Below are 60,948 nucleotides of genomic sequence, written 5' to 3' on the forward strand. Positions count from 1 at the left end.
TAACTAATATAGAAATACAATTAACTAATCAGTAAGTAATAGCAATCTGATGACTGTGGTAGTTCACTGTTAGCTAATCAATATTTACTGAATTTGATTTGCCTCACTGAGAACTACTAACTATGAGTAAATAATGATAACTTCTAATTAATTACTTATCACAACATTAACTCCTCAAAATCTAGTCTCTAAAATGTGAACAATTTATTTTCAACATTAATGAATAACTTTTGCATGTTGCATAGTACATAATGAGTTCTTCTCAATAATTATCTTGGTTAACCCTTAGTAATGAGTCAAGTGTTACCACATCCATATGAAGGAATTACTAATGATCTGGAATAGTTTTCTAAAGTGAAAATCATGGTAACTCACTATTAATTAATGAGATCTTATTATGTTCTTCCTTATGAGTTAATGGTTATCTTGAACAGTATTATAAATTGAAAACACATAAACCATTAATAGTAACTGAGGTGTTACTGGTCACTTAATAGTGAATACTCAAGTATTTGGTTCAACATTTTATTAATGCATTCAAATACACACATGCAAATCAGTTAGCTACATAAACATTCACACAGATTCAAAACATAGTCTTGTGATATTAAATTCATCGACCATATACTGCATAATGGTTTGTGCTCACAGTTGCAGTTGTGAATGAGTGCCGGTGGCCTACATAAATTTAATACACAGCGATATATATATTATAATATGTATTTATTATAATATGTATTTCAAACAGTCGACTTATATAAAACAACCAATTAAGATAAATATAAAAATAAAGTGCTGGCAAACAAGTGCGCTGATCTCCAAAAGACTTAACCGGGAAACTGTGCTTCTCCGAGGTTGATTCCACCTGTCTGTGTACTTCCACCCTGAACAGGTAGTCCACTCAGTAGTGTTTCAGAACTACTTCTGAGTACTCTAAATTGTGTATTAAATGCCTACATGTTTTTGCTCATCGAGATGCTCAGGAGCGGCGCAAGCAGAACCGCGCTCTTCATCTTCGTCAGGTTTTAACCCCGCCCACCTCCTCAGCTCCAGCGTTGAATATCATGAAGCCTGATTGGATTAGAGGCTTGATGGACGTGTAGTTTTACAGTTTAGATTATTTTGTTTGATTACATTCATTAAGTTATTGAAATACAGAAAAAAAGCAATTCATATGAAAATGACTTTAATACAGCACTCGTGATTAACATATTTATGTTTCAAAAATTCTCGCACACTCTCTCTCTTTATATATATATATATATATAATTACCTTGAAGAATAGGTTTGAAACCTTTTTTGAGAATTATGATTCAGTGTACACTTTTCATGGTGCAGAGAAAGTATTTTAGTGTATTCCATTTAGTATTTATATACAATACATTTTTGAATCATAAATATTTTTTATAACATACCTTTATTTAAGGTAAGCTGACTAGTAATGATACTCTACCAGGCACTGTCGAACAGTGATTTAGAGTGGTGTTATGTTCATAAATGATTTCTGGTTAAAGAACGCATATTTATCTCTGATGATGCAATTTCATGTTGACAATAAATTGTTCACATTTTTGACACTGTATTTTGAGGAGTTAATGTTGTGATAAGTAATTAATTAGTTGTTATTATTATTTACTCAGTTAGTTAGTAGTTCTCAGTGAGGCAAATCAAATTCAGTAAATATTGATTAGCTAACAGTGAACTACCACAGTCATCAGATCGCTATTACTTACTGATTAGTTAATTGTGTTTCTATATTAGTTAGTAGTGACTGAAGTGTTAATGTTACTACTCATTTGTCCTGCATTAATTCCTGCATAGTTACGTTTTAATATGGAATGGTATTCTAAAGCATTACAGAATCATTATACAGCTTTGGCCGTACAATGGCGGTTCATAGTGACTACCCTTACAAAAAAATCTAAACTAGCCGCAAACTTGCCGCAGATTTGCAGCTGGTTATTTTCACATGCAAATGAGCATTTGATTTGCTGTAAATGTTTGCCAGAAATTTGCAGCTCTTCACCGGTAGTGGTGAACCTTCAGCAAACCTTTGGGAACAATGGACAATTTTCTGCAAATTTGCCACAAATCTCATTTGCGTGTGAAAATTATTGCGTGTGAAAATTATCTGTGGCGAATTTGCGGCAAGTTTGCGGCAAATTTGCAGTGAACTCTCAATTTTTGTAAGGATAGGGGCTGTCAATCTCCAAAAAAACAAAACAAAAACAAACAAAACAAAAATGCTAGATGCAAACTTTGGAGGAGGGCAAAATTATCACTGAATTACTTTAATTTCAGTCTGTTCATCACACAAAGCTATCAAATGACTTCAGAAGACTTCAAATGTAGCACACATGTCATATGGACTACTTTTATGGTTCTTTTTTTGGTTTTTACATTTACATTTGACATTTCTATTTGATGGAAAAGCAACGTGGAAGTAAACAACAGTATAGCAAGTACAACACGTGAACAGTATGATATAGCTATTGCAGTTTGGGTGTACTACTGAAATCCTCTAAGGGGATTGTCTATTTAGACTCAAGAAGTGTCTGAGAAAATATGTATAGTATGTGTAGTTTCTTTGTAGCTTATGTGTTGTGTAGCTCAAAATGTGTAATATAATAATGTTCGGTGAAACATCCATGCATTAAAGGTTAAATATGTACATGAATGTTATGATCAAACATTCCCTACAATGTTCAAAGTATGAAAAGAAATGAAATTCTTAGGATATTTCTCTAATCATATACAGTTGTGCTCAGAAGTTTGCATACCCTGGCAGAAATTGTGAAATTTTGGCATTGATTTTGAGATCATGCAAAAAAACTGTCTTTTATTTAAGGATAGTGATCATATGAAGCCATTTATCATCACATAGTTGTCTGGCTCCTTTTTAAATCAGAATGATAACAGAAATCACCCAAATGGCCCTGATCAAAAGTTTACATACCCTTGAATGTTTGGCCTTGTTACAGACACACAAGGTGACACACATAGGTTTAAATGGCAATTAAAGGTTAATTTCCCACACCTGTGGCTTTTTAAATTGCAGTTAGTGTCTGTGTATAAATAGTCAGTGAGTTTGTTAGCTCTCATGTGGATGCACTGAGCAGGCTAGATACTGAGCCATGGGGAGCAGAAAAGAACTGTCAAAAGACCTGCGTAACAAGGTAATGGAAATTTATAAAGATGGAAAAGGATATAAAAAGATATCCAAAGCCTTGAAAATGCCAGTCAGTACTGTTCAATCACTTATTAAGAAGTGGAAAATTCAGGGATCTCTTGATACCAAGCCAAGGTCAGGTAGACCAAGAAAGATTTCAGCCACAACTGCCAGAAGAATTGTTCAGGATACAAAGAAAAACCCATAGGTAACCTCAGGAGAAATACAGGCTGCTCTGGAAAAAGATGGCGTGGTTGTTTCAAGGAGCACAATACTTGTTGACCCCTCTCCAAACATAGCGCTTATGGTTGTGACCATAAAGCTCTATTTTGGTCTCGTCACTCCAAATTACACTGTGCCAGAAGCTGTGAGGTGTTTAAAGGTGTTGTCGGGCATATTGTAACCGGGCTTTATTGTGGCATTGACTTCTTTCTGGCAACTCGACCATGCAGCTCATTTTTGTTCAAGTATCTTCCTATTGTGCTCCTTGAAACAACCACACCGTCTTTTCCAGAGCAGCCTGTATTTCTCCTGAGGTTACCTGTGGGTTTATCTTTGTACCCTGAACAATTCTTCTGGCAGTTGTGGCTGAAATCTTTCTTGGTCTACCTGACCTTGGCTTGGTATCAAGAGATCCCTGAATTTTCCACAACTTAACAAGTGATTGGACAGCACTGACTGGCATTTTCAAGGCTTTGGATATATTTTTATATCCTTTCCCATCTTTATAAAGTTCCATTACCTTGTTACACAGGTCTTTTGACAGTTCTTTTATGCTCCCCGTGGCTCAGTATCTAGCCTGCTCAGTGCATCCATGTGAGAGCTAACAAACTCATTGACTATTTATACACAGACACTAATTGCAATTTAAAAAGCCACAGGTGTGGGAAATTAATTGCTATTTAAACCTGTCTGTATCACCTTGTGTGTCTGTAACAAAGCCAAACATTCAAGGGTATATAAACTTTTGATTAGGGCCATTTGGGTGATTTCTGTTACCATTATGATTTAAAAAGGAGCCAAACAACTATGTGATAATAAATGGCTTCATATGATCACTATCCTTAAATAAAAGACAGTTTTTTTTTTTTTGCATGATCAGTCATATTTTCAAAATCAATGCCAAAATTTCACAATTTCTGCCAGGTTATGCAAACTTTTGAGCACAACTGTATATTCTTGAGTTTCTGACAAGAAATTCTGCTTGTGTCCCCTTAAACCTGTTCTAATTGAAGCATACATAACCCTCAGGATGTTGTGAGAATGCTTGGCTGCTTGGATTGACATTGGTTGAGTCCTAGAGATAAACCAAAGCATATAGGAACCAGTCTGACACTTTTTACATGTGAGCAGCAAAGAGGATTACATCCAAAAGCCTGAGTACCTTTTAAGGCCTGATGTAGGGACCAATGTCAATGACTCTATCAGCTCTTTCAGTTGATTGAGGAACTGGGAACATTGAATGTTGCACTGCGTTGTGTAAAAGAGAAACACATACAGGTGCAGGTGTGTAACTCTACGTTAGTCAATGTCAAGTTATACTTTTATGATCTTGTTTTTTGTCTCAACATTAAACAGTTTTACCCATGACAGTAGCAACAAGTGCGTACAAGTAAATTAATAATTGGCAGAGTTTTGATTTTTTGGTGAACTTTTTCAAGAAACAGGTGTTAGACTTGGAGCTTTGGTGAAATTGTTAAAAGAACAAATGGTAAGAGTTCATGATCCACATTAAACTGCTTAGCCATTCAAGGTTGTTGTTGGGACAATGATGTAATGTAAGAAAAAAAACATGGATGTGATAAGCCTGCATTATGGATACTCACTCAAGTCAAGCAACTCGGTGGTAAATAAAGGATTTATCAGAGGGTCATGTTGCACTCAGGCCAAGGGTGTGGTTGTTTTGTAACAAGTCAAAAAGTGTTCCACATAAACCAAATGATGAATCAGTCACTAATGGTCTTTAAAAACAGAACAACCTGATCCTTCTGTGTTTTGAATAAGCCACTGTTGTGCTGTAGATTTTACCCAACTTCCTTTTTTTTTTTAAGTGTCATGTCAGTTCACATGGACTTCCTCTCTTGAGCCCTATCTTAGACAATGACATCCATCACTACTCAATAATACATCAATCTGTTACAATAGTTATGTAATAATGGGCCTGCTTATCCTGTTTTTATGCTGACATATCTTCACTCCAATGAGTTAACAAGTCATCACTTAAAAGGAGGATTTATGTCAGTCATATATACACTCATTGGGCCCCATTCATGAAACCCCATTTTTTAGTATATTGTAGAGTGTGGAATTATATATTATAGAACCATTCTTATTAAATAGTTGCATTGAATTGTTCATGTTTCCATTCTTATGCTAACTGTTAAATTGACATGTCTATAAAATTATTCTCATGTAAATTCACAGATGATGAAACCATTCTTATGTGGAGTTGCATTGCATTGTTTGTATTTTTATGTAAAGTGTTGCACTGAATCATCCAATTCAAAAAATCCGTGCTTGCATTGATATTTGCATTAAATCATTTGTAAAACCATTCTTCTGTAAATGGTCACAGTGATTAAAACAATTCTAAGGTAATGGTACACATTGACAAGTTCCATTTTTTTTGTAAATTGTTGCATTAATAGTTTGTGAATCCATTCTTACGCAAATAAAACTTTTCTTATGTAAATTGTCACAATTAATCTTTCGTTAAACCAATTTTACGTAAACTATTGCATTTGCATCGTTCGTTAATTAAGTTCTCCTATGAGTATTTGCACTGAATGACTTGTTAAACCATTCTTAGGTAAACGGCCGCATTTATTAGTTTGTTAAAGAATTCTTGCATAAATTGTCACAATGAGTCATTTTTAAAACCATTCTTGTGTGCTGTAAATGGTCACATTGAATCGTTGGTAAAACTATTTTTAATCGAACTGTTGCATTGAATCATTTATAAAACCATTTTTACGTAAACCGTTGCATTAAATCACTTGTAGATCAATTCTTACATAAGTATTCGCATCAAATCATTTGTAAAACGATTCTTACGAAAATGGTTGTATTGAATTGTTTTTAAAACCATTTTTTTGCAAATTGTTACATTGAAATGTCTGTAAAACTATTCTTAAGAATACTGACACTTTGAATTGTTCATAAAACCATTCTTTTCTAGTGTTGCATTACATTGTTCATAAAGCCATTCTCATGTATATATCTCACACTGAATTGTTCGTTAAACCAATTTTTCCGTAAACTGTTGCATTGAATTATTTATAAAACCACTTACGCAAACTGTTACATTTAATTATTTATAAAAAACATTATTATGTAAACTGGTGCATTGAATCAATCACAATCAATTACATCATAAGTATTTGCATTGAATTGTTTATAAAACCATTCTTATGCAAATGTACATTGATATATCTGTAAAACTATTATTTTGTAAATTGTACCATTTTAAGTAAATTGTCACATTGAATCATTTATAAAATCATTCTTACTTAAACTGTTTCATTGAATCACTCATAAACAGTGGTGGGCCGTGCATTTAAAGTCTAGGTCTTCAGTGTGATTCATGCCATTAAGAAAACACAGTTTCACAATGAATAAGACACCCTATGCCTTTGGGCATCATATATTATGTCGCAACTAACTAGTAATACCAACTGACATTTTAAAAACATGTCAACGCACGAAAGCCAGAACTTGAAACGACACTTAATGCTCAAGCAAGCCTAATTTTAACTGCAGCATGACTGTTTTGTGAAATGAACATCTCCCGAACAGACATTCAAAACTCATAATTTTTCATATGAATCTACCAAGGAGGTCTATAATACCTGGAAAAATATATCTAATAATATTTGCAATTTAAATGTTGCTTGCAATAAATTTTGTTTCGTCAGGGTACACGGTTATGCTGCGTTCCATTCAAGTTGAATGTGGGATATTCCTACTTGATATCTCCGACCATAAATGCATTCCATTCCCCGATATTCGGAAGATGACGTTTAAGGAAACAAAATGCAATGCTCCCATTAGCTTAGCAGGGGTTTGACTCTCATTAGAGATGTCTCCTAGCAATCCAACTGATAAACAATGGTACAGCACTAGAATTTGTGCTTCTGGTGTACGATTATCAAAAGAGATTATAATGTTTTATACACCTGTTATAAAACAGGTGTTTGTTAAACAAGCTTTAATATCATGTAATGTGGAAACAAACTCATTTATCGATATTACTTAATAAAGTGAATGTTTATCACTTACTTTGTATATCTCCCTGAGTGTCGACATGTTTGTGTGACATCATGCCCCTGCATCTCAGCGAAGTTGGGAATTTCTGCACGAGCTTACAAGTTGTAATTCTGACTTCAAGATGCATTCTATTGCACTTTCCCTAGTAGGAAGTTGTAAAATCCGACTTTCCGAGTTGAATGGAACGCAGCACTACTTTTCAAAACTTGATCTGACACTGAATGCTCAAGCAGCCTAATTTACACTTAGAAAACTCCTGATGTTGCTATAACAATGCAAAAAGCACTTACAAATTTACTTAAAGTGAAAATCAGCCCTCCTTTCCTGTTTAATTAATTAAGCAATCACACGGTCATGCAGAACATCTCGTGTTTTTAAATCCATAAGTATCTCTTTCTCAGTGGTGATGTGGTAGTGATGACAGCCGACTCGTCAGCAAGATCTTGCGCTTTTTGCTCTTGAATTACGTACATCACTTAACGCATGATTGCGTCACTCAAGGACAGCTAGAAGGCCTCAACTGGGACATATCCTAAAGATCACACCCACCAAGAACAAATAAATCAATCTGATTGGCTGATGAATCTGACAATCTGACTTTAGTTGCCCATTAATTTGCACCGTTGAGGGATTGAATCATCCTAAATCAATTCCTACATACATTTTTGCATTGAATCGTTTGTAAAAGCATTCTTACGTAAATGGTTGTATTGAATTATTGGTAAAACCATTCTTATGTTGCATTGAATTGTTCGTGAAAACATTTGTGTGCAAATTGTGATATTTAATAGTTTATAAAACCATTCATCCATAAATTGTCACATTTTGCAACAACGATTTTACTGTACAGATGATCTACACAGAAATGAGTTCTGCTCGAGTTTTATAAATATGGTCCAATGCCATCAAAGAAGGCCAAGTGAGGTAACCAGAGACTTTAGACACATACAGTAGATAATGTCAAATACCAGTTCAGCTCTTTTGTGGTTAGTCTTCACTACCATTTTCGTTAAGGTTTCTAGATAGTGATGCAACATCCTGTGTAAGACATTCTTGTAACTCTTTTCGGTATCTAGTAAAATTTTTTGTCTGGTCTTGAAATAGATGCATACTTTTACTGTCTCAGACAGCAACTGTAGAGAACGTGTGTGAAGAAACAGTGGGCACAACTGTTATTTGCATACTATCGCATGACACTTTTATCTTGCTACAAAGCAATTGGAGAGGAAATTAAAAAAAATGGAAGAGGAAATGTTTTCTTGTTGGTCTTTTCTTTGGCTACAAATGGATGAATATTGTTCATTCTGCATTTGCTGAAAACCCTTTTAAACCAGTGTGTCCCAAACTTTTTTTTTGTTTGTTTTTTTGTATTATGTACTCCCACAGCCTCAACAATAAGCCTTCATGCTTTGTTTTCTTCCCTTAAAAAGGAACAGAATGTGTTTAGGCATTAACTACAAAATCACAAGATTACTTGTGATTTATTGAATTAACTTAATTTTTTGACAGCCCTTATATTGTCATTATATTATAATATAAAAGCTTTATATTAAACTAAACATTTGTGCTCCCAGTGCCTCTTTATTTCATAAACGTGTGAAACACTCATCAGAAAATGTGCATAGCTGCAATATGATCATCGGGTAAACATGTTTGAAGGCATGCTTTCGATTTCCCCTTTTAACTTCCTCTTTAGCTGGTTAGTGGAAAAGTACTGAGCTTTTTTAGCCGGATAGACAAGCATTCAAATGTTTTAGACACCTTCATTCTCTCTATAGAGATCCTTATTGTATGTCATTACACATGGTTAATTCAGGACATTTTGATGCATGTACCGTTTTATCATTCTTTTCAAGATTCAAGTCTTATTGATCACAAATGATCTGAAAATACCTCATGGTATAGGTGATCTACCACAATGCACTAAAAATCATGCCTGAAGACTCACACAGCATGTTCGCATTGCTAACAAAGACTTAAATATTGTTCTGTTTCTCACCCACACCTATCATATCACTTTTGAAGACATTGATTTAACCACTGGAGTCACATGGATTACTTTTATTCTGCCTTTGTGTGCTCTTTTGGAGTTTAAAAGTTATTCTTCTAAAAATCTTTGTTTGTGTTCAGCAGAAAAAAGAAAGTCAAACATTTCTTGTAAGTCATGAGGGTGGGTAAATGATGGGAGGATTTTTGGGTAAACTATCCTTTTAAGGATTTTTTTTTTTTTCTGGTCGCAAAGCCTATCAAGATTTTTATTGAATATGGATGGAGCAACATAATTTGTGGGTGAATAAATAGAAACAGAGGGTTGGGTAATCATAATGCTTATTCAAAATAACCACTTCAGAAAAGTGTGCGCCTTTTCCTGTTCATTTTTAATCACATTTGGCATTTCATAATATCTTAACTATTCAATAAACAAATGAATCTCCATTGTGATTAAATCAGTCAGTGTTAGCCCACTTTGAACATTCTTCATAACAAATCTATTCCTCCCATTTAAGAATGGGTAGCTCAGCCAACATTGACGCTGACTACCACCCCAGGAGTGGTGAGTTCGAATCCAGGGCGTGCTGAGTGACTCCAACCAGGTCTTCTAAGCAACCAAATTGGCCCGGTTCCTAGGGTGGGTTGAGTCACATGGAGTAATCTCCTCGTGGTCACTATAATGTAGTTCTCGCTCTCGGTGAGGCGTGTGGTAAGTTGTGCATGGATGCTGAGGAGAATAGCATGAAGCCTCCACGTGTGCTTCGTCTCTGCGGTAACGCGCTCAACAAGCCACATGATCAGATGCGCGGATTGGCGGTCTCAGACGCAGAGGCAACTGAGATTCGTCCTCCACCACCCGGATTGAGTCACTACACCACCACGAGAATTTAGAGAGCATTGGGAATTGGGCATTCCAAATTGGAGAGAAAATGGAAGAATTTCTTTATTTTTTTTTTTTTTTTGCTTTTTTATGGGGGGCCTTTAGCACCTGCCTTTTTTATTATTATTTATTGGACAGTTATTGAAAAACTCATTTTGAACAATTTGTCACAGAATAAATCATTTATATGATTTATAATGAGAATAAATGTGAACATTTCAAATTCTCATTAGCTACATCATTTTGCATCTAAATTTTAGATAAAATCTCGAAATCCACCTTTAGATATTACACATGATCAGGATCGGGAAAGTTTGTTTCATGGTGCTTTTTGCAGTGCATAGTGACAAACAGGCGTTTAGGAAGGCACTGTGGCAGCTTTTGTTGCTATTTAGTGTTTTGGCATGAAATCAAATCAAAAGTGCCTTTTACCTCGAGGGGCCCGTAGCCCTGTTGTACCCAGAGGGGCATGTTGTCACACTATGAGATAAGTTATCAATGGGAACCTGCTATTCAATTCCCTAACAAAGGCTATTTAATGGCTCTTCAGCTATATTTAAACTATAAAACAATTATCATACCATTATTTAGGACACCAGTAACTGTAATTATTAAATTATATAAAAGTTCAATGTGTAAAACATGTGTGACAACTTGCCCCAGCCAGACATGTGTGAAAAATGCTCTTGTACTGAGATCGTAATATAACCTTTTGATTCAAATCTACCCTCATTACATAGATTTCCCTTACCGGAATTTATCCTACTGTCTTTTAATTGTTTCCACTTGTTTACCCAACAGCAGCTATTCCAAAAAAAAAAATATATATATATATATATATATATATATATATATATATATATATATATATATATATATATATGATAGCCTATTGGAATTATAATTTGTAGAATTATTCTTTGCTAATAGAAAACTAGCATTTGTGCATTTGGATTTTTGACTCAAAACCTCATAGTTACTGAGATATAGCCCTTCTCCGTGTGACAACTAGCCCCTCTATTGTGTTCTGCAATGTAAGTGCAACATTAGTGATGGCGCTCTTGAGCACACCTAGAGGCGCATGAGCGCACAGCAGAGATGCGATCCGCAAGCGCACTTTTCTGAACGCAGGAAGCTGGCGCTTTAAGAAGCGACGCGCTGAAGAGGCAGGCCGGTGTTTTTCCATTTGTGATGATGGTCACCCATGTCGAGAGACAAAGGTCAGAAAAAAAGCTCATAAACTAAATTTACCGCCGCCGATGTTATTCAGCACCCAGCAGCCGCACAATACAGAAGGGACAAGAGCATTTCAAAGGAATTAAAGGAACATTTAAACAGTAAAGGTATGATTTCCTAATGCATTGTCGGGAGAGCTCTATATTTAACTAAAACTATAGCTTTTTTTTAAATGTGTCTTTTTCTTAATTTATTACGTGTTTCAAATCTTAGATTAAGCTATTTGAAATGAGGATGTCTTGTTTTGTGTGTCAGGTGGTGCTAAGAGTTTGACAAGGCATCCAGGAAGTAGTCTGGTTAAACAGCTTTTTTACCAGTAACATCTCATGTTATTATGCATTTATCATTTGAAGGACTATACTACTATTAATAATATACCCGCTGTTTGGCGCATTTGCCACTGTGCGAATCTATAAGATGATCTTACATGTTTTATTCATTTATTATTTTAGAGTTATGCTTATTTAACATAGCTTTTACGCATCATACCAGAATTATGTCCATTATAAGCAGATGCGATCTGCTGCATGAATGTATTTCTGTACTTGTCAGTTTCTCCCACTCCCACTACAGGCAAATATAACGGTGTTGACAGCATAGAGTTAAGAATAGACAGCTTTGATGCCCTTGATGAAAACATCAGCGATGGTTTACATATGGAGATTTCATCCAACAGGTGAAACCTGCATGTTGGTTTGAATAGACAATGCTGCATGCACTGTATGGTGCTACCGACAAAATACTTTACTGATGAACTTTCCAGACGCCGTCTGCAACAATATAACGAAATGAAAAGTTTGCAATACAGAGTAATAGGATGTTGGTTTTGTGACGTCTCAAAAGCGTCTTTTGGGAGCGGTTGACACAGGACGCGTTCTAGGGTTTTTAAAACAGCTAGAGCGAAACGAAACGAGCGCAGCTCTTCAGACGCGGTTTTTTTTAGTATCTAGGGGACCGTTCACACAGACGGCGATTTTTCGTCCGCCCGCGCTGTTTACCAATTGTTTTCCGTTGTAGAAATTCGCTACACGGTCGTCGATGCGACGCGTCTTCCTGTTTTTGTCAGCGTTTCACGCAGGATCGCCACGTTTCTTAGACGCCATGTCAAGTTAAAAAGAACTTTGACTGTTAAAAACGCGTTTGAGACACCTGAGTTCTGTTCTGTTCGTTGAGATGCCTCTAGCTTTTTAGAGGACCAGCCAATATGCATTTAGGACAGATGCCAAAAGACTTGGTCGGACAACTAACAAAGTAATTCACTGTGGCGTCTATATCTTGGTGTCATAAAAGAGGACTGCAAACATGAGACTGTCAGCTATTAGTGTTTTGTACTTTTATATTGATGTCATTAAAAATAAAAGTAAGACCTGCAAACAAAGGCATTACTGTTTCATAGTGCCAACAAACTGTTCTGCCCAGAATTTAGGCGTGTAGACTTTGAACTCTAGCATTGCAGTATTTTTTTTATTGTTTTCATTTGTGATTTTTTTTAGACCTGGTTCTCTTATGCATCTATTTGTTTTCATTTATGGGCCAAATTTCACACAGAGCGACCAAACAATTAAAAACTGTATTCAATACAGTTTCCTTAAGAACACATATCAACAAACTGCACTCTGTGCACAAAAGGAGGAAGAGCACTGTAACATAAATGGTTCGGTTTACCTATAAGCTTTCATTGTTTAAGCCCTTCTCTTCTTCTTTCTCATATGCATGGATCAACTTTCGATATGTGAACTGTCCAGGTCTCCATACCTCCATTCATGACACATAAAGAAACACACATCTATGCCACAACTGGCTTTATTCTCTATGCATTTATTGGGAAATGGAGTGGATTTTGAGAAGTAGCTTATGAAAGAGTACTTGTTTGGCAGATTATAGATTCTAGCGTCTTTTTGTTGGATCAGTCATCTCTGGCTTGCCACTAAATGCATGTTGGTTTGGTCGGGCGACAAATATTCCACTTGAACAAGCATGACATTTGTGAAGTTGTAAGTACACAAGGGTAAAAGTTCTTGGTGGACACTGGAGAATTATGAGAGACATGCGATCTGCTCTGGCGTTTGTTTCACCGTCACAGTATACCGATAAGGGCTAATTGAGTTGACTTATGGCAGAAAACTCTGACTTAAGACTTAAATTGCGGGTACAATGTGTGCATAAATTGTGGTTTTTATTGTTTTGAATCTAAGTCAAATGTTCAGAATGAGCTAAATTAATAGTTTCGAAATTAAAAATTTAACCCGTTCATTGTGTAGTAACAATGTCAATCTGTAACGTTGTTTGTACAAGGTCTAGCCATGCACCTTGGATAATCTTGAATTATTAAATGCTGTCTTAGGTTATTCACTTAAACTGGCACTCAACTCTGAATTATCACCTTGAGGAGTTTACCATTACCTACTGCATCTCTCATTTATATTTCATAACTGGTATACCATACTGACCTTGAACCCATTGGGCTGTAATTTTAGCTGAAAGTAGGATTATTAATTGGCGTCCAAACCAAATTTTCTTTAAAACTAGTCAAAATCATTAAATTTTTAATTGACGCCATGATTTAAAATTTTCCTAATTGCATAGTTTAGAATAATAGGTAATTTCTTTGTAGTGAGATGCATAACCAGTTGGATGTATTCTAATGGCACGTCCACACTTTCGTTTTTGAAATGCTCTAGTTTCATTCTAGCACGAATGAGAGGCATACATGTAGCAAAATCGATGTATTTTTAAACAAATACGAGCTGGTGTGGACATCAGCAAATTTGTGTTGGACTGATACTGTCACAATGCACTACCTTGCATCACGAATAAATCAGCAAAGGTACAAAACAATGCACATCTTCTTGCAATTCCTGCAGCTTGTGAAGTGACATTGAAAATCAAAGCAATCGGATGTTGTTATTGGGACACCATAGTTTCCTTGTTTCGAAAAAGTTTGAAAGTCAAAAACAAATTCAACCACATAAAACATCATAATGCTAATTTAAGTGTCTTATCATCCAGTGATTTCAAGTGGGAAAGTTTCGGTCAGTTGTCTTTTTTTGAATTCCATGAACACAAATAGTTTTTGGCGAACTTTTCAGCAATCACTAAAGGCTGGTGTATACTTCAGTTTTTCTGTGTGTGTACCATTACATCTCACACATGGATGAGTGCTCTAACCTTTGAAAGTATGCACGTTTGACCGCAAGCCTGTATGGACATGTCCGCCGCATGCAGGGCCATCCCTAGCAAAGGCGGGACCCATGGTGAGGTCCCCTTTGGAAGTGATCACCTTCCAGGGAGGGGGTCCCCTCGGTAGCCACCACAGCTTACCCTAAGGATGGCCCTGTCTTATGCGTTTTAAGACTGTTTTGTGTTACTCTTTAGAAATGTCAATGGCAGGCAAATAGAAAACGTGTGTCTAAAAAAACTAGGCTGCACGCAGAGAGTAGGTGCATACTGTGCTGATGACGAAATATGCAGCACGTAGAAAACCGAATGACACTTTGGCCTTAATCTTGGCAGAGCAGGAGAACACAATGCAGCATGTCATAGATCAAAAACAAGTTCAAGCTGTAGTGGTCTTTGCAGTCAGCAACTGACTTCAATGCTTATAACTTCAGTTTCAGGTGTTTTTGCTACATTGTTTTGGTTTTGTACCCCTATAGTGTATACTGTATTTACTGTACCCCTTCAGTGTGATTCTTCTAATGCTCTGGACTCTTTATGTGGTGGAATGAGTGCAGAAAGCAATGAATTTTATGTGCTTTCAGCTCTCAGGAAATGTACATGGTTCTAAAATAGAGATGGTTATGTAATAAAGCCAAGCGCTTCATCCAAACTGCAGACCTGAAGTCTCTCATGGTAGTCAGGACTTTGAAGCTGTCCTGGAATTGCTGCTTTTCAACTGAGATGATGAAGTTGATGGCTCACAAAAGCCCTGAAGGCCATAGGCGATGTGCGAGGGGAACTACTACAACTCACTGACCTATAGATGCGGAAGAACAAATCACTTCTAATTAGGGGCTTCTTGGAGGCTTCTTGGAAAGTAGAATGCTTCTATGGAGGGGGGCCTACCACTATTGTACCACTGTGGAAAACTCGGGATGCTCAACCAGGTCTGTTTGAATCAAGATCATTAATGCTGCTTGAGAATAAAAGCAGACACTATCCCAATGTAGTCTGCCATTACGCCACTTTTTTCGATATGTGCACTCCTTGTTAAATGGGTTGAAATTGGCAAGTGGATTCTTTGTTGGAGCTTTCTGAATCAATTGCCTGGATTGTAATTGACAAAAATGGTCCTGCAAGGACAAATCGTCATTGTCCATTCAACAGCACTTTGCTGGCAAATGCAAAGCCTGAGGGAATCAAGTCAGTCCATGCCTTACAATACCCTTTTGTCACTTGTCACATTTTGGCTTATGCAAATGCACTGGGCCTTGTCTTTGCTATGCTGACCAGAATCTGAGGCACATTTGTAAGTCAGTCAAAAACTGTGCACCGCTTTCAAAACAGTTTCCAAAAAATACACCTCTGCACTCTGCTTAGTCAAAGCTGGTTGACACTGCCCCACAAAACACCAACATATGAAATATCTAAAGTTGACTGTTGGATTTAGGAGCCATTCAGACAGAAAACATTCTTGCACTAAAGAAGCAGGTGTCTGAGATGACTTTTTAACAATTTACTTTTTAACTTAACATGACATCTAAAATATGTGATGCTGAAAAAACAAAGATGCAACGTCAAAGTCAAACGAAGAGACAGAGTCAAAGATGACAGTGTAGTGCACGTTTACATGAACAGTTCAAAGCAGTGGACAAGGACACAAAAAACAGGTGTTTTGAGATGCAAAAATGTCTATCTTGACACGCTGTCTAAAAATGTGATGCTGAGATGTGCCGCAACAGTCATAAATGTAAGTGCCTTGAGAAACATTGTTAAAAGTTGAGGTTCTTCTTGACACGGCGTAAAACGTGACGTGGCGCAAAAGTAAAAAAAAATGTCCATGTAGCGCATGTTTACATACTGTCTGCATAAAACATTAGCGGCTGTGTTAACATTAATATCACGTTAAGACGGTACAGGTTTTTGTCCCATCTGCTTACATTCATGTAATAAATTTGTGTTTACATTAATTTCACGTCAAGAGGGGCATTTTGACCAAGAAGCGCATTTGACTGTTCAAATGCACAGCTGCATTCACCACGAAACATGAGTGCTATAGAGATAACGCACAGACATATGCATGTGAGCGTTTGAAAGCAGCCGGCTGTAGTCAAACCAAGCACGGGTACCGAACTGAGTCAGTACTGCCGGTACTTTTAACATCAGTGGGTATTACAATATTGAACTGAGCAGAGATTTCGCAGCACCCCTAGACAGTTGTGACAGGACCCAGTTTGGTAACCACTGGTCTGGTGCATATTCACATAATATAATTTTTTTAAAAGCGGATACGGACATAAAAACACAGGTGTCTTGAGACGCCTGAAAACGAGATGTGGCGCAGTGGTCAAAGATGACATTCTAAGCATGCATGCATAAATAATTGAAAAACAGCGGATACCAACACAAAAACGCAGGTGACTTGAGACGCGTTTTTAAAGTTGAAGTTCTTGAACTTGACACGTTATCCAAAAACACGATGCTAAAAAACAATATGATGCGGTGCAGTGGTCAAAGAAGTTTGTGTAGCGCATGTTCATATAAACAACTGAAAAACAGAGGATATCCCTTACAAAAATGTATAGTTCTGTCAAACTTACTGCAAACGATGTAAATGATGACAGAATTTTCATTTTTGGGTGAATTATTACTAGCCGTTCCTTGTTTGTAGTAAATAAAATTATACTTTAAATTAATCCTTTGGCTGGGCATTCCATGTCAAAAGTCTTTATTTGAACCACATATCTAAATAGGAAAAGCTTTTAATAGTAGCAGGCACGACAACAGCCAGCCTGCAAGCCATCAGCTGTTTAAGTGAAATGCATCAGAGGTGTGGATTGCCATCCACATGCTCTTGTTTGTTGCGTCTGTGGCTTGGGTTGCCACAAGAGGACGGCGCACATGCAAAGATAAATAGTTTCAGATAGACCGCTGATGCTCCCAGGGAGTGGAAATTTACCATTGCTCGTGTTATCCCCTGCTCCAAAGCTGTGACCAATCTGCTGATGGCTTTTAATTGTCTTAGTCTGTGGGCGGGTCGTGGTGTCACTTCGGCTTACACTGAGCCTGCGGTCAGAGGTATGGTGTCTACTGACAGAACATAGACCAATCGGACTCAGCCATGAAGGAAATGTAAGTGGAAGACATGGCATAAATGAACTATGTTGACATGTAAAGGGAATGTATGTTTGCCTTATAGGTATTTTAACTTATTTTATTTTTTTGCGTAGGGGGTGTGTTTGTGTGTAAACTGAGAAAGTGGCCAACTTTGACTTGGAAATGTTATGAATAAAATTGTAAAGGTATGATTTGTTGATGTTTGTATTTGATACTTCAAGGCAAAGGATTTGTTGCACATTTAAAGTATGAGAATCTTTCAATGGTGGGAGATCCTATAGTCATGGAAATCCTAAAATAAATAGCATGGAACTTGAAAATTACCATTTCCAGGCCTGAAAATTTTAGCATTGTCAAGTCGTCCAAATGTATATACTGTATATTTTTGTCTGGGTATTCTAGGTTTTGGCTAAAAATGGCTCTTTGTGAGTGCAATGAAATTTTTTTTTTTAAATATCCTTATCTAGTAATCACGAGTGACTGGAAAATTCTTGGAAAAATCAATGGTTATCAATCATTGGATATTCTCTGGTCAGAAGTTATGGAAACGCTGTATCAAAACGTGGATTGTTACTGAAATGGTATTTGTCTTGTCTGTTAACATTTTGTTTCGTACTATAAATTGTATGTCTAGATAACTGCTGTCCGGCAGTGCGATTTGAATCAGTTAAACTAGGTACTTGCTAGTTTGGTCATGTTTTTAACTCAGCAGTTTGTTTGCTTTGAATCTCTGCCAGGTTAGTTTGTGTCACAGTGTTCTGAATGGAATACAAAAGTGTTGGTCAGGATTTTGCTCTAGTTATGTAACGGAACATGTATGAGATTTAGCGAGCTCCTAAGCCTTGGAAATACACAGATTTAACCTACCTCAAGGGGATGATCTGCATTTGTTGAACTTTTTAGACTATTTTGTAACAATCTAATGTGAATGACCGAGTGAATGCTCCTGTGCTGTATTTGAAAATATAGAATAGAAACTTAGTTGGTTGGCAATGGGACAGTGTTTTACTGGTCCATCACTTGTGAATTTGTAGTAGAAATAACACCCAAATCCTAATGTGACCCGAAGATGAACTTTTCATTTTGGGTTTGTCTGACTTTTTTCACACCTCACCAAAATGACCTGCTGGTTGAACTGCGATGCTCCTCATTGATCTCTGCCCGCATCACCTTTGTCTATTGATGGACTACACTCTTGAAATGGAGTACATAGACTATCAATTAATTACCAACAAAAGCCTTCATCAGCCAACTAACAAAGGACAATGCATCTATGTGAACTTCTGTGGTTAATCCAGGATGGACTTCAAAGACATTAGTCATTAATCTTACAGTTCATAAAACATCTTTGTTTAAACACTGACCCTTAACACTTACTTAGTTTAATAATTTTAAACCATGACTTGCACTGCACACAAATAACTAATATTGGCATTATATTCATGATGTTAGCCAGAGGGGAACTGGCCCCCACAATGAGCCTGGTTTCTCCCAAGGTTATTTTTCTCCATTAACCAACATCATATGGTGTTTTGTGTTCCTTGCCACAGTCGCCTTCGGCTTGCTCACTGGGGTTCTAAATACAATTATTATTTATTTATTTAATTTTTATACTCAATTTACAATCATATTTAATCAAACTACATAATGATGACTCTAAGACTTTATAGATATTACAGTTTCATTTTCTGATAAAGCATGATTTTCTGTAAAGCTGCTTTGAAACAATATGTGTTGTGAAAAGCGCTATACAAATAATAATGACTTGACACCTAAGATCATGTTCAACTAGAAGGTATAGTTTTTCAAGACAAGCTGTGATGTTGGCTTGTCTAAAAGTTTAAACTAGTTTTAAAAGTGTGATGTTATTTAGACATTACAGTATTAAGATAGATAGTAAAATAAAATAAACTCACATAGATAGTAAAATAAATGGATGGATGGATGGAAAAAGAAAGGAAAGCAATTACAAAATTACAATTCAATTACATTTGAATTTTTTTACAATTGGAGTTTGAATAGCCTTGCCTGTCTTACATTCGGTCAATGGGATTGGGGGATTTTTTGATTGCCCCCTACGGGAACACCATGAGTCAGATCAGTTGGAAAAGGCATAGCACACTAAGGGTGGTTTCACACTAGCACTTTTGGTGTGCACCCGAGTCCACTTGAAAAGGTGGTCTGGGGTACGGTTCATGTGAACTCCGGTGCGGTTCACTGCTAATATGAACGCAATCGTACCAAATCTTGGAAGAGAACCACTATTGATGACCTATAATTCACGTCTTTGCAGGCTCCTGATCGCAATTATTATGGTTTAATGAATTTCTCATGCCAGCTTGTGTCCAAATAAATCACCTTCAGAGAACAGCTCACATTCTTCACATCTCTTGCAATGCATCCGCGGGCTCGTGGCAGACAAACGCTAATATTCTTCACATCACTGCACATTCAGTGCATCCATGGCAGACAAACATAATTTTCGTTTTGTGCATGTAAAGTTTTGGTAGTAAATCCAAAGAAATTAATACTTTAATAACACGTTGAAACTGTCTTCTGGAGTTGTTGCCTAGTTACAGTGGTAAACAGCTGCAGCTTGTACTTACGTTAATGATGTAAAAGGACTGTGGTTCGGAAGCAAACAATATGATGTGAACAGAGACCAGAGAGGGCAGGGGGAGGGTGGAGGAAACAAACTCTGGTTCGGTCCAAGCAATCGAGCCAAGTGTGAAAGAACCCTAAGTCAGAACAGTCTGAAGACCTGTACCAAGTTTCGTGGATGTAGCTTGAAACAGTAGGAGTTGCAATCAATAATTTTGTTCTTGGTTTAGGAATTTTGGGAAAACCTTAGACCATGGCTGCATCCAAAAACTAAGGTAGCTGCCTTTATGCCTAATCATTTAATGGAGTAACCAACAGCATTTTTGAATGCATGTACTTCTTAAGAAAACTGGTCTCAAACAGTTTGAAAAGCAACTTATTTTCACCTTACCTCCATATACAGCCTCTGAAAGCAGCAGTTGCTTTGAATAAATGCATCTACCAAATGCATAAATATAAATTTGAATTAATAACTTTAGACCGACAACCAGCAAAGAACACCTTATAACATTGTAGAACTGATATCCAGAGAACCGCTATAAACATATTTGGAGTCTTGGCATGCGCCACACTTCAGGCTCATAAGTTAGTATGTTTATTAATTTGTCTGTTTATTATAGAACAGCCCTTAAAGGAACGGAAAACAGAATATATGTGTATATATTGAGTGTCAAGAGCACCATGAAATTTTCCCTCTCTTCCTTCGTCTCCTAGAGAGCAGGAAAAAATCATACTTGTGTTTAAGAAACCAGCCTCACAGTGGGACTATATTTTGTTCAACTGTTGCCAATCTGTAAGGGAGTCTGGAGTAGGCAGGGATGTTGGAGCCAACTTCGGTATCTTACTCTCTGTGATTTCATCTTGAGGGCTCTATGGCAAGTCTGTCTCATGCTTTGAAACAGAAAATGCCAAACCTGACTTAATTACTCTGTCCTTGAATAGAATCCTTACAGTGTAAACACTGTGTTCATTAAAGGGACATGGACAGGATAAACACATACCACTTCTCAAGCTACAAAACTAAACCCCAATGAGTGAATCAAGAGAGTCATTTTTAAAGAATTCTTTGGAGTTCAACACAAGTTAAGCTCAATCAAAAGCATCTGTGGCATAATGTTAATTACCACAAAAAAATGATTTTGACTTGTCCCTCCTTCTTTAAAAAAAAAAAAATAGTTCACCCAAAATTGAAATTTCTCTCGTTATTCACCTACCTTGATGCCATCCCAGATGTGTATGACTGTCTTTCTTCAGCAGAACACAAATTAAGATTTTTAGAAGAAGAACCTTCTAAAAGGTCCTTATTATGCAAGTTCACAGGTGCCAGCACTTTGATTGTCCAAAAGTCATATTTAGGCAGCATAAAAGTAATCCACACGACTCCAGTTGATTAATGAATGTCTTCTGAAGTGAATCGATAATTAAAAATGTTTTAACTTTAATCAGCACTTCCATCCAGAGCTCTGATGCTGTTTGAAATGGCCAAACTATCGCGTGACGTTCGTTCTTCTGTTGTAAATAGGCGCTGCTTCCGAATTCTCACATGGACTCGCCGACGCGCTTACGTCACGTGAGAGCCGAGGTTTGGATTGTGTCTAGTTAGAGGGCCTCAGGATTGCATCCCTGCTATTTGTAGATGATGTGGTCTTGTTGGCATTATCATGCTGTGATCTCCAGCGCACACTTGGGAGGTTTGCGGCTGAGTGTGAAGTGGTTGAGATGAGGGTCAGCACCTCCAAGTCTGAGGCCATGGTTCTCTACCGGAAAAGGGTGGATTGCTCTCTTCAGGTAAGGAGAGAGCAGCTGCACCAAGTGGAGGAGTTCAAGTATCTCGGGATCTTGTTCATGAGTGAGGGAAAGTTGGAGCATGAGATCGACAGGCGGATCTGTGCAGTGTCTGCAGTAATGCGGTCACTGTACTGGACCATGGTGGTGAAGAAGGAGCTGAGCTTGAAGGCAAAGCTTTTGATTTACCAATAGGTGTATGTACCAACCCTCACCTATGGTCATGAGCTTTGGGTAGTGACTGAAAGAATAAAATTGCGAATACAAGGGGCCAAAATGAGCTTTCTTCGTTGGGTGTCAGGGCTCACCCTAAGGAATAGGGTGTTAAGTTCTGACATCTGAGAGGGGCTTGGAGTAGAACCACTGCTCCTCCGCATTGAAAGGAGCCAGTAAATGTGGTTTGGGCATCTGATTAGGACATGTCCTAATTCGGGCATGTCCAACTGGGAGGAGGCCCAGGGGAAGACCCAGAACACGCTGGAGTGATTATATCTCTCGGCTGGCCTGGGAACGCCTCAGGATCCCCCAGGATGAGCTGGAGGATGTGGCGTATGGGCTACTTTGCTTAGTCTGCCGCCACCGTGATCCAATCCCGGATAAGCGGTTGAGGATGGATGGATGCATGGAAATAATAGACAAACCATATATTTTTGTAATCGTCTATTTGTTTACAATAAGTCTCAGCAGTCAACTGATCTGTTTTATGCTTGATACATAATTTATCCTACTATGGTGTGGGATTGGGAAGTCCTTGTCATGTGGGCACTGAGGTATGCATGATGTCATAACTTCCTCTTTATCTTGACCATATTTGGAATGAAAAATGAACTTGTGCACCTTCTTGCTTTGTGGAGGTTTGGAAATCACCATATGAAAGAATTACAGCATGTCAGTGGATCATATCGCATAATTTAGTGGAAAATTGACATAAAAAATAATTCTTCATGAAGTAAATATGAGGAAATATAAAAATGTACGTAAATGTGCACTCTATTGGATGTTGTTCACTGAAGCCTGCTATTGACAACTCTTTGGGAGATTACATCACTGAATAGGTACGTGTGTCTTTATAATGTTTTAATTATCGATTTATTTTTTAAACAAACCTACCGATTTGCTTTAGAAGACATTCATTGATTGACTGGAGTCATATGGATTAATTTTATGCTGCCTAAATGTGACTTTTAGACTGTCAAAGTGCTGGCATCCGTGTACTTGGATTATAAGGACCTGACAGAACTCTATCTTCTTCTAAAAATCTTTATTTGTGTTCTGCTGAAGAAATACAGTCATACACATCTGGGAAGTGAATAATGAGAGAATTTAAATTTTGGGTGAACTATTCCTTTAAAAAGCAAAAAAATCAAGGTTACATTGAAGCACTTACAATGGAAGTGAATGGGGCAAATTTTTGAAGGGTTCAAAGGCAGAAATGTGAGGCTTATAATTTTATAAAAGCACTTACATTAATTCTTCGGTTAAAAAATCGTATATAATTTAAGCTGTTTAAAGTTGTTTAAATCGTCACTTTAATGGTCTAGGTTTGTGGTAATCAACATTATGCCACAAATGCCTTAAAAAATTTAATATTTCTTTAATTGAATCAGCTATGATGTGTGGATACAATCATATATTGCGATACTACTTGTAACAATTTTGTGCTGACACTTTAGATTCTTGTATCAATACTGTACATTCATTTCATCTACCAGAACTCAATTAATGCAGAACTCATTTTTTTTAACAGTTGCTTTCCAATTATGATATTGTAATGAATCATGACGTATGCATTGTGAAGTTGATGCCAATACCCAGCTGTTTTTATGTAATTGTATTATTCAATCGAAAGTTCTAATTATTATTTCTAATTTAGTTACTGTACATTTTCATCCAGTCACATTTTATATATAGAACATTTGTCGCAAGGTATCATGTATGTTAGCTTTTTCCTGCTCAAGTGTCTGCTGCTTTGTGTCTGTTTGCGTTGTATATAAAATGTTCTTGAAAAAAAAATGTGTCCCTACTTCCGGATTCCAAAATGCCAGTGTGATGTCTTGGTGGTTTCCATTGTGAATTTATGGTAAAGAAAGGAACAAAACAAAGCACTGAGAGTCATTTCAGTTTTACAACTGGTTTTGTACTGTACATCTATTTGTCATTCGGAGCAAGTTTGACTGTAAAAAGTATTGTTATAGAATCTTAAAGTTGCTTGCAGTTGTGACAATATGCGTCTGCTGTGTTGTATGTGACTTCCTGTCTTAGAACCTCACCGAGATGTCTTAAATCATTTCAACCATCAAATATTTCTCTGGTGTGAACATTTCTCACATTTCGCAAAGCTGCTGTTCTTAATGAACTTTTTATGTTTGGTGAAATTATAAAATGATTAGAATGTCACACAAAATTTTGGACATCTACACTTACAGTACAAGACCTTTGGGGTTCTGTCAAGAGCTCAGTTTTGACCCATTGTTCTCCTCTACATTAGCATGGCCCAGAAGGAGAAACTCCAGTGTCTAAAGGACTTCCACAAAGACATTCTGAAACCGTCTCCGGGAAAGAGCCCAGGCACGAGGCCGGAGGATGAAGCAGAGGGGAAACACCCCCAGAGGGAAAAATGGGCTAGCAAGCTTGACTTTCTTCTGTCAGTCGCCGGGGGCTTTGTTGGTTTAGGCAACGTTTGGCGTTTCCCGTACCTCTGCTACAAGAATGGCGGAGGCGAGTATACTTGTCGATAGGTTTGGATTTTGACCAATGATGTGACATAGTAATAAACAAATAATAAAAAAATAAAAATAAAAATAAAAACTTGCTACTTCAAATCAAATGGTTTTTGCACACTTGTTCATCGAAAAAAAAGTCAGATTCTTTCAAGCTCCATAAAGGAGAAAAAGCACAATAAATGTGGTCTATACAACTCACTCAATTGACAGCATTCACTCTAATTATATGCCAAAATGAGCAAATCAGCCATTCTGCCAAATATCCCCTTTTCCATGTTCCGCAGAAGACAGAAAGCATACAGGTATAGAACAATTTAAGCTTAACATTTTGGGAGAACTATTCCTTTTAGGCTTAATTGTTACTACATCCTCTGATTAACTGCATTCATGTGGTATCATTGGCATTCATATTCATATACCTTATAGATTTTTACATTATTTAGAGATTTTTACATAATTTGACATAAACATCCATTTACTGTGACTTATGAACATTTTCTGAGCACTTAGATTTTGGTTTAGCACATAACTGTCATCACACTCACTTTGTTCACAATGACAGGAAGTGAGAAAGAATGATGTGAGCAAGTGAGCAAGAAAGAACTGGCTAACCTCCTATGAGACATAAGAGTTAAACACTAATCCAGTAGTTAATAAGATATAATTAATGAGAGAATTAAGTAAATCTTTTCTTCGGTTCCATCTAGGTGCTTTTCTCATCCCTTACTTCATCTTCCTGTTCGGTGGAGGTCTGCCTGTGTTCTTCCTGGAGGTGGCGCTCGGCCAGTTTACCTCTGAGGGAGGAATCACATGTTGGGAGAAACTTTGTCCCATTTTTACAGGTGAGATTCCCGATCAAACATTTTGTTTACCAGAGAATAAAGAACCAAATATATTTCTTGGAAAAGAACAAACCTGTAAGCAGTTTAATCCCTGAACTAACACACATGGACTAGTAAGTAATTCAGCACAAATTCAATATTAATTTCAGTTAAGGAGACTAAATGTAAGGTGTGTCACATACCACCAGATGTATGTTAAGATTAGTAGTGCAGGACATACAGGTTTTCGAAATGTTGGGAGTAAGATATGAAATTGATATCCCACGTAATGCCAGAGCAGGAATACATCAGCTTATGAAAATAGCAGTTAGTGTAAGGTTAAGGGTTGACTTTTTTAAGGGTTAAGAACATTTTTCATAGTGTGCTTCAGTGGCTGGTGCATTTTAAGAGTGGGTAAGCATAGATATGACATACTGCATCAATGACATAATTGATATGTTGGTGTTTCTAATGTAAAAGCTTCTTCTCAAACTACAACTAAACAGTAAAATGACTTACTAAAAATAATTAACCAAGCGAGAATAGCTAAATGCTAAACTAAATGGGTTACTTCAGACAAAAGGCGGGTTCATGCTGTACACTTTTGGACACATTTTTGCCCTTTGAGGTGAATTTCGTTGATCTGAAAAGATTCCTCTTGTCGTAGGGCAAAATGGGCAGTCTTTCATCACTTAGTGTGCCTTTGCGTTGAAACTTAGCCTCAGGCGAAGTTTTGTCAGTGCAAATTTTGCCTCTCAGTCGTGGAGTGTAACTGCTCCTACGACAGCCAGATGTGAAACACATCAATCGGGGCGATTGACAGTATGTGAATGCCAAGGGTCTTAATAGCTTTTGTGATTAATCTTAGCCTCCAGTGGAGTTCTGGCAGTGTCCGAAATGTTACTTTGCAGTCGTGCAGTGCAATTGCTCCTATGACAGCCAGATGAGATGCAGTAAAACACACAATCAGCACTGTCAATCCAGATGATTGGGACCAAAGTCTTGACTATGATATGTATTGTACAGTCTGATAAAATGTCGCCTAGTGTGCCATGTATTTTACCCAAGATCTTACTGGGATCATATCCTAATGACCGTCAAGATACAATCGTAAAGGATCTTAAAAATTGTACAGTGTGCAATTGCATTTTTATCACCAAACACACTTTTGTATGAATTTACATTTTAACTCAGTCACATACATCATTGTTTCAGTTACTGGTGATTGTTGCATAATCATGTCGATTTGATAACTCTGTCAATTATAATCATATCATTTCAATGATCTAAATCTAAAGCAGGTACCACACTATTGGCAGCTGTGAATTTGTGGGCTAATAAGAGCAGGTGCTGTAGTTTGCATAACTGAACATCTCTTGGGCTTTGTCTTGTGGTGTGGTGTAGTTGTTAGGAAGGTTGCTGGTTCAATCCCAACAAAGAGCAACTCATGAGCCCATCACCATTGTGTCCTTGAACAAGGCACCTAATCCCAGATTGCTAAATCAATTTAGATAAAAGTGTCTCCTATATGACTACTTGCTTGAAAAAAGTACCAGATTCCCACCAAAAGTATCACCTAATACTCTTATATAAAAAAGGGCTTGTCAAACCTCACAAATATTTCTTCTGACCACAGATTCATTACTTATTTAAACAGTCTACCAGTGTACAATCATTATGTGCAAACTGCTGAATTATGCTTACCCTTGTGCCAGTGAATGAGGCAACAACTCGGTCTGTTTTGCTTTTCAGTCAACCTGGCCAGCATTGATTTACATGACTCAGACTCTGAACATCATTTTCCTCCAACTCTGGATGAGTTTATTCCATGTTTAAACAACAAGGAGAAGAGGGTTATAAAAACTTCTCACAGAAGTTTGTCAGTTATCTATCTTGTCTTAGTCCCCTGGTGAAAGAAAAAAAAAGATACCTTAAAGCAGCCTAAGGAGCCATTCAGACCGAACACGTTCTTGCGGTAATAAAAAGCTTAATGCAGCACAACGTTAGTGTCACAAGACGCTCTTTTCAAAGTTTACATAATTTTTTTCCTGACATGGCATCTAAAACACGTGACTCACAGAGGGACACAAAATGCGTTTGTTGTTTGATGGTCTTAGCTGACTTAAGCTGTCCAAGATTGTCTCTCAGCCTGACCAGCTGACAAGTGTCCAAAATCCATCTAAAACCAGCAAACCAGACCAGCCTGACAGGCTGGGAGACTAGCTAAGACAAGCATACCAGATAAACCTAGTTTTTTTCAGCAGGGACAACTCATTGTGAGCTGCTTTCATTGTGCTGACAACTTTGCATAACTACGACATGCTGTGTTAGTCTTGTTTGCCATTGTCTCATTATCGGTATTTGTCTTTTTTGCAGGCATCGGCTACGCGTCCATCGTGATCGTCTCTCTGCTGAACATCTACTACATTGTGATCCTGGCATGGGGCTTGTACTACCTGTTCCAATGCTTTCAACCAGAGCTCCCTTGGGCAAGCTGCAACAACAAATGGAACACAGAAAATTGCGTGGAGGACACCCTCCGCAAGAACAAAACACTCTGGGCTGCTGCGAATGCCACTAACTTCACTTCGCCAGTCACTGAGTTCTGGGAGTAAGTACTCAGTAGGAATTTGTAGGGTATTTAGTATGGGTTTTAAATCTGCAGAAAAAAATATCAACCTAAACCAGCCTTAGCCTGTTTGCTGGTCTGCTGGTTTTACCTGGTCTAGTTGGTCTCCCTGCATGGCCAACTGACAAGTGTCCAAAGCCCCTCTAAAACCAGCAAACAGACCAGCAATCCAGACCCAACTCTCAATGTTTAGTTGAAAGATGAAGTTGTGGTGTTGTGGACCAACAATAGTAGCTTGGCCAGGCTGAGAGACCAGCAAACCACCCTAGGCTGGTATAAGCTGTTTTTTTAGCCGGCATCCATCATGACATAATCTGTAGTTGCTTCAATTACTTGAACCACCTCAAGACCTTCAACGTTTCTCACTATCAAACATTCTCTCCACCACAGGCGAAATGTCCTCAGCATATCGGATGGTATCGAGGATGTGGGTCACATTAAATGGGACCTGGCCCTTTGTCTTCTTGCTATGTGGGTCATCTGCTTTTTCTGCATCTGGAAAGGTGTGAAGTCTACAGGGAAGGTGAGTTTGGTTACCTTTATGCAGCTGAAAACTAAGACACTAAGAGCTCTTCTCAAGCCTAAGCTGATTGGCTGTCCTTAGCTGGTTTAAGATGGTCAGTCTAACCTCCCAGCCTGGACTTTCTGGTCCTAGCTGGTCTAGCTTTTCTCCCAGGTTGGCCTAGTTGGTCTCCAGCTGGTCTTGCTGGTCTAGCTTTTCTCCCAGATTTGCCTAGTTGGTCTCCAGCTTGTCTAGATGGTGTTGCCGGTCTCTCAACCTGGCCTAGCTGGTCTTCAGCTGGTATTTAGCTGATTTAGTTTGTCTCCCAGCCTGGCCTAGCTGGTCTTCAGCTGATCTTCTAGCCTGGTCTAGCTGGTCTGTAGCTGGTTTAGCTTGTCGGCCAGCTGGTCTCCCAGCGTGATCAGCAGACAATTGCCCAAAATCTCTCTAAAACCAGCAAACAAGACTAGTAACCTGACTAGCAGGGTTATATATTAGTCTAGATTAATCTTTACGATGTCAACAGAGTTATAACTACTTAGGCTATTTGATTTCAGCCAATGTTGTCAACATAAACATGACAGCCGTTCCCTTGTGATTAGCACCCATGGTAATAAACCTCTTCCCCAATAGAGACTGCAAAGTCAATCAGCAGATACCTTCTCTTGACTTGTGTACACATTACCCATGGTCATGCAGAAAATCTTATCATGGTGCACGCCAAGACACTGTCATTTTAGATTGCTTTATAGTAATGCAAGTATCAGTTACTTTAAAACTCTTTGCCCTCATCACAATAAGGCATTTTGATTTTTGCAAATATTTCTCTTTAACTTGATTAAAGTTAGCAAATCAAAGATTAATTTGTATTTTTGAAAGTAGTTTTGCAACTGTGGTATTAACATTGAGAATGTCCATATTTGTTGTTGCAAAATGCAATTTCAAAACTATTTACAGATAATTAGCTGTTTATGTTGTCCTCTGCACTGTGTTCAATAAATGTCTGGCAAAACTATATATTAAAAAAAACTTAAAAATTAAAACAGCTCTCTGTTTCTCACTTTCTAACCAAAAAAGAAAATCAACTGAAGCCAATATTAAACCGTCAGTCAAAATAAGCTTTAAATTGCATGTTAGCCATGGAAATTGTTTGACAGAATATCTTCTAAGATTGTTGGAAAGTATGACAAATCTTGTAAAGACCTTGTGAAATAACTCTGCTTTACTTTTTAAAATGGTCAAATCATCAACCACACTTGTGGTTTTTCGTACAACCTTAGCATTAAATTTAACCTGACCATTACTGTCCTTTCTGCTTAGGTTGTGTACGTTACAGCAACATTCCCGTTCATCATGCTAATCGTCTTACTTGTACGGGGTGTCACTCTTCCTGGGGCAGCTCAGGGCATCAAATTCTATCTGTATCCAAATGTGACTCGCCTTGGAGACCCAGAGGTAAGATCTCATGGCTGCTTGCACATTTTCTCAAAGAGGAGGTCACAAGTTAAGGGATAGTTCACCCAAAAAGAGGATATTTCTCCATGGCTGACAAAGTTCCGTTTGCACTTAAAATGATGTACATCAGTCTCACTCTGCAACTTAAAACCAGAATGAACCTTGGATGTACAGTTTACTATTAGAAACTTAAGACAAGGTTATATTTTACAGAGAATGCCTTATCTCTTATGATGTACTAAACAGTTGACATAAATAATGCTCTTGAAGGCCTCAATCAGGATGCTACACAAATATAAACATGACATGGAGTAGTAACTATTTATATTAGCTCTTTATACTGTATACAGCTCTAGAGGACCTATGAGAGACAGAATGCATGCAAATATTTGAGTCTGCCCCGCCAGTTAATGCACAAAACAAGTTAGAATTAGCTCTATTCATGTTGTCAGTCAACAAACAGTTTGGCGTCTTGTGTCTAGGTGTGGATTGATGCGGGGACGCAGATATTCTTCTCTTACGCCATCTGTCTGGGAGCCATGACGTCATTGGGAAGCTATAACAAATACAAATACAACTGCTACAGGTGGGTTTCGACACCTGGGGGGAGTGGGGATTAGTCCAGTCAACAGGCAAAAATGGGAACGTAAGGTTCCTTTGTGTTAATTAACAAACTCCATGACATATGTGTGACATAGGGACTGTTTGCTGCTGGGAGGCCTGAACAGCGCTACCAGTTTTGTGTCTGGCTTCGCAATATTTTCCGTCCTGGGCTTCATGGCACAAGAGCAAGGGGTGGACATAGCCGATGTGGCAGAGTCAGGTACGAGGGTCAAGTAGCAGTGATGGTGGGCACTGCTGCTGCAATCAACATCAGAAAAGTTTGATCAATCCTGTAGAGAAAAATAACGAAGACAATAGACAATTTGGAGGCAATAAATCGAATAAAACGTCTGGGACTGAGAAAAATTCGGGGGAAAAAGAAAGTGTACAATTCGTAACTTCGCCGTTTTGACATTCAGCTGCCAAAAAAGAAAAAAAAAAAACTAATATTGACCGAATAACGTAGAGGGTTTCTCAGTGGGAAATGGAATTCACTTGGATTCATCAGACAGATTGTACAACTGTTTGGAGAGAACGTTCTTTAAGCCACTGGGAATATTAAGCCCTAGTCCACTAATGAAGAAGAATCAACTGTTGAGTGAAACATCAACCATTTTGCCTTGAGTGCTGTTCAAGCCTGTTTCCACAGCCAGTTTGACAAGGGTGAGCTGAATCAACAAGCATCTTGTGCCATCTTCATTATAAAGGCAATTTACTGATGGAATACTCACCTGGTCTGTTTTGAACATGCTTTTTCTGAGATTATGGATTGAATTCCTCAACAGCTATTAAAGTAGTCTGACTAAGGTAACCAAGTTTGTTCATATTGGTTCTTTCTTCTACCCTGTAAACTATCCCTGCCAAAAAAACCAGCAGAGGTTTTTAAAACCATATGTTTTAAAGGCTGGCCCCCAGCATTGGGATGCTGGTGATCTGTTGTTCCTAGCAGACTTCTCAACTAGGTTAACCAGCAGTCTTGGACAACCAGCATCACGAGAAAGACCAATGGTGGTCAACCAGCTTCACCAGTTAAGTTTTGCTTGTGGACAGCTGGACCAGCACCAGCACTAACCAGCAAAATCCAGGCTGATACCCAGCATGGGATGAATTATTTATATATATATATATATATATATATATATATATATATATATATATATATATATATATACACACACACACACACACACACAATTAAATACAAATAAAACAAAGGCTGGTCCCCAGCATGGGATGCTGGTGTTCCCATGTTTTTTGTCAACCAACATCATGAGAAAGACCATGTTGGTCAACCAGATCCACCAGCTAGACCAGCACCAGACCAGCGTAAATCAGGCTGGACCAGCATGGAAATGCATGCTGGTCTTTTCAGCAGGGGTATTGGACTATTCTCAAGATGGCTTCCCTTTCGTAGGAACTCGAGCTGCGTAATCACATTGGGACACACCCTTAGTGTCATGTGGTCTGAAGCCCTTGTATAGTCACACCACTTTATTGGCTGGTGGAGCTTAAGCGATGACCCTAGGGAGCTACTTCATAGGTTTCATAAAAGTGCTCGCTTTAGCGCCATCGAGTTGAGATTTTCTGTTCTTCAGTGCACGATTTTGTCTAAGCCCATGTTTGTTCCAACAACTCACATCGAAGCGAGGACTATTAATCCTCCCTTTTGAGTGGCAAACACGTAAGGACATCATTTATACAGCGTAGATTTTAAGGCAATTTTAATGTGTTTTTTCCAAACATTCCGACGGGGACAGTTGCATTTTTCGAGGTTTGCAATTTCTCACCACGAGGCGTTAGCCGCAATTGTTCCAGTTCCACAGCCTCCAGATTTGGAGCTCCATGTGCGGGATTTCGGCTTTGTGTCTGAGAAGTTGCGGAGTGTGAATGGACATCGGGTTCTTCCTTGTGTTTGTCGCCCTCCCCCTGAGCGATAGTGCGAGTCTCGTTGGACATGCTCTGAGGCCTAGCTTGGCAAGCATTTTCTGATGAGCAAAGTGTGCGAAATTGTTACCATGCACGTCTTGAGCCATCGCCATTAAAAAAACACTGTATGTGAGAATTCGTCGCCAATGAAGGCGCGTCTGTTTCCATGTTAGCATTCTGTCATTTCGCCAGTGTCTAGCGATGTTCAGAGTTGGACGCGTTCTCCCTGTGAGAACATTTCGCAGGCTTTTGGGGCTCATGATCGCAGCTTCCACTGTCATTCCCCCAAGCATGTTGCATGTGAGACCTTTTTCATTGCTGAATGAACTCCACAAAATATTGGCACATAAACTGTCTGGAGATGATAATGGTGCTGCTGGCATTAAAGATGTTCCTCCCAGAGAGTCAAGGCAGCAATGTCTTCATGCGGTTGGACAACAGGATGGTGGTGTCCTACATCAATCGCCAGGGAGGAGTGCGTTCTCATGCCATGCTGAGACTGGCACGTTGTATTTTTCTGTGGGCACGGGACAAAGTGCTGTCTCTACGAGCTGTGCATGTCCTGGGCCAGTCAAATCTGGGGCCAGATCTCCTGTCCAGACAGGGCTTGATGCCCGGAGAGTGGACATTACATCCTCTGATTATGGAACAAATCTGGAGAAGGCTCAGCAGAGTGGAAGTGGACCTGTTTGCTTCGAGCAAGATGTCAAACTGCCCTCTCTGGTTTTCCCTCTCACCTCGGCACTACTGGGCATCGATGCGTTGGCGCATCAGTGGTCGACAACGCGTCTTTACGCATTCCCACCAGTCAGTCTGCTGCACACATTTCTGCAGAGAGTTCAGGAGGATCGGGTTTGGCTTCTTTTAGTGGCACCGTTTTGGCCATCTCAAGTATGGTTTTCGACTCTGGTCTCTCTCCTGGAGCAAATGGCTTGGGAGATTTCAGTCAGAACAGACATGTTGTCTCAGGCTTGGGGCAGCATTTGGCACCCCCGGCCAGACTTGTGGAAGTTATGGGTATGGCCCCTCAATGGGGCACTCTTTTGAATGATGGGTTATCCCCCACTGTGGTTGATACCATTTTGAATGCTAGAGCTCCATCAACTAGGAAGCATTATATGTTCAAGTGGCGTATTGTTTCTTCTTGGTGTACAGCACGAGGTGAAAATCCAGTTCAGTGCCCTGTCGGTACAGTGCTGTTTTTTTGCAAGAGTGTTTTTGGGCCGGGGTTGCCCCGGCAACACTTAAAGTCTATGTTTCCGCTATAGTGGCTGAGCATGCACTTATCAATGGAGTCTCTATCGGTAGACATTCTCTTGTCTCTCGTTTTATGCGCGAGGTACGCAGGCATAGACCTTTTCATCCCGTCCATGTTCCCTTATGGGATTTATTTGTTGTCTTAGAGGTGTTCTCGGGTGCTCCATTTGAGCCCTTGGCAACAGTCACTGATAAGTTTCTTACTCTTAAAATGGCCCTGCTAGTAGCATTGGCATAGTTTAAAAGGGTGGTTGATTTGCATGCCCTGTCGAACAATCCCTTATGTATGGATTTGCGCCTGGGTGTTTAAGAGAGGTGTTAAGACCTCATTTGGGCTATTTGCCCAAGGTCGTTTCTACATCATTGTGCTTGCAGACTATTCATTTTCAGGCTTTCTATAGAGTTGGAGGTTCATGAAAGATTGCATATGCTTTTGCCAGTTCAGGTGCTGCAAGTTTATGTTGACCATAATAGCCGATGGCATAAGTCAGAGCAGTTGTTTATGTGCTTTGGTGGCCGCAACAGGGGTGTTTCAGTGTCCAAGCAAAGACTGTCTCATTGGCTTACTGATGCAGTTTCAAGTGGTTATGAAGCACACGGTATACCTTCACCTTCGGGTATTCAAACCCATTCTACGAGGAGCATGGCATCCTCTTGAGCTTTGGCTAGAGGTGCGTCCCTGGAGGACATTTGTATGGCGGCAGGGTGATCCTCTTCGCATACATTTGTTAGATTTTATAATTTGGATGAGGGTTTGACTCCTGCTTCCCAGGTTCTCTCTGTTGGAACAGGAGTAAACTCATAATTTTCTCTGTTTTATCCAGACGTTTTAGCTCGCTTGTGCGCCGCTATATGCTTTCCACACGGACGTAGACAGTTGGCAGCTACTGTTCGCATGGCGTGAATGTATATCATTCCCAATGCGATTACGCAGCTTGAGTTCCTACGAAAGGGAATGTCTCGGTTATGTGAAATGTAACCCTGGTTCCCTGAGTGGGAACGAGATGCTGAGTAAGCTGTCCATACTCTCTAGCAGCTGCATAGGCTCGTGCCTTCCTGCAGAAAATCAGACTCGATGGTGCCAAAGTGAGCGCTTTTATGGAGTCCGTGACATAAGTCCCTAGGGGGCATCACTTAAGTGCCACCAGCCAATAAATTGGTGTGATTGTACAAGGGCTTCAGACCACGTGACATTCAGGGCATGTCCCAATGCAATTACGCAGCATTTCGTTCCCACTCAGGGAGTTACATTTCACGTAACCGAGATGTTTTCATCTCTCATACTGTATTAAGATTTATAAATGTTGTTTCTTCTGTGGTTCAATGTCATGTTTAATAGGCTTAACAAGGAGAGAGATCCATTGATGGATTGATTGCTTTCTTACTGTTTTCAAATGTGTTCATGCTTTGGCCAGTCTCAGTGGAGACTCTGTTCTAAGTGTGTCTGGCTCAAGCGAGATGCATGAAAGATACATCTTTATCACTTTGTTTATACTGCAGACAAACTTAAACTTTACTTGAACCTCTGTGCACATTAGCACAGTTAAGTTTGTACTGACCCACAGGATTCATAACAGGAAGTCTTTCTGTATGATTTGGTTGGATACTTTTTTTAAACTAAACATTACAAATGCCAAGAAGTAAAAAAGAGGTTGGTGTAAAGACGAGCCTCTAATGTAGGAGTTGAGAGAAGTCTAGCAGCTACCTGACTCTGCAAAAGTGCATTTTATTTTACTTGGACACTTAATGAATGAATGTTATATTTATATAGCGCTTTTCTGACACTACATTCAAAGCGCTTTACACAGTGAACAGGGGACTCTCCTCAACCACCACCAGTGTGCAGCATCCACCTGGATGATGCGACGGCAGTCATAGTGCGCCAGTACATTGACGCTGTGGTACTTTGGTCATAGTTTTAATTTGTTCTTTGGTTTTATTATACTGTGTACTGTTTGTGCTATGCTGTTATTTAACCTCTGTTGAACAGGTTTTCTGTTTTTTTTTTTTTTTTTTACTGATGTTGCAGTAATGTTAGCAAGAGGAGATGTTTGGATGTTGCCTCTTTGTTGGATTTTTATGCAATACCCTATGTACAATAATAGTGTTATACAAGGGAAATTGCACTATTCGTATGAGACTTAGAAAGTCACGTTTCTAGATTTCGATATTAGCTGAAGCTAACATCATGATGCTCATTTCTCAAGAAACTGTGATGAAACAGAGTCATTGGACTTACAGCAAACCATTGGCAGTAATATTGCCTGGCATGATCACTTTGTCATGTGCAGTGCATCCGGAAAGTATTCACAGCGCTTCACTTTTTCCACATTTTGTTATGTGACAGCCTTATTCCAAAATTGATTAAATTCATTATTTTCCTCAAAATTCTACAAACAATACCCCATAATGACAACGTGAAAGAAGTTTTTGAAATCTTTGCAAATTTATAAAAAAAAAAACAAAACAAAAAAAACACATGTACATAAGTATTCACAGCCTTTGCTCAATACTTTGTTGATGCACCTTTGGCACCAATTACAGTCTCAAGTCTTTTTGAGTATGATGCTACAAGCTTGGCACACCTATTTTTGGGCAGTTTCTCCCATTCTTCTTTGCAGGACCTCTCAAGCTCCATCAGGTTGGATGGGGAGCGTCGGTGCACAGCCATTTTCAGATCTCTCCAGAGATGTTCAATCGGGTTAAAGTCTGGGATCTGGCTGGGCCACTCAAGGACATTCACAGAGTTGTCCCGGAGCCACTCCTTTGTTATCTTGGCTGTGTGCTTAGGGTCATTGTCCTGTTGGAAGATGAACCTTCACCCCAGTCTGAGGTCCAGAGCGCTCTGGAGCAGGTTTTCATCAAGGATGTCTCTGTACATTGCTGCATTCATCTTTCCCTCGATCCTGACTAGTCTCCCAGTTCCTGCCGCTGAAAAACATCCCCACATCATAATGCTGCCACCACCATGCTTCACTGTAGGGATGGTATTGGCCAGGTGATGACCGGTGCCTGGTTTCCTCCAGACATGACGCTTGCCATTCAGGCCAAAGAGACCAGAGAATTTTGTTTCTCCAGACGGTCTGTCATGTGCCTTTTACTGAGGAGTGGCTTTTGTCTGGCCACTCTACCATACTGGCCTGATTGGTGGAGTGCTGCAGAGATGGTTGTTTTTCTGGAAGGTTCTCCTCTATCCACAGAGAAACGCTGGAGCTCTGTCAGAGTGACCATCGGGTTCTTGGTCACCTCCCTGACTAAGGCCCTTTGGCGGGGTGGCCGGCTCTAGGAAGAGTCCTAGTGGTTCCAAACTTCTTCCATTTACAGATGATGGAGGCCACTTTGCTCATTGGGACCTTCAATGCTGCAGAAATTTTTCTGTATCCTTCCCCAGATCTGTGCCTCAATACAATCCTGTCTCGGAGGTCTACAGACAATTCCTTGGTCTTCATGGCTTGGTTTGTGCTCTGACATGCACTGTTAACTGTGGGACCTTATATAGACAGGTGTGTGCCTTTCCAAATCATGTCCAATCAACTGAATTTACCACAGGTGGACTCCAATCAAGTTGTAGAAACATCTCAAGGATGATCAGTGGAAACAGGATGCACCTGAGCTCAATTTTGAGTGTCATGGCAAAGTCTGTGAATACTTATGTACATGTGATTTTTATTTTATTTTTTTTTCATTTTTTATTTTTAAATTTGCAAAGATTTCAAACAAACTTCTTTCACTTTGTCATTATGGGGTATTGTTTGTAGAATTTCGAGGATAATAATGAATTTAATCCATTTTGGAATAAGGCTGTAACATAACAAAATGTGGAAAAAGTGAAGCGCTGTGAATACTTTCCTGATGCACTGTAGATACTCGCTCTATTTTTCTTTTCATATTTCCTTTTGGTCTGTACCAATGATGAAACGCGCCACAGCGGCATAGATCAAAGTGTGCAAATGGCTAGCCTTGCTAATTGTGTTCTCTCCATTTCCCCCTCTTTCTGTTTTCTACCCAATAGGTCCTGGCTTGGCTTTCATTGCTTACCCTAAAGCCGTCACTATGATGCCACTGCCTACATTTTGGGCCATTCTTTTTTTCGTCATGCTTCTGCTGTTGGGCCTCGACAGTCAGGTAAATTGAAAGTCAAAAGAAAGAATTTTATGCTAAACAGCTTAAATATCATGAGTAGAAATGACACGGCAAGACATTGATTTGTTCAGCCTAGCCCAGTTTCATAAGAGAAATGTCCCTGTAGTGATTTTTATCCAAGCACTACCAAAATGTCACTCTGGTAATGCTTTAAAGACCCCATGAATTAAAAATGTGAGTTATGTGGCTTTTAGTCCATGTTTAGTAGCATTTAAGACAGCATCAGTATATGCTAGTGTAATCCAAAAATTATAATTTTTAATTTTTTTTGCAGATATACGTAGGCATTTAAAATATACTGCCTTTTTCTGACCAAACTGATGATGACTCATCTTGTACCACACAGATTTTTGTCCAATCAGATGCTCTCTAGAATATGAACATCTAGAATGTGTTTCCTGTCCAGATTATTAACCTCTTCTCCTTTGCAATCTTTTAAACACAACAGTTAAGCAAGTTGTCATAGTGCAGGAGAGAGAAAATAACGAACAGAAAAAGAAAGAAAAAAACTTTGTTTGCAGCTAATCGTCCATGCAACAGTTGGAGCCGTGTACTATCACATTTCTCAGCTCCAGTGAAATTGAACACTTTGCTAAATAAGTATCCATCCACATCATGGGAGTTTACTGTACCAAGGCTCGAATGGCTAAATAAAATATGTTTCTCTAAAATGATACTCGCTAAGCTGTACTATGTCACATTAAAGGGATTACTTTGTACAGTACTTGTGAGCGTACAGTACTTGGGTAATGGACTCCTTTTACTACTGTATGTCTCTCCTTATAGTTCCACCAAACTGAGAGTACACTTTCTTTCCTCTGTTGATGCATTTCCTATTGAAACAGGAAGTTGCAAAAGCCAATAACCTTTTAGTTTACATCACAGCTGTGAACCACGATTTGTTACTATTGCTTGTCATGGCAGGTTGTATTAGGGGAGGGACATTCTCATTCTAAAGTGTGTACAAGATGATGTCCTCAATTTTGTCAACTTTTAGCCTCAAAGCTAACAGACAGAAAAGCCGCCTAAAATGTATGTAGATATATGGTTAAAACATTTCAGCTTAAGTCAGCACACAGCAAACCAGTAGAGCTGACAGTGTTGTTTTCTTTTCCCAGTTTGTCGAAGTGGAAGGGCAGATCACATCCCTAGTGGATCTGTATCCATCCTTCCTACGGAAGGGATATCGGCGTGAAATTTTCATAGCTATTGTGTGTTTCATGAGCTACCTATTGGGACTTACAATGGTCACCAAGGTGAGTACTGTACACTAGCAATACTCTCTTTTTTCTTAAAAGGTTAGTTCACCCAAAAATTCTCACATTATTTACTCACCCTCATGCCATCCCAGATGTGTATAAATTTCTTTATTCTGCTGAACACAAACTAAGATTTTTGGAAGAATATCTCAGCTCTGTGGTTCTTTACAATGCAAGTGAATGGGTGCCAAATTTTTGAAGCTCTAAAATCCACTTAAGGGCAACATAAATGTACTCCAGACAACTCTGGTGGTTAAATCCATAACTTCTGAAGCAATATGATAGGTGTGGGAGAGAAACAGATCAATATTTAAGTCATTTTTCCTTCACTTTCACTTTCTCCTTCTTCTGTTTGTGGTGAATAACATTCTTCATGCATATCGCCCCCTACTGGGCAGGGAGGAGAATTTATGATCAAAAATGTCTTAAATATTGATCTGTTTCTCACCACACCTATCATATTGTGTCTGAATACATGGATATGACCACTGGAGTCATATGGATTACTGTCATGCTTGCTTTATGTGGATTTTGGAGCTTCAAAATTTTGGCACCCATTCACTTGCATTGTATGGACCTACAGAGCTGAAATATTCTTCTAAAAATCTTCATTTGTGTTCAGCAGAAGAAAGAAAGTCATAAACATCTGGGATGGCATAAGGGTGAGAAAATGATGAGAGAATTGTCATTTTTGGGTGAACTATTCCTTTAAAGAAATAGTTCACCAAAAACTAAAAATAATTGTCAATTTATTCACCCTCTTCTTTTTCCAAACCCATTTGACCTTTTTTTGTTTTGTATGTGGAACACAAAAGGAGATGTTTTAATGAAGATAGCCCTCCATCTTTTCAATAAAATGGCAGTGGATAGTGCTTCACTTTATAGCAGAACCAACTTTCCGTATACGGGACGCATAAGCACTTCGATATGGGACTGTGTCACCCTCAAGCATTTTGTTGTGGGGCTTTTGATCATTTCACCTAGGGCTGGGAAGACAATTGCAGTTTACATTCCAATTCAGTTTAATGATTTCGATTCGTCTTAACTTATGGTATACAAGTTGTATTGAATACTTTTCTCATTTTATTTATTTATTTATTTATTACTTGATACTATAATTGCAGGGAAAAGAGCAGCATGTAGATTCAGAATACATTTTCCTTTTATGATCCACAGATAAAAAGCAGCATACATGTTTGAAACGACATGAGATTCTTTTTCTTTTTCTTTAAGTGATCTTTTTTTTTTTTTTTTTTTTTTTTTTTGACACATTAGTTAAAACCAGTTACACAGTTAAAAAAACTTTCTAATTCTAGTCTTTACCACTTGGGCCACATATTGGACCAGCTAGTTTCTCCTGGCTAAATAGAGAGTGTATCAAATACAGCTTAGTTGAATGGTCCGACACCATATGTTTTCCTTTTAGGATTTTAGTGACATTGTCATTTGATAGTATGTGGCCCTCAACCAAACCCTCAGTTCCTGTAATCAAGAGTTACGCCACACTTATTCTAGATCTAGAGCCAAAGCTCTCTCCCAATAGGAAAGGGTCCTTCACTCCATGCAGTGCCTTATCTCCTCCACTTCCATGTCTTTTTATGGATGGCCTGACCTGCTTTGAGCAGTGAGAATTCCACAGAGGAACCTTATTGCTATATTAGGAGACCAGGGCTTGGTCTGACAATGCATTGCACATTTAAGATTCCTCTGCCCATTTCAATGGGTGGCCCTTGATTGCTAAGCCCCCGGAATGGCGATTAACTGGGAATGCTATTTTGTGGCTTAGGCCACACTGTCCCATTTTTTTCCGTGACATAATGTATTATGTCACTCCTGAATGCATAGTGCAACAAAAGTGTTTGTTACTAAAAGAAAACTAGTCAACTGTTCAGCCAACCCCCCTCTTGGAGATGGTAATGGACATAACAGTCTTCTATTGTGTCAGCTTTTGTGACTGCAATTATACCATGTGCTAGAGCCTACTCAGTTTTCTTTTGTTTTGTTTTTTTGTCTTTTCTTCAGGGTGGAATGTATGTGTTTCAACTCTTTGACTACTATGCAGCCAGTGGCGTGTGCCTTTTATGGGTTGCTTTCTTTGAATGTATTGCTGTAGCCTGGGTCTATGGTAAGTCCAACAACAAGAGCGCAGAAAATGTAACTTCTATGAATATCATGTAGTGGTATATTTTAAACTGTAGCAGGCACTTTCCATGAATAGGGTACAATTTGTGTTCTGTTACTTTAAAATAATAATAAAAAAAATGAATAAAGGTGTTAATCTCATTTCCGTCAGAGAGATAATTTTAGATATGTTAGAAAAAAGTATTATTTAACATAAAATTATCATAGCGTTAAAATTAGCTAGTTTTAAACATTCCAAAGGCACCCCAAATTTGGGGCTGTCCTACCTCACTGGACTTGTTCTTGCCTGTAATTTTAAACAAATAAAACTAACAGTCATAATTTTGAAATGGTTTGAATTTGTATTTTTCATAGCTTTTGTGCATTATTATGTTTGAATGTTACTTTTTTAATTAATTGTAGATGAGAATTTTTATATAAATTCAGTAGATATACTGTATATTCAGCTGTATCCCATATTTGCGTGCCACTCTGTTATCGTCTATTTCAAAATTTGCATTAAAATGCAACACCTTGGAAGTGGGAACACAAGTAGACAATATCATCATTTATATATACTGTGTATATACACTACCGGTCAAAAGTTTTGAAACACTTGACTGAAATGTTTCTCATGATCTTAAAATCATTGATCTGAAGGCGTATGCTTAAATATTTGAAATTAGTTTTGTAGACAAAAATGTAATTGTGCCACCATATTAATTTATTTAATTATAAAACTAACATTTTATTAAAAAATTTATTTTTTTTTTGAAATTGATGACTTGGACCAAATAATAAAGAAAAGCAGCCAATAAGTGCCCAACATAGATGGGAACTTCTTCAATACTGTTTAAAAAGCATCCCAGGGTGATACCTCAAGAAGTTGGTTGAGAAAATGTCAAGAGTACATGTCTGCAAATTCTAGGCAAAGGGTGACTATTTTGAAGATGCAAAAATATAACACAGCTTTGATTTATTTTGGATTTTGTTTAGTCACAACATTATTCCTATAGTTCCATTTATGTTATTCCATAGATTTGATGACTTTAATATTATTCAAAAATGTGAAAAAAAATTATAATAAAGAATAAGTGTTTCAAAACTTTTGACCGGTAGTGTATATATATACAGTTGTGCTCAAAAGTTTGCATACCCTGGCAGAAATTGTGAATTTTTGGCATTGATTTTGAAAATACGACTGGTCTTTTATTTAAGGATAGTGATCATATGAAGCCATTTATTATCACATAGTTGTTTGGCTCCTTTTTAAATCATAATGATAACAGAAATCACCCAAATGGCCCTGATCAAAAGTTTACATACCCTTGAATGTTTGGCCTTGTTACAGACACAAAAGGTGATACACACAGGTTTAAATGGCAATTAACGTTTAATTTTCCACACCTGTGGCTTTTTAAATTGCAATTAGTGTCTGTGTATAAATAGTCAATGATTTTGTTAGCTCTCACATGGATGCACTGAGCAGGCTAGATACTGAGCCATGGGGAGCAGAAAAGAACTGTCAAAAGACCTGCGTAACAAGGTAATGGAACTTTATAAAGATGGAAAAGGATATAAAAAGATATCCAATGTCTTGAAAATGCCAGTCAGTACTGTTCAATCACTTATTAAGAAGTGGAAAATTTGGGGATCTCTTGATACCTAGCCAAGGTCAGGTAGACCAAGAAAGATTTCAGCCACAACTGCCAGAATTTGGGATACAAATAAAAACCCACAGGTAACCTCAGGAGAAATACAGGCTGCTCTGGAAAAAGATGGTGTGGTTGTTTCAAGGAGCACAATACCAGGATACTTGAACAAAAATGAGCTGCATGGTCGAGTTGCCAGAAAGAAGCCTTTACAGCGCCAATGCCACAAAAAAGCCCGGTTACAATATGCCTGACAACACATTGACATGTCTCACAGCTTCTGTCACACTGTAATTTGGAGTGACGAGATCAAAGTAGAGCTTTATGGTCACAACCATAAGCGCTATGTTTGGAGAGGGGTCAACAAGGCCTGTAGTGAAAAGAATACCATCCCCACTGTGAAGCATGGTGGTGGCTCACTGAAGTTTTGGGGGTGTGTGAGCTCTAAAGGCACGGTGAATCTTGTGAAAATTGATGGCAAGATTAATGCAGCATGTTATCAGAAAATACTGGCAGACAATTTAGACTTTTCTGCACGAAAGCTGCGCATGGGACACTCTTGGACTATCCAGCACGACAATGACCCTAAGCACAAGGCCAAGTTGACCCTCCAGTGGTTACAGCAGAAAAAGGTGAAGGTTCTGGAGTGGCCATCACAGTCTCCTGACCTTAATATCATCGAGCCATCTGGGGAGATCTCAAACGTGCGGTTCATGCAAGACATCCAAAGACTTTGCATGACCTGGAGGCATTTTGCCAAGACGAATAGGCAGCTATACCACCTGCAAGAATTTGGGGCCTCATAGACAACTATTACAAAAGACTGCACGCTGTCATTGATGCTAAAGGGGGCAATACACAGTATTAAGAACTAAGGGTATGCAGACTTTTGAACAGGGGTCATTTCATTTTATTCTTTGTTGCCATGTTTTGTTTTATGTTTGTGCCAGTCTGTTATAACCTACAGTTGAATATGAATCCCATAAGAAATAAAAGAAATGTGTTTTGCCTGCTCACTCACGTTTTCTTTAAAAATGGTACATATATTACCAATTCTCCAATGGTATGCAAACTTTTGAGCACAACTGTATATTGAATAATTGAGCTTGATGCAGTCAACAATAATATATATATATTGTTGACTGCATCAAGCTCAGTTATTCAATCCTGTTACCAATCCTGTTGTAATTGTAAGAAAAATGACCAAACAAATAATTATATTCTATTTACAGGAAATACAAGTTTTTCAGTAACTACAAAGCAACAACTGGTCCTAAAGTACAGTAGGCAGTCCCTACTGAGTGCTAGCTTAATTTAGGCCAAATCTGCAACCATGCTACTTAGATCCCTGTTACTCATTATTTTGTTTATTTTAATAGAACATTTGACTTATTTCATAAATATGCAGTCTGATCTCATGAAAATAAATTTATCCAAAACATTGCGTAGTTCATTACATGTTCATTACATTACATTGTGGCAGTTCCAAAGTGAACTGTCCATTGTGTGGCACTAAAAGCAAGTAAAATTTTCACCCAAACAGCTGACTTTTTTAAGGTTAATGATCTATCGAATTTTAAATCAACAAATCAAACCTCCTATCCCTAAACCTTAAAGGTAAACCTAACCAGTAGTGTCATAAAAAACAAATGTGAGATGTAAATTGCAATTGCTGAAGCAACCATGGTATTTTGTGTTGCTTCTATGACACTTTCTTGCATGCTCTTCAAGACTCATACCTCTTTTCCTTTGGATTGCAGTTGAGCTACCGCACAATTTGATCACACTTGAACAAGCTTGGAAAAGTTGTTGGTTATGTAATGCAAATGTTAAAATGTACATTTATACATTTGGCAGACGCTTTTATCCAAAGCGACTTACAGTGTACTTATTACAGGGACAATACCCCCAGAGCAACCTGGAGTTAAGTGCCTTGCTAAAGGACACATTGGTGGTGGCTGTGGGGATCAAACCAGCAACCCTCTGATTACCAGTTATGTGCTTTAGCCCACTATGCCACCACCACTACATTACACTCCATTAAAATGTACTGCCTTACAAGTAATGCGCTATATTAAAGTGTTTTGATGTCATAACATAGCATTGTATCCTCTTCATGGAAGGTGCCAGCAAAATGAGTACCATTTTCTTGAGAGATGAGACAAGTCCCTCATTGCTAACAAAATACTTTCTCCTACAAAATGAATTAATAATTGTTACTGACCCATGAAATTGCAGCTCAGGTGTGGTACTTTGTTAAAACAGATATTGATGAATTACAGCAAAGATTTAGTGCTCAAAACAGGGTTTCAGCTGTGCGATTTAGCCTTGTTCTAAAAAAGGTACAGAAGCTCTTTGTTCCTTACTGTCATGATCTTGATTTAAAAATCGAAACGAGCTCTGAATAGGTCTGTATAAGCCAACTCCTGTTGATAACAAGCTGCAGCTTAATTGGCTTAAAACCAGCAAGCAGGTAGATTCACTGATGCTCTTTATTATGCAGGATATTCCTGGTAATGTATCCACAATCTACAGCACAACAGATTTAGCCTTTGTATTTCACCAGGCACGCCTATGGACAGTTTGATGCATATTGAGTATTATTAGTACAGCCATAAAGAAATAGTTGACCCAAAAATCTCTCATCATTTACTCACCCTCATGCCATCCCAGATGTGGATGACTGTCTTTCTTCAGCAGAACACAAATGAAGATTTTTAGAAGAATATTTCAGCTCTGTTGGTCCATAAAATACAAGTGAATGGATGCCAACTTTTTGAAGCTGCAAAAAGTACATATAACCATCATAAACATAATCCATACGATTCCAGTGGTCTAATTAATATCTTCTGAACCGAAACGCTAGGTGTTTGTAAGAATTAGATCAATTTTTAAAACTTTTTTTACTAAAAATGTTCGCTTCCGGCCAGCTCGTTGATGAGGGTGAGTTCAAACTGCCTTTTGTGTGACATAAGCGCGAAAGCCTCCTTTGCATATATATTCATAAGTAGATCCCTTATTAGCAGCTGTTTTTATTGACCGCAATACTGTTTCCACACAAAAGCAGTTTATGCAGCGGTCTGAACAAGGAGCTCAGTCTGAGGCATCATTCAAACCGATTCAAACAGCTCTCCTTGTTGACCGTGCCAAGATGGCGCCGCAGTTGACGTATCCAAACCAGCCGAATGAGGCATGTGTGTATGATTATCTATGCTTCTCTGTTTTAAACAACACTGCGCTTCCGTTTTTTTTTTTTTTCATATTTCACGTGGCAGTTCTCGCATAAACTTGCCAACGTGCTTGACCTCGACCCTCGTGAATTGTTTGTAAAAAAAAGTTTTAAAAATGGATCTATTTCTTACACACACCTAACGTTTCGCTTCAGAAGACATTAATTAATCCTTATGTCTTATGGATTACTTTTATGATGGCTATAAGTGCTTTTCGGAGCTTCAAAAATTTGGCACCCATTCACTTGCGTATTATGGACCTACAGAGCTGAAATAATCTTCATTTGTGTTAGCAGAAGAAAGAAAGTCATACACATCTGGGATGGCATGAGGGTGAATAAATTGTGAAAGAATTTTCTTTTTTGGGTGAACTAATCCTTAAAATCATGAATTAAACCAATGTACTAACTGTGTTGCATAGGTCATACCTCAGCATATTCCTCTTTCTCACAGGCGCTGATAATTTCTATGATGCAATTGAAGAGATGATTGGTTACAGACCAAATCCCTGGATGAAGTGGAGCTGGACTGTAATCACACCTTTTCTGTGTGTGGTAAGTTTTTTTTTCTCAGTTAAATAGAGTCCTTAAAATAGGCTTTAGGCCAGAAACAAACTTTACAGATGTATGCGAATGCAGGCGTGAAAGCACATGGCTCTGTTTTACATACATAATATGCGTTCTTGCATTACTTGAGTTACTTTCAAAAGTCAAACAAACCCGATGTTATTATTCAGAGAGCTATCAATAAACCTGTTGACTTTGTATAACTTTACCTGCTTTACACAGCAAGATTTTTCAAACTGTTGCTCAACCATGACAGTAGTTGGTCTGACAGATAGAACTTACCATAGAAGAAGACAGTTTATGCTGCTGCCCACTATGGTGTCCCTTGTGGCATTCTTCGAATGCGAAACGTAGTTGCGTTGTGGTATAAATTGCTAATTTGACACATTTTCATCGCAACACTTCGGGAAAACGAACTTGCTTAGCTTCAAGTGTCTGCTTTCATGTACTTGCATAGAATGTCTTTTGGACCTGATTGTCCTTTTCTTTTTTCTTTTTTTCTTTTTTTTTCAATTTGGCATGCTGAATTCCCAATGCGCTCTAAGTCCTTGTGGTGGCATAGTGACTGAGGATGAATCTCAGTTGCCTCCGTGTCTGAGACAGTCAATCCGTGCATCTAATCATGTGGCTTGTTGAGTCCTGTGAAAGCATTTTACGCTGTTCAATTTAGGATTGTGTGCATTACCTCCCTTACCCACAGGGACAACATGCAAAGACTGCTTTTTCGCTTTGGATTGCTGCAAAAATCCGACTCCCCACTCACTGTAACAGAGCTCCAGATGGGGTGACCATCTGCCGGCCAAAACAGAATGAATGAAAGAATCTGAGGATAAGTGCTGGATTAGTTTCCATGAGATCATGAATGTACCTTTCTCTTAACTCTAAAGGGCTATAGGGGACAAAGGAAATCCTTTCCCTATGTAAAGCCATATTGCCTTTCAGGAGTGACAAGGCTTTTTATCATCCTTTAGGTTAAACTGCTCGTTTGCAGCGGATTAACTAGTCTAGGTGTATTGGAAGCTTTGTGAACTCTTGATAATCCACTGAACTGATATTTTCATAGTTTTAACTCGTTTAGGCAGAGTGAAGCATTTCTTACTGCCATTTTTATTAATCAGTTTTCAATTGCCTGTCAAGAATACCAATGGAACACCAATGGAGGACACGCCTGCAATTGCATGAGCCCTGGATTGTTGTAGTACACTGCAGTGACCCTTTGTTTGTTTCTTGTTCCAGGGATGCTTTGTCTTCTCATTGGTCAAGTATACACCCTTGAGGTACAACAAAGTCTACGAGTACCCGGATTGGTCCATTGGAGTTGGCTGGACCCTCGCCCTTGCGTCCATGATCTGCATACCAATGGTGGTTGTGATCAAAATCATTCAATCGGATGGGCCGCTCATAGAGGTGAGTCATTTGTTGCGAAGGACAAGATTGTTTAGCTTTTCTCTTAAGACATTCAGGTGAAAGCTGCTTTCCAAACCTAGTGAGCTGACTTGCTGTCCACTTCCTATATAGGCAGCTACATTATAAGGCATTATGCTAGCTGAAATGCAAACTCATATGATCTACATAGGCAGCAATTTAGTGCATCACACAAATAATACTTCTTGCGTAAACCTCATAGAAAACTCAACTCGCTATTGGTTTAAATACTGTAGGTTAGCAGTAGGTTAAAAGTTTGAAGTTAGAATGTTCCTAAGCTAACAGCAATATTCTAATAAACATAAATATGCAGTACATAGCACACACAAAGATTGTCTGTTGTATTCTCTGGACTCATCACCACCATTCTCTCTGACCTTGGCACAGTACATTCAGGTATTCAGGTACTGTCTTCTCAAAATCAAGATTTTGGCCAGTATCTTAGGCCACATCCATACTAATCCTTTTTCATTTGAAAATGCATTAAACAGCACACCATAACATCATTTTTCTCCGCTGAAAGTGGAGACTTTTGAAAATGCACTCCACTACCACCTACTTTAAAAACAATAAATACTGTACGCAGCTCACTAGGTTATAAAATGGCAGATTATCAGTTATTTTTGCCCTGTTCGTCACAAAATGCTAACTTTTGAAATCAAAACACATTTAATATAGCGTAGGACTTGTAAGGTGATACATTTTAATGTTTGCATAACATAACCAACTTTTTCGGGCATGATCACATTTCAATTCGGAACTGCGTGTAATGAACCACGTAATATTATTTTGCAAAAATGTTGCCACAGTCATGCCATTTTCAGGAGATCAGGCCGAATACATGCATATGTAGATGTTCTGCTAAACTATTTTACCATCGACATCCTCCATTTAGATCAGCTGTCGTAAATGACTGAGCTAATATCTTACATTTATGTTTCCCTCCAGAGGATCAAAGCTGTGGCGGCACCCGTGAGGGGAGGGGCCAGTTCTTGCCCCCAAGACTACCGGCCCAAAAGCAATGAGCTGTCGCAGCCCCTGGACCCCAACTGGAATGGAGGCTTGATGAAGCCCACCCACACCATCATAGAAACTATGATGTGAATGCTCTCTGTGAGAGGAATCAAATGTCCTGCTTTTCCATTATATATATGTGATTCTATATACATATGTTATAAAATATACTCTGTAACTTTTGACATAGTCGTAGGACCAGGTTTACATTGCTACGCATCTGCACTAGGAGTCCTTGTTTTTTGTTTTTCTACAGAGAAAGTTACATTTTTTTCTGTCTGTATTTTTAATATTTTTATCAAATTACTATTATTATATTACTATTATTGTCACTGTTATTAGAGTGAGAAGAGATCACATACAACAGTATCTAAATTAGAACCACGACTGTTCTATTTTTGTAACTTTTATCTTGTACATATTGGAATTGAAGTGAGCTGTGCTTATTTTTAGATTAAAATTATGAAAGAAAAAAAAACATCCCACAAAGGGCTCCATAAACAGTAAAAGAGTGAACGTAAATCGTGTTTGACAAGTGAAGTTGGTGTACGCACATTAAAAAAAAAAGAAAAATCCACTTATCCTCTCCCGTGATGAACTGTTCGTCATTTTAGGGAGGAAACTTTGAATAGTGATATAAGTCCTTAAGTGCAAAAATCATTTTCTCAATCAGTATTTTTTGTCTTGTTTTCCAGTAAAAATATCTAAAAGCAAACATCTGGGTTTCAGTGAGGCACTTACAATGGAAGTCAATGGGGCAAATCCATAAATGTTAAAATACTCAGTGTTTTAGAAGTATAGCCACAAGCAGTAAATGATATCTGTGTTTAAATGATTTTAATGTTATAAAATCGCTTACTAACCTTTTCTGTGTAAAGTTATATTTTACAACTTTGTTGCCATGACAACTTAAACCTGTAAACCCAGTAATCCCACAATAACGACAATTTTAAACAACTATACAGCTCAAATAATACATGAGTTTTAACAGAAGAATTAATATAAGTGCTTTTATAAAATTATAAGCTTCACATTACTACCTTTAAACCCTTCAAATATTGGCCCCATATACTTCTATTGTAAGTGCCTCACTGTAATCTAGATTTGTGGTTTTTTAAAGAAAAGGAGGGATGAATAGATTTATTTTTTTCCTGTGGGAATCAACATTGTGCTACAAATTCTTTCAACTGAACTTAACTAATATTGAAGCCAGAATATTCCTTTAAAAAAAATATTTAAAAAAAATATTTCGAAGCAAAATTGGTTACGATAAGACTTTTTACAGAGAATATATCATAAACCCCTTTGGCATATTGTTATTTCTTATTTTTAAGCAATAAACCTCATGCATTTTTGTCAGATTCTATGAAGTATTAATATCTTGCACAATTTTTCTTCTCAAGTAAATGTTTTTTTTTTTTTTTTTTTAAGGAATTTTTACTGGAAAATGACAAAAATGCTTATAAAGAATTTTTGTTTTTTTTTGTTTTTGTTGTTATTGTTGTTGTTGTTTTGGTAGTGTTATGCATTATTGTAGATCTTTCATTTTATGATGCTAAGTGTGTCCTAAAAACCGTTTAGACTGGAGTTTGTGCTGTCTGGAAGAATCTCACTGGTTAGCCCTGCTTGTCTACAGAGTAATGTTCAAGCACTAAACCACTAGCACAAAGGACACTACATTCTCCACTATGGTGCAAAGTTCATGTACATGAAGTCTAACTGTTTGTAAGTGTTCATTTCCCATGGTGTATAACCTCGGAAATGCATGTCACACTAATTCTTAGTAGTCTCTTCCACTATCGAACATGGAGAAGTCTAGGATCTGGCATTAAAAAATAGTAGTATTGAAGACGCTAGCTAGCCTGCCATTGCAACGTACCACATTTAATAAAAAATATCATGCCACATTAACAGGCACCAAGCACGTTCTTATTTTGGGGTGTTGAATGTGAAGCTGCCTGACAAGATTTTCATATAGATTCAGGGTTTTTTTCTTTTGTTTTGTTTGTATATCAAATTTAAGCTGTTTATTTATTTTTTATTTTTTTGTTTCCCATCACATTTGCCTTTTGCATTTAATAAAATGTCACTGTATTCAACAGTTACCAATAGATCACATATACAACTAATCAAAAAAAAAAAAAAAAAAGAGCTTGCTGCGAACTGTAATGTGCAATGTTTTGTAGAACGATATGCATTATAACTCTCTCCACCTTTCTTCCAAAACGTTGGTACTTGGATTTGTTGAATTACTTATAATTTGAAGGTAAGGGTGTGTGCTCAACGTAGCGTTGTATAATGTCAGAATCAATGAACAGGGGCCAATTTAAGCTACCACATATGGTATGCTATATTAACACCAAAAAACTCAATGCAGTTTTTTAAATAAGAAACTAAATGATAAATTTGATTCTTTGCTGCCATTATATGAATTGCATAGTTTAGCTTCAATATACTTTTATTCAAAATTATACAAAACAGAACTGCAGCCAATCACATAGGGAGATGTTCAATTGATTTCAACAGTTTCTAGCTTGGTACAGTAGTAATGCCAAGTGTAACTGAAACTTAAAGCTGAAGTGTGCAATAATTTATTGAGTTTTTCAAATACTTTTCCCTATACCAGCTAAGCTATTCGTAGATCAATTTCCCACAACAAGCTCTATGAAAGCATTGGTCTTTTTGTTGAGCATCCCAAACATCCAGCCATAGCAAAATTGGCCCAACTAATGTCATGAGTTTGGGGCAGGAATATCTGGGTTTTTTTCTACCAGTGGCAGACAGAGGGAGTGTTTGGGAAACCTGTTTGAAAACAGTATTTTCTTTTGCAACTCTGTTTGGTGATGGTAGTGGTGTGGAAATTACACACTTCAGCTTTTATATTACATTTTAAACTGAAATCCAATGATAATGTTGAAAGAGGCAATTTTTTTTAGTCCAGTCTCAGGGTTCTAATACAAGCGTAACAGAGACTTGACCGATTTTTCTCTATTGCACGTCTCTTGAAAGCCTTCCATTTTTGAAGAATAGCTAAGAGTGGCAGTGTTTATAAACTCAAGAGATAACCTTTAGTAATGATTAGAAATGTTCTATTTTTTATTTTATTTTTGAAGAATATCTGTAAGTGAAAAAAGCAAGTGTATCGATGAAAGATTTTACAGTACCTAAAAAATGAGAAAAAAATATTTGTATCTCTTAATAAACATTTATCTTTTAAAAATGTTTTTGATTTTGTTTTTGATACACACACACACACACACACACACACACAGTAAGTGTGTCAGATGTATTTATACTGTATACAGCATGTGTTTTAGAAATAGAGATCATATAGACTTTAAACATTTTGGGAAGCTGGCCTGTCCTGCGGTGTAACATACTCCATCTAAAACTATTTTAAACTGCATTTCTATATATATTTTTATAGTTCCCTATCTGTCACTCACTCGATGTTGAGTCGATGTAGTGACACTAGGGTTCACTCTTGGGAGCCCGTGACACCTCTGGTCTTTGATAAAAGGCCATTGAAAATTGGCAAGTGGTATTTGCATGCCACTCCCCCGGACATACGGGTATAAAAGGAGCTGGCGTGCAACCACTCATTCAGATTTTCTCTTCAGAGCCGAACGGTCGATGTTTACTGAGCTGACTGTTCATTCACCTCTGCTGGATCTGATGGCGCATTTCAGCGGCTTCTCCCTCCTCTGCACTGGTGCACTGCAGAGAACGCCCCTGGGCACTTTGGCAGAAAAAAGAGAGTATATTTTCCTAAAAGACGTTCCTGTGCCCCTGGGCACACACGGAACGTCTTTTTAAAGACGCATCTTTTTAAAGATGCCTTTTCGTTTGTGTGTTATTCCTGGTTGCGGTCGTTACCTCTCAACTTCAGACAGTCACGATCACTGTCTTTCGTGTCTGGGCGCAACCCACACGGAGACAGCATTCGTGGATGGTTCATGTTCTCACTGCGAGAACATGACCATGGCAACGTTGCAGTCACGGCTTGCTTTCATAAGAAAGCAAGCCACCCCAGCATCTCCCCGCCTTGGTCCTTCTACCTACGGGTATGAGGCCAGCGCGGCTAGCACTGGGGGCGATTTGGGGACCCCAATGGGACCGCCTCCGCTGGGTATCCCCCCGCGGACCTCCCATTCCCCAGCATGCTCGTCTGCCCCGATCGGGCTTCCGGATGAGTCCGCCGGCTCGTCTCATGGCGAGTTCGACCTCTTGTTCGGAGCCCGCGAAGCTGATGAGCTCTCGAGCGCAGCATTGGAGAGCGGGCTTGTCCAGTCAGACCCAGAAGCCTCAGCTGGGCTCCCCCCTTCGGGGACGATTGCCCAGTCACAGGCTGATGTGGAAATGATGGACATGCTTTCCCGGGCGGCCACGAGTGTCGGGCTAGAGTGGAACCCTCCGCTCTCCCCCGAACCCTCATGGCTCGATGATTGGTTCCTGGGCTCGCGGCGCCGCTCAAAGCAGCCACACCCCGCTCCAGTGCCTTTCTTCCCAGAAGTGCACGAGGAGCTGACAAAATTATGGGAGGCACCTTTTACTGCCCGGTCCCGATTTCTCAGTTCCCCTGCCCTCACTACCCTCGATGGTGGGGCGGCTAGGGGCTATACGGAATTCCCCCAGTGGATAAGGCGCTCGCGGTGCACCTATGCCAGCAGAACGCCACCACCTGGCGCAGTCACCCAAAGCTCCCGTCAAAGCCCTCTAGGTTCACATCGTCCCTGACGACCAAAGCCTACAGTGCTGCTGGACAAGCCGCCTCTGCCCTGCATGCCATGGCTCTCCTGCAGGTCCACCAAGCTAAGGTGCAAAAAGAACTGCATGAGGGTTGTTCCACCCCAGATCTGATGCAGGAACTGCATTCAGCGACCGACATCGCTCTCCGGGCAATGAAGGTCACGGCGCAGTCTCTCGGGCGGGCTATGTCCAAATTAGTGGACCAGGAGCGCCACCTTTGGCTCAACCTGGTCGAGATAGGTGAGGCCAACAAGACACGGTTCCTTGCTGCCCCTATCTCCCAGGCTGGCCTATTCGGCGACACCGTCGAGGACTTTGCCCAGCAATTCTCAATGGTGAAGCAGCAGACAGAGGCTATCCTGCCCCGGAGCGGCTCAAGATCCTGTACCCCATCTGCTCGTCGCCAAGGGCGTCCCCCTGTGGTGACTGCACCGGCTCCGCCACAGCCCGCCCCTTCGGCCCGGCCCCGGCATGGAGCCCACCGCAGGAAGCAGACGCCACCCATCTCACGGCCGGCCGCCAAGAACCCACGAATCGCCCCTGAGATGGGCGACCCAGGGTCGACGAAACTCACTGCTTTGGAGCTGGTAGGAAGACCACTCCATCCCCCGGTGGAGGGCCGGGTGGAGAATCTTTTGTTGCCTTTTCATTTGATTTTGCCGCATGCCCAAGTGGCTGCGGTACCCAACAGTTCAGCAAAAGAGCGGTTTCCTCGTTCCCTGGGTCACATACCCGGTGTGCATGGCTGTCATCATGACCACCGTCTACCTTTTTACCCTTGCAGAATTGGCACTCCAACGGCGGTCTCCCCACCTCTGCGCGCCCAGCTGTGGCACAGATCTGCCCCCGATGTGACAGTCTCCACGGGTTGCGAGGACAGGCCTCTTCCTCCCCCATCCCAGGCTGTTCCGGGGGTGGTCACAAGGAGCCAGGTAAGTGCTTCAATGTCCCTAGACTCAGCACGGCTACGACATGGTGTGGCACCTCGAGCTCCACCTCGCTGCGAGGCCCCACCTGCCGGTACGTCCGACGAGGTTGTCCCTTTGGTCCCCCTCACGCGGAACTTGGATGCGTGGCTTGCACTTTCCAATCCTTCACGATGGCTGATCCGGACCGTCTGACTCGGCTACGCGATTCAGTTTGCCAGGCATCCGCCCAGGTTCAGCGGTATCCACTTCACTTGGTGAAGGACGAAAACGCTGCTACCTTGCGCGCGGAGATCACCACCCTCCTACGGGAGGGTGCGATAGAACCTGTCCCTCTGGCTGAAATGAATAAGGGGTTTTACAGCCCCTACTTCATCGTACCGAAAAAAAGGTGGTGGGTTTCGGCCAATCTTGGACCTGCGAGTACTGATCCAGGCTTTACACAGACATTCTGGCGAGCGTCCGGCATCAAGATTAGTTTGCGGCGGTACACCTGAAGGACGCGTACTTTCACGTCTTGATTATACCTCGACACAGACCCTTCCTCCGGTTTGCATTCGAGCTTCGGGCGTATCAGTACAAGGTCCTCCCTTTCGGTCTGTCCTTGTACCCTCACATCTTCACAAAGGTCGCAGAGGCAGCTCTTGCCCCGTTAAGGGAGGTGGGCATTCGCATTCTCAACTATCTCGATGATTGGCTAATCCTAGCGCACTCTCGGGACATGTTGTGTCCACACAGGGACTTGGTGCTCTCGCACCTCAGCTGATTAGGGCTTCAGGTCAACTGGGAAAAGAGCAAGCTCCTCCCGGTTCAGAGCATCTCTTTTCTCGGTTTTGGAGTTGGACTCAGTCTCATTGACAGCGCGCCTCCAAACGGGCTGGGGCGCTGTTTGCAACGGGCACGCAGCCGCAGGCTTATGGACGGGCCCGCGGCTGTCTTGGCACATCAACTGCCTTGAGCTGCTGGCAATTCTGCTCGCCCTGTGGAGGTTCCGGCCGTTGATCCAGGGCAAGCACGTGTTAGTTCGGACAGACAACACAGCAATGGTAGCATATGTCAACCGCCAAGGGGGTCTGCACTCTCGTTGTATGTAACAACTCACCCACAGTCTCCTCCTCTGGAGTCAACAGCACCTCAAGTTGGTGTGAGCAACTCACATCCTGAGCGACCTCAGCACTGCAGCAGACGCACTGTCATGGCAGGTTACCCTCAGGGGAGAGTGGAGACTCCACTCTCAGGTGGTCCAGCTGATCTGGAGTAGATTCAGACAGTCACAGGTAGACTTGTTCGCCTCCCAAGAATCCTCCCACTGCCCGCTCTGGTACGCCCTGACCGAGGCACCTCTCGGCATAGACGCGCTGGCACACAGCTGGCCCCCTGGCCTGCACAAATATGCGTTTCCCCCATACTTGCACAGACTCTGTGCAAGGTCAGGGAGGAGAAGGAGCAGGTCGTCCTGGTAGCACCCTACTGGCCCACCCAGATGTGGTTCTCGGACCTCATGCTCCTTGCGACAGCTCCCCCCCCCCGGCGAATTCCCCTGAGGAAGGACCTTCTTTCTCAGGGATGGGGCACCATCTGGCACCCGTGACAAGACCTCTGGAATCTCCATGTCTGGCCCCTGGATGGGCTGTGTCTGGTGCGTGCTTTACGCATCTATTTGGATCGCACACAGAGCTTTAGGATCTCTGAGCAGCTCTTTGTCTGCTTTGGTGCACAGTGGAAAGGAAGTGCTGTCTCCAAGCAGAGGATCGCCCACTGGCTCATTGACACCATAGCTATGGCATATCACGCCCAGGACGTGCCACCCCGGTAGGGCTACGAGCCCATTCTATCAGGGGTGTAGCGGCCTCCTGGGCCCTGGCCAGGGGTGTCTCTCTAACAGACATTTGCAGAGCAGTGGGCTGGGCAACACCCAACACCTTTGCGAGGTTCTACAACTTCCGGGTGGAACCGGTTTCGTCCTGGGTAGTGGCATGCAATTCAAGCGGATAAGCCCGGGATAGCCAGCCGGGTATATCGCTTGCACATAGCGCCTTTTACCTTCTCTGAGCTGAAGACGTGCTCCATTAATTCCCAGTAGTGTTCCCTGGTTGACTTCCTCCGAGCCCTGTGGCAGTCAAGTGTTCGGAGAGACTCGCTGCCAGCCCAGTACACGTGCTAACTAAGAGCCCTGTTCTGGGGAATGTGCTCCGCATGTGGCGGTTCCCTGTAAGGTAACCCCATGCGATGTATATCTTCCGCTAATTCGTTTCCCTGTTGGCAAACTGCATCTTCCTTGGGCAGAGCCCCCTCTGCCACAGTCTCCATGTTTGTAGTAACCCCTCCCCTGTTGGGTAGGATCTACCATGAGACTTCTCCACATGACATACTTCTGACATAGTTCGGCAAGACCATGTGACGTATTTTCCCCTTAAATATCCCCCCCTCTCTCTGGGTGAGGTGTGGTCTCCGCGGTGTCCTCCCTTTGGGAGGGACACCCCCCAACTAGACCTGGTCAGCCCAGTCGGATATTCCCCCTTTTTTTAGGGAGTGGAAAAATGAAGGGGAAAAGAGGCCACGACTGGGCTAGCCTGTCTCTATCTTTTGGGTAGTTGACTTGTCCCCAAAGGGCCGTTTGACACTCATAACTATGTTGGGGGAGGTTACATGTTGGCCTGGTGCGCTGGCTATGAGGCACACAGTTGTCTGCCCATCACACACCGCCAGTTCATGTAACACAGTTCAGCCAATTGCGGCATTTCGTATAGGGACCCCTAGTGTCACTACATCGACACAACGTTGAGTGAGTGACAGATAGGGAACGTCATGGTTACTTGTGTAACCTCCGTTCCCTGATGGAGGGAATGAGACTTTGTGTCCCTCCTGCCACAACGCTGAACTACCCGCTGAAATGGCCGGACCTTGTCTCAGCTCCTCAGCATAAAACCTGAATGAGTGGTTGCACGGCAGCTCCTTTTATACCCGTATGTCCCGGGGAGTGGCATGCAAATACCTCTCGCAAATTTTCATTGGCCTTTTATCAAAGACCAGAGGTGTCTCGGGCTACCAAGAGTGACCCCTAGTGTCACTACATCGACACAACTTCTCATTCCCTCCATCAGGGAACGGAAGTTACACAAGTAACCATGACGTTATTATGCATGCAGCCTTTATGACCTTCTGTTAGTTGAGAGACTACATGAAATATTGGTACCTTTAAAAATGTATTTGTCACATTGCATGACCATTTACAATGAAGCCATTCACAATTTTGTCCACAACCTAAAAGAAATGGTGAAATATCCTTCCCTTATTCATATGCCATTCAGCTTAAAAACTTGATGTTGATAAAAATGGTTGAAGGACATTTTAAGCATCAACTACCAAAATAATCAAAAACCAATTACAGTTGAAAACTTAATAGCATGAAAATACACCCTCTACATATTTGCTACAAAACTATGACGACTTTGCGATTAGTGAATCTTCTTAATCCTTAGTTTTGTGTGCTAGACTGACTAGCCCTTTGAGATTTTCCATTGTGAGTTATTTTTCAGTGCAGGATTGGTCTTTTTTTGTCCTGATTTGGAACAAGGTGAATCTCTTGGTTCTGCTACTTCCCAATCTGTCAAAATGATAGCGACATTCAGATACATTAATCTTTGGATACAATGAAATAGAAATGGCTCCAGCTCCAAAAATCACAATGAGAATCCATTTCCATGCCGCAATTGAAACCCATCAAGATTACAGCTTTTTGACACCTGCCAACGTGCGTTAAAATGTTCAACATCAAGGCTGGAGGGTTTTATGCACTTAGAACATTTCAGAATTAGAAAAACAAAGGGGATTAGAAATTAAACAGTGATTGGTTGTCTGTCAAATGGTCTCTTCTTGTATAAGTGCAACATGATCACATGGGAAGTTGGCAAGTTGTTTCCATGAGTTGCAGTACCCTAGGATCGACACATTATGCTAACTCACTGACAAGCGTCATCGGTTTGAATTGGCTCAAATGTTTTTACCTTCCTTTGTGGCATGACCGAAAGTGCATTACGAGTATGATCTGAATCCGGATCCAGTTTTAAAACCAGGAAGTAATCGCGTTCACATAATCATGTGATGAGAGTGATTTGGAGGTTGCATTTTTCCCTCTAATATTACATTTTTACTTCACATACGGTTAGGTTTAGGTTTGGGTTGTGGGCTTTGGCGCCTCTCTGTGGACATTTCACTCAGAAAATGGAGCTCACACCTGTCCATACGCCCAACAACACTTACCACTTTGGCCACTGGGGGCAGTGCTTTGAATTCCAGGTTGCACAGACCAATTTTAGCTAAAGAAAAGTACATCTCCCATTTCACATTTCACTGTGAGATCAGTCTGCTAAGTGGGCCATTCTTGGCCACATTAAGCTGTAAAGTAGACCAGACCCTATGCCACACATCAAAAGTCTGCCAATGCCAATGACAAAACTATGGAAACTTGGGGGTGGGCTCTTTTGACTGGCAACAACCTAGAACACCTCAGCAACAGCATGGTAATGACCTGGCAACCTCTCAAAACACCCTAGACTAATGGTGGTGGAGTTTTTCATGGGCAAATGCAACTCACATATTCTTCAGAAAATATTTCAAAAATCTAGTTTGCTACCATGATTGTATTTTTCTTCACTCTTCACAAAGTGCTGGGCTTCAGATGAAATTTGATGATCGTCCCTCTGCAGTCTGGACATATAAAAGAACATGATGTTTAGCTTGGCTTGGCTGTCTCAGACTCTCAAAGTGTTTTTTTCCCTGACCTAAGCACCCTTCACCACTGTAAATATTGCATTTTTGGCAGCTCACCATGACCTACAAACAAAAATAAATTCACTACCTAGGCATGCTACTGATGAATGGAAGAGAATGTTACATGATTCATTTTATAGGTCATTTTCCAGGTCAATTTGCTCCAAGAGGAACATTACAAATTACTAAAGACTAAAATACATAATAAAAAAACAGAAATCTGATTGTGCTCAAGAAGACTTTTTGATGAATTTGATTAACAAAAAGACTTTTCTTTTATCTGTTTGAGCGAGATCCTGTGACAATCCTGTTAAAATGCTGGAACATCAACACCCACAGAAATCTCTATCAAACTGATCTGGCACGATGATGCTCAAAATATATTTGGTAAAAATGCAGCTAAAAGCATGTAGCTTGCATTCTCATTCTCAGTGTCTCCTCCACATTCATTTGTTTGCATAGACAAATCAAATCACTTACATTGTTTCCGTCTCTTTTTTATATATACTGTATTTTATCATATTTTCTCTCACACTTCAATTATTTTGCCACTTTCTGGCTGTCAAACGTTAGTGTGACGTGTCCATTGTTAATGTGGTGAACTACACCTGTGGTTACTCTGCTAGGACACCTGTGTGAACTTGAGGGAAACTGACTTCATACATCCTCTAAAAATGACCAGTTGCTTAAAGGTAATTACAAATATTAACTAGAAAAAAAAAGTCTGCATTTTGTTCAGAAAGGCTTTGGGCCACTGTGTATTTCTGAAAATATAAAAGCATAATCTTGAAAATTGCAAAAAGAAAGTGGTTGTATAACTCACACACTGAGCAAAACTGATCCCAAAACAGGTCTGTACCGCTTGTGTCCTACAGCTCAACACCCACAATTCACAATTAAAAATATCCCTGTCTGTTTCCCAGGTGTTGAAATGCCCTTTTAGAGAACTATAGAAAAGAACACAGTAGC

General features: G+C 39.7%; 1 protein-coding gene across 1 annotated transcript; it reads left to right on the top strand.

Moving 5' to 3' along the window:
- Positions 1–11,461: 11,461 nt before the first annotated feature.
- On the top strand, positions 11,462–52,753 carry LOC127438698 (sodium- and chloride-dependent taurine transporter-like). Its single transcript, XM_051694480.1, has 14 exons — positions 11,462–11,650; positions 24,694–24,923; positions 25,636–25,770; positions 28,126–28,360; positions 28,769–28,901; positions 30,201–30,335; positions 30,818–30,921; positions 31,034–31,158; positions 38,134–38,246; positions 39,383–39,520; positions 41,546–41,648; positions 46,980–47,080; positions 48,329–48,499; positions 49,466–52,753. Exons 2-14 carry the CDS (start codon positions 24,695–24,697, stop codon positions 49,619–49,621), a joined length of 1,878 nt encoding a protein of 625 aa, XP_051550440.1. The 5' UTR covers positions 11,462–11,650; position 24,694; the 3' UTR covers positions 49,622–52,753.
- The last annotated feature ends 8,195 nt before the right edge of the window (positions 52,754–60,948 follow it).

The sequence above is a fragment of the Myxocyprinus asiaticus genome, chromosome 50 (assembly GCF_019703515.2).
Source record: "Myxocyprinus asiaticus isolate MX2 ecotype Aquarium Trade chromosome 50, UBuf_Myxa_2, whole genome shotgun sequence".
NCBI lineage: Eukaryota > Metazoa > Chordata > Actinopteri > Cypriniformes > Catostomidae > Myxocyprinus > Myxocyprinus asiaticus.

What these genes read in the sequence shown, in the direction of transcription:
- LOC127438698 (XM_051694480.1), top strand. Translation starts at nt 24,695, where the DNA reads ATGGCCCAGAAGGAGAAACTCCAGTGTCTAAAGGACTTCCACAAAGAC. An exon ending in CCAGTCACTGAGTTCTGGGA is followed by an intron (nt 28,361 to 28,768) that starts GTAAGTACTCAG and finishes TCTCCACCACAG; the next exon opens with GCGAAATGTCCTCAGCATAT. An exon ending in TGCTGTAGCCTGGGTCTATG is followed by an intron (nt 41,649 to 46,979) that starts GTAAGTCCAACA and finishes TCTTTCTCACAG; the next exon opens with GCGCTGATAATTTCTATGAT.